At 31.8% G+C, this 61,260-nt stretch overlaps 3 pseudogenes; all 3 read left to right on the plus strand.

Moving 5' to 3' along the window:
• The first annotated feature begins 16,526 nt into the window (after positions 1-16,526).
• On the plus strand, positions 16,527-18,724 carry LOC129310729 (flavonoid 3'-monooxygenase CYP75B137-like; annotated as a pseudogene).
• Positions 18,725-29,559: 10,835 nt separating this feature from the next.
• On the plus strand, positions 29,560-31,241 carry LOC129310296 (cytochrome P450 76C3-like; annotated as a pseudogene).
• On the plus strand, positions 31,103-50,814 carry LOC129310730 (flavonoid 3',5'-hydroxylase CYP75B138-like; annotated as a pseudogene).
• The last annotated feature ends 10,446 nt before the right edge of the window (positions 50,815-61,260 follow it).

The following is a 61,260-nucleotide window of genomic DNA, read 5'->3' on the forward strand; positions in this document are numbered from 1 at the left end:
GCCCTCTATTATTTCCTCAATCTAAAAGGAGAAATGAAGTTCTTTGAGCTACCTTTGATGCACAAATCAACCAAAAGAGTTTAGCATCCTAAGCTTCAATCTTATGTTTTTCTGAGTGTATGGAGTGTTGTCAAATCTGGTCATCTACTTAGAGTGTCATCAAATTTGTTCGCGTTGCTCTCTATTTCTTGCTTTACTATTCCTTGCTTCTTTCGTTAGATTAAGGAGAAGACGTCTTCACTGTCAACTAACTTCGGGTGACTCCACATCTACTCCAAAGTATGTTTGGATAACATTGTAACTTAGGTTAGGATGGCTCCAACCTAAGTTGGAAAGGTATAAGCTGTCAAAATTTTGTTTGGATTAAAAAAAGTAAACTTGGAAGGGAAACGCTTGTTTTTAACAAAGCTGCTAGATGGAGCTTTTTACCGAGTGTTAATGAACGTTGAGAGTATTTTAATGTTTTATCAGTCTTCTCTCTCTATAATCTTCATCAATGATCGACTTTGCTCTGCCTTAGCTTTCATGAGTCTTCACGAGTCAGCTTTGACTAGAAATTGTATTCGCTATCATTGTAGCCTTCTAATCTTCCATCGACTATGTGTTGATTACATACAATGTTTGAATTTGTAGGGTATCGTCCCTTCTTTCTTCTTGCTTCTGCTCGCCTATCGTATTCCTCGCTTCATATTAGGCTTATACTGCTGTACTTTCGTGGGCACAAAAAGAAGCTCCTAGATCTAAGCTCAATTAACTTCTCTTTCCTTTGCAAACCTGTTCACCACCCCAAATTAATTAGATCGTTTCATCTCTCATATAGCTATACAAATACTGAAACAACAGAAAACACAAACACAAATTGACGTGGCTCACTTTTTAAGAATAATGGAGGTCAAAATCAGAGGGGTCGACACTCGACAGGACTAGACGGCGACCTTCCTTCATATACTAACATACCGTTGCCGCCACCAAATCTTCCACAATAGATGCCAACATTAACACGACCTGCATGGGCCTGATGCTCCCCTGTATCGTCACTTTAAGTAGCAATTTTGGTAGTACTCACGGAAGATCATTAAGTAGCATTGCAGCAAGGAGACTTCCATATTAGAAAAGGTCCAGCGTGGTCCTACGTTAGTGGATTTGCGATAATGAGGTTGACGTCATGTTCACACCTTGTAAGGATGATAACTTCTGGTTGTTTCAGTGAGGCATGGTTCGTAGAGGCAACCAAAAAATACTTTATAATTTATAATATTTAATCCTTTTAGATTAAATATTTTATAATTTATAAATTTATAACTTTTTTTTTGAAATACAAGAGGTAAGCTAGGCTTAGAAGAAGTTTAGCAAACTAAAATGGGGGTTAAACAAAACATTGATCTACTAAGTATATAGCAAGACATTCATTAGGAACCCAGGGCAGCAAAGTTATCTTAAGTAGACTTGCTTGACCCATTTTAGCCATGTAGTCTACATATTGAATAATCTCTCTGTGGGAATGTTGTAATGTGACCCCCTCATTTAGGAAGAGAAAATTCCTAATAAACTCTATGTCATCATGTAATGGGTGATCAAAGGCCTGGTCATAATTCAAAGTATGGATAGCTTCCCTGGAGTTTGAATATATTTTAATCTTTTTATAGTTTAGTTGGTGGCAAACCTTTAAACCTACTTTGATGGCTAAGATTTCAGCATTTGCACTTTGATAAGGACCAAGGTTTTTGTGAAAACCTATTGCCTATTCGCTTTTGTTGTTTCGGATTACTCCCTCATAAGCAGTGTGATGTTAATCTTTGACAGAACCATCGACATTAAGGCAGACATGACTATTAATGGGTGGAGTCCAAACGTCCTCGGTGGATAAAGTATTGAGGAAAACCTTATGAATCAGTTGGTTATTGATCACTTATTCTGACAATTGATGGATGCACTTGTGTATTATCTCGCTTACTTTGGGCTTTTGACCTTCAAATACAAATTTGCAACGAGAGGTCAAGAGGCCCCAATAAACCAAATTGAACACATGCATCCAGGGCCATGATTTAAAGACAAAATATCCTAAAGAGTGTGTAGAGTTCTAATTGAGCTAAACCTACAAATCACCAATATAAAAAGATGAAGTAAAGTTAGGTGATAATATCCCTCTCTAAATCTGTTTCGCTTGTTCACAATCTCTCAATAAATGGATTAAACTTTCCTCATGATGACACTCAAAAGGGCACTTAAAGTTATTTGTGAAACCTCTCAAGGCTCTGAGTGAGTTTGTAGCAACTCTTTCATGGGACACTTGCCACATAAAAAGTTTGATTTTTTCTAAACCAGCTATCTCCATATTCTCACCTAAAGGGAGTTCCTATTATCAATAGAAGGTTGAGTAAGATAATCATAGGTGTTATTCACAGTAAATTGGCCATCTGTAGATGGTCTCCACCAATACTCATCAGTTCTAAATCTAGTAGGTAGTTTGGTAGATTTAACAACATTTATGACCCAAGAAGGCAAACAATTATACTAAGGAGATATATTCCAAAGCCCATCATAAAGAAGCTAGTCACACACTATGGCTACTTAGTTGAAGAGGTTAGGATTCTGTTCAATATAGCATAAGAGTAGCTTAGGGACAGGCATCCAGAGGTCAAGCCAGAAATAAGTGTTTCTGCCACTATTAATTTTCATTCCCAAGGCTTGTGAGAATATATCCTAGACATCACAAATGGATCTCCAAGTAAGAGAGGATTTTCTTTTTTCCTCATAAATTTTGGGTGGTAGGGGTCACAATTATATTTAGCCTTTAAGCAACGAACCCATAAAGTGTCAGGCTTTGTCTATAAGATCCAATAAAGCTTGAGAATGAAAGGTTTGTTTTGATTACTCAGAGATCTAATACCAAGACCACCATCTTCTTTCTTATTGATCATTGTATCCCACACTACTATATGAATGTGTTTAGCATCTTCATTTTGAGACTAAAGGAAGCTTCTGCTGATTTGTTCAATTCTAGCTAGGGTACCTTTAGGTAATAGAACACATTGCATTTGGTAACTGGGCATAGTAGATAAAACTGCTTTGATGAGAACAAATCGCCCTGCCATGCTCAGGTATTTGCTTTTCCAACTAGATAGGCATTTACTAACTTTTTAAACCAAGGGTTTGAAGGTAGCTTTAGTGACTTTTCTATAGATGATGGGGACATAAAGGTACTTTCAAGTCTGATGCAAGTCCAATCCTTAAGGATTGACTAAGTTGTAGAGCATGATTAAAACTGACGTTGCGGGAAGCAAAGACTTTAGATTTATCCAGATTTACTCTATAACTAGAAGCAAGGCAAAAATTGTGCATGATATGCCATATTTCTTCCATTTAGTCAATTGATTCTTCTGCAAACAAGATAAGGTCATCAGCAAAGAAGAGATATGAGATTTTGAGGCTATTCCAAGTGAATCTAAATGGTTTCTAATTTTTTGATTCACATTCAGCTTTAATAGAATGTCTAAGCCTCTCCATGCATAAAACAAAGATATAAGGGTTAAGAAGGTCACCCTATTGAATGCCTCTTGATGGCTTGAACTCTTCACTTTTTTTTACCATTCCAAAGGACACATATTGTTGCTGAATTGATGCATGTCATAATAAGGTGGATGAGGTTCTATTCAAGGCCAATGCAATTTAGCCTATCTTCTATGAAAATCCAGTCAAGTCTATTAAAAGCCTTTTCCATATCCATTTTTATAGCAACAAAACCTTTTTTCCTCTTGGTGCATCGCATGGAATGGATGACTTCTTGAGTTGTTATAATGTTATCATAGTAGATTTCCCTGCAATAAAGCTACATTGCTCTTACCCAATTAGTTTATCTAGAGCACTCTTAAGCTTGTTTTCCAGCAGTTTTGTCACAATTTTGAAACTCATATTACAAAGGGAGATGGGCCTAAGTCCTTTAAAGAGGAGGGGCTGTTACATTTGGGAACAAGAATAATATTGATCTTGTTGATGCTGGTGACTTGAGAAGGGTCAGCAAAAATAGAGGTTCTAATTATGTTCTATTGAGTTTGAAAAAGGTAGACTTGAATGCCATTAAGACCAGGAGCTTTGGATGCACCTATAGGGAAAGCAGCATTTTTATTTCTATATCATCAACTTGTCTGTGAATCCATGATAAAATAGAATCATGTAGCTTAGGAAAAAGTAGAAAACCAACCATTTAGAGGTGGCACAGAAGGATCTTTACAATAAAGACTTTTGAAGAAATTTCTTGCCGTTTGCTTGAGGATAGATTGGTCAGAGACCCATGTACCTTTATCATTTTTAAGAGAGGTAATCTTCTGTCATTTCCTTTTTACCATGGTTGATGTATGAAAGTAGCTGGTGTTTTTGTTGCCCCATCGAAGCCAGTTCAACGTGATTTTTGGTACTAGATTATTGCTTCTTGATTAGAGAGTTTGATGTACTCCTGCCAAAGCTTATCTTCAAGCCTTTTAAGTCTATTATAGGGATTTGTCTTTTTGCTCTTATCTATCCCTTCTAGTCTTTAGAGAACCACTAGCTTTTTCTTCGAGATGTTCCCGACATGGGAATTATTCCATTCAATGGAAGTTCTTTAAAAAGTAGAGACTCCATCAGTCTAACTTTGTTGATTCTAAGCTTTTGCAATGAGTCCTTAGAAATCAACCTTTATGGCCCATGCAGCTTGATATGAGAATCTTTTTATTCTTAGAGGAAGAGGTTGGAGGCGTTTTGAGCTAAACACAATAACTTTATGATCTCATTTGTAGCAGAGATCATGAAGTAGAGATAAAGTTGAAAATTTGTTAATCCAAGGGAGGTTTACAAAAGCCCAATCAAGACATTCTTTAACATCAATCTTCCCTCAGGTGAATTTGTCACCTTGGTGGTTAAGAATGAATAGGCCAGAGGAGTTTATACAGGCATTAAAAGAAGTCATATCTGTTAAAGTAGATGGTGGCCTCCTTCTTTATCATCATGGTTAAGGAAGGAGTTGAAGTCACTAAGAACAAGCCACGATTCAGCGATAGAGTGAGAAAGCAATCTTATTGAGTCCCAGAGAGCTTTCTTACCATTGCTAGAATTTTCCCCATAAACTACAGTTAAGGCCACTTTGTCTCCATTTTTTAAGTCAGTGACATGGCAATGTATGAGCTGCACATTTGAGGTAAAGTAATCAACAATAAATTTAGAGCTATTCCATAGAATCCAAATCCCTCTTACAAAGCCATTTGATTCTATATGGATCCAATTGTTGAAACCCAACTTTCATACTATCTTTTCAGCTTGTGGTCCACTAATTCTTGGCTCTTTAAGGTAAAGAATGTCAATATGATTTCTCTTAATTATATCTTTGAAAATAGAAGGGAATGCATGACTTCCGGCACCCCTACAATTCCAAGAGGCAAAAATCATGAAAAATTGAAGGATTAATAGGGTGAAAAGCATTACTGTGGCTCATTCCCTTCGTTGAGGTCTTCTTTTGCATACTGCATTTTTGAGACAATCGATTCATATTCGTCCATATAGTCTTCAACATCATCAAAGTTAGAGTCCAAAGGATTAGGAGGCTTTGGACTTGGTTTTCAAAGAGTCTAATTGAGTGGTAGTGTTTGAGGTGATTGGGAGTAGTAATGGTAAGGGCTTAGTTTGGTGATTGATCTGTTCATGCTTTATGAGGTTAGTGGACATGATTGGATTATTCATTAATAGGGTCAGAGTGGACCATTGTACCATCACATGTTCCCTTCTCCCTTTGGATTGAGCTATGCCTTTCAATCTCTGGCCTAAATCACTGGGCTTCATTTGGTTTGTGTTTTTGCTCTTGGGCTCATTACTAGTGTTGGCAGACGGCCCATTAAGAAGGTGCTTGTTCTCCTTTCCTTTAGGCTCGTAGGTTGACTTAGAGGTGGGTTCTTCTCTTTTCCTTTAGGTGAGTTGGTTTAGTTGCCTTGGTAATAGTGGATTTTTGGGGTCCTGTTTCATCTTTGTGGTATTAAACTTTACATCTTCTTCAGGCGCTTTGATAGCCAGAGTGGTGTTAAGGTTGGACTTTGGCTCTTAAAGAACATCCTTCTCGAGATCCTCAATAATTGCAAACCTTGACTTCTATACAAAAGTAGTCAGATTTTTGCTTCCTATATGATATCCTGATGTGACCCTTGGCTTATCTTTTTGATCTGGCCTTCTCGCATAATGAGACATCATCTAATAGTAGTGAAGCATCCATATGCCAAATCTGTCATCCCTTTTGGTTTGCTTTTCCGCATCTTTGTCAAAGTCACAATGATCGGAGTTGAATGATTTTGACTTTCATAAGATGTGCTTGAGCTAGTTCTCCAAGGGCAAGCTTCTTTTCTATGATCATAGCAACCACAGGAGAAACATATAACTCCTAATCCTTTGTATACAACATTAAAGATTTCTCTTACTATTATGACATGTGGAACAAGCTTTTTTTTTTTGCAAATCAAGCTCAATGCAAATTCAGGAAAATTTACCTCTTTCCACTTTCACTATTTTGAGTGCATATCTTCAAGGGTGTTCATATCAACTTTTAATGTTCTTCCTATTCGAGCCCCCAATCGAGAGATAAAGTGGTTGTTGTAGCAATGCATGGGAAAGTCTGGTATGCAAACCTAGGTTGCAATACGTCCAAGCGGGTTGTGATAAGGGTTAAAATATAGTGTCTAGTGCTGAATCAGAACATAATGTTGCTTAACCACCCATGGTCCTTCATATAGAACTTTTTTGTAATGCATTTTCCAGTTTTCTGCATCTTGAAAGTGAACTACGAAGTAGTTGTTTGGCAGGTTGATTAACTCAAACTTTGAGATGCCCTAGAGATAGGCAAGCTCTTCTCTTAGATGAGATATATGGAATTTTCTGCCCAAAACAGTGAGGATCAATGCATAGTTCCATGGCTAGCACCATTCGTTGAATTCTTCTTATGTTATGGGAACAACGGGGTATAGATGCATCATTTTCTTAACCTCTTCTGATGGTTCTGGTAGCATCCAGGAGATTTCATTGTCATCTTTGAAAAGTTCATCTTTTTCCATTATTTCTCCACGGTTTGCCATACCATTGAATCCCAATAAGGAGTCTTTGTAGGTCGTGGGTAGCTTAGTTGTCTGTTTACCTTTGTTTTTAGGGGGACCCGTGGTAGGAACAGAGGCATCATCACGAGATTCCTCCTTGCTGTCCGAGGGTTTTTCTTCCATTTGGTTGTCCATGATTGCTTGAGGAACATCTATTTTTTTTTTCCTCTTCTTCCTGTCATTTGGTTCATCAATCTTAGGATGGTCTGGTGGTACTTTCGTTAGCCGGAATTAGCCATGGCTTAAAGGAGGGAGAAACATGAGTCCCAAGAGAGAGAGTCAAAACCACACTCAGAGTTTATAACTTTTTGTATTTGAATATTTTGTAAAGTTATCATTTCATTCTACCTTTCCAAAAAGTAATATTTTTTATTTACCATTCTATTTTATATTTTTAATCCATTTTTTAAAAATTATAATTTGAAGTTTAATATTTTTTAAAAAATATTAACTTAATAATATATATATAATTATGTCTATTTTAATTATTATATATTTTAACTGGCTTTTAAATCAAATCATCCAAACAAAATTTAATTTATCCAATTAACTTCTGAAAAAAGGTATCCAAATATAAATTACGTTATATTCACTGACTTTTCTTCTAACTTCAATTCACTAATTTCAATTGAATCTTAACCTCAGTTATAAATTTTATAATTCAAACACACACTAAGTGATGTTGGCTTCTAGGTTCTTTGACTTTATGAGATCACTTTACATTATCACTTATCCGTTTTTGTTATTTCCTTTAAAAGTTTAAATTTTATTTTTAGTTTTCAGATTCTCTTGCTTTTTTGCGATTGGTCACCGTGGCGGAGCAGCATCATCTTTAGCAATTATCTCATTGCAGGTTTCTTCTTTATTTTTGCATAGTTTATCTCAATATTTGTATTCCTATTAAGTTCTCTATTTGTTAATTTTTATTTTTGCACTATTGCTTGAACTAAGGAAACACCTTGAGTTTTTTGATGTTTGAAACTTTACGTTGAAATCATGCTTCCTTTGATGTACTGTGAACTTCTCTGAAAAGCCATTCATCTTTGTTCTACTACTTCCAGATTCTAGACTTCAATGGCGACCAAGAACCCTCAGCATTGTTCTTCTTGCATTTTGTTTTTTATTTTATTCTTTGGTGTGGTTCTCCTTCCATATGCTCTGTTTAAGAATTATTAATGATTTTGGGGGTAATTGCTGTTTAGGATTTAGGTTTAGTTCAATTCTTTTATTTTACAGTAGAATGGCAGAGGTATTTCTTTGCACTTATTTTTGCTTGATTTACGTTCAATCTTAGATTAGTTGCCAAATTTAAGCAATTACCCTTTTTGCATTCCTTATGAGTAAGATTGTTTATATGTGCAGAAGTTGTCCCACATGCTAACCAAAGATTAACATGTGTCCTTGATGCATGAATAATAATACTTTCTTGGTCAAATGGTTGTGTTGTGATAGAAGTATTAAGAGAGTATTAAATATTTCTTTCTTTTTTAAAAATCAAAACGAAATGAGGTGGATGAGGGTATATCTCAAAACGGAAGGAGGTGTATGGATAGGTCAAAGCTTCTCATACATTATGGTCATGTTAGAGGCTTTGTGAGGTTTGTCATATCAGGACCACTTTCAACTATAATGATTTGAAGGAGCTAAGGGTTTGTGATTTGAAAATTTTCTTTTTGGTGATGTTAACTGTGAAGGATCTGCTTCTTCTTTGAGATATTTTCTTAGCATATTGTTTCCTTTCCTTTGTAATTGATTATATGTTTTGTTTCTACTCATTGCTTTTGAGAATAATCCTTATTAAAGCATGTTATGATCTCTTCTTGTCTTGCTTTGATATTTTGCAGTTTATTCATTTTCGCATGTGAAACGTTATTGATTATTCTGTTGTAAATATCCAATCCGAGGATACGCCAAAGCTTTGTAGTAACTATGCCGGTGATGTGCATAAAAATGAAATCTACACTAAATATTTTTTATGGGATGTTTTAATCTCTCATCTACTGTTTGCGAGGAGAGCCTTGCTACAAGCCCCATTATCTTTCATTAAATGTTTTTTTTAATTTGTTTGTTTTAATTGTCTTAATTATGGGACATGGATGTATGAACGTTTGAGGGATAAGTTTGCCTTTTAGGCTACTTGTTTTAGCTCAGAATATATATTTGTTTTAGATATTACTTGTGCTAGGATTTATAGAAAAAAGTTTGAATGTATCACAAGCAAGTATACACCTTAGTCCGTGCCAAAAGGTGAAACAGAGCATATGAACCTAAACCAGAGTCTGTTATAGCTAGAAAGGCATCTGAAGCTTATTCTGACAATTTTAAAAAGCAATTCCGAACCTTAGCATGCAAGGTTATACTTTTCATGACTTTGACTAGAGAGTGGCTGATTAATACTGATCAAGCAATGTTGCAAAGGAAAATGTATCTCATCCTCATTTTTTATTTACTAGGAATGTAAAAGTAACTAGAATTAAATTTAGACAACTTACTTATACTATTATTATATTTTGTCCTGAGGTTATTCATAAGCTCAAATGCTAATATTAGGGGTTACATAATCATTAAGTATGAATTGATAAATGCTTAAGGTAGATGCATTCACAGAGGGCCTTCATAATGATGAGGAACTGGTATTTTTTAAAAAGAAAAAAGAAGTTGAGGTGGTAGATTGGTTCATATTAGAACATGGTGATTAGCATCTATACCATAAGATATCTTCAATCTGAATCAGGCAAATTAATCTGTTGCATGCCATTTATATGGTAATGAGAACTGGTATCTTTCATTCATTTGTAATGTATTGTGGCTACTAAATGAGAGGCATACTTACAAAACGAAGTTGGATATATATATATATATATAGCTCTTAATAGGTAGAACAGTTCAGCATGATGGATTTTATCATGTTTAAAATTAGTATATAGCTAATTTTGTATTTCTCATAAGTTTGTATTTTTCACTCATTGTTACAATACCTTCTCATAACTTTGTATTAAAAATAATATTTCTTCACTCATATTTACAATCAAATATTGGTAACTACTTCTTAACCTTCAGATGACAAAGAATTAATAGTTTGAAAAAAAAATAGTTTTTAACAGAAATTCTTAGAAGCAAATAGTTATATAGTTTTATACTTACAATGATATCAGTCTATTACAGGTGGCTAAATGTAATATATCTAACCTTAAGGGTGTAGGAAGATGGAACAGAGGCGATTACATGGAAATAGAAATAGATAGCATGCGCACGGAGGCCTTTTCATGCAAAAATGGCACAAAAAATAAATGAAAATAAATAAAAAGCATATGCACAAGCACCTGTCAATTCAACTTTCAAGACTTAAATAAGTGCCCATTTATGTTAACCAATAACTGAACTTGTGTGACAGACAACAACTAAAATCAATTTGACATGTAACATTAATCAGACAGCAGTTTAACCCTTGGGTAATTAATAGCTCGAAGGTAGGCATAAAGGAAGGAATCAAAAAGCAGTAATGCAAGTCTAAACCAAATTACAACAAATATCGACCCTACAAATCAAGATCTATCCTAGATATATCAAAGATATAACTAAAAAGATGACCCTAAAGGACTTAACAAATAAAGTGGCTGCTATTGGTAGGACTGTGCACAAAATTTTCAATCCTGTTTGATTCAGTCTAACTTAAGATAATTTTAATCTTGTTCGATTTGTATAGATACTAGTCCTTTAAGATAAAAAAGATTAAAAAGTTAGACAATTTTTCAGGTTGGACTAGATAAGAGACTAGGCATTCAGATTATTTGGTTCAATCCAGTCTTATTAATGTTTTTATTATAATTATAATTAATTTATTTTTAACAAATGTTTGAAGTGTAATTGATGCTAAAGAGATAATTGTATAAAATTTTGTTGAATTTGTTTTTAAATTGTTGTTGTAATGTAGTGTTGTTGAATTTTATTGAGTGCTGTTTTTGTTAAAGTTATAAATTTAAATCATTTGAATTATAACAGAAATATTTTTTTCTTATTGTTAAAAATTATTATGAATTTATTATTATTATAAGTATTTTTACTATCTTAATTGAATTTATTATGTTGAAATAAATTATTGCCTCTCATAGAATAAAAAGAAAAAAAAAAGCTAAGTGAGTATTGGATTGACAGGATTAGTCTCTAGTTCTACAAACCAAATCCGGTCTTATTAATTTTTAAGTTATCACTGAACAAAATTGAATTATGAGTTACCTAACTGAATTTTTTTTATGAGAGAGATCGAATTTTGAATTAAGGTGAAGTTTAGTATCGTTTTATTTTTGTGCAGCCTGTTGGTATGTCAGATATTACGTTTAAATAGAACAATAAATACTTGTCAGATAAAGCTACATATACTTTGACTTTTTTGTACATCTGTTAATATCCACACATTTGATAGCAATACTATTCTGATGAAAACGAAGGGATATATGCCTTGAATTTTATCTGACAGAACTAAAAACAAAAAAAAAAAATTGCAAACATTTAAACCATAGTACGACGATCAAAATTGTCTAAATTATTTAAAATTTATATAATGGGTCTATGAGAAGACAATATCAAAGCTAAAACATGTCATTTTGTACACAGAGAAGTTAAATGTTAAGAAGAAATATCAATTTTCTTATTTATTGACTGAAAGTACATACCAAAAACAATGAGTAATCAAATTTCAATGCTGTGAAATAATCAGGGTTACAACCATGAATAAAAAATAAGATGGGAGACATTGTGATATGTGCAGAAATACAGTTTATATTACAATACAAGAAGAATATCCAGGTGCCTCATCAATAGAGTCTAGACATGTAATAAATACACCACAACAATTCAATTGAAGGTTTAACACACCAACACACAAAGAAAGATGGAGAACTTCAACAGGTTCACAAGCTCCCCATTTTATGGAATACTGCAAAATTGGACTGATCATGGTGTGACATGGATCCGAATGAGCTGTGGATCGTTGCTTGTCTATCGAACAACTGCTACTGTAGACAGCCTCATCATACATGGATATGAAGGCAGGAGAGTTCTTCCAGGAAAATGGGGATGGTACGATGCTCGTTATTTGATCCATCGTTATTTGTATGGCCTTATCAGAATGCTAGGATTCTACAATATTCATTGGGATTTGGCTGATAACCACCCTGTTTGTCCAAGCGCAGACTACATGGAAGAGTTGAAGAGATACGTCCCTTATCTACTTGGTAGATTTCCAGAGGTGATTGATCAGTCATTGATAATAAGAAAGATCAAAGATTACACGTATGTTAAGATCACTCCTATGTTGCATATACAACCATTCAACGGAAGACATGGACTAAACCTATGCATGTAACTACTCTAGTACATTGTTCATTTTTAATCCGAATGTTAGAATTGAATGAACCTAAAACAGGTCACTAGACATAATGGTTGAAGGCATCAAGAAAGACCGCTCAATGAAACCAGAAAGATGAATAATTAACCACAAAATCATGGGCTATGCATCCCAACAACCTTGTTGAAGTCAATATCTTTAAACAAATGAACTTACCTTTCGGTGTAATAAATAGTAAAGCCATGAAAATAAATTAGATGAAGAGATAGAGCAAGTGTGTTTGTGGAGAAGATAGACGAATTTTCAGAAAGTCAATATCTTTAAACAAATGAACTTACCTTTCGATGGAATGAATAGTCATTCTCATGTCAACTGAAGCATACCATCAATAATCCCCTCAACTTCTGAACGATTGCAATGCTTTCATATGACGAGATCTTCAGATTCTTTTGTATGATAGGAATAAGAAAAGGCATGAGCAGTAACATTCAAAGGAAAAAAAATGGTGAACTTGCGAAGAGAGAAAATTTCAAAAATTTTCCGAATGAGCTTTGAAGAAGATCATCAATATGATGAGGGAGTCAAGTTTCTCTTCACCCTTAACCAGGCATTACAGAGAGAAGCATACCTGACAGGCCAGTGTAAAACCTATCACATGTAGAAGTGTCTCTTTTGTTATTTAGACAACTTTCCTCTTGACCAGTCACTTTCAAGCCGAGCCGTTTAAGGGGAAGCCGAGCCAACGTGTCAGTAGAGGAGCCCAAAGACAAGACGTAACTGTTCATAGTAGGGATTTTCATGGATTAGTTTGCCTAATTCAGATTGAGGGTATCTTATGGCATTGATGCTAATTACCATGGTACTATTGATTAAAAAGGGGAAAAAAAAAAGTTGATCACCTTGAGCTCCGTGAATGTCAATTCATATCACCTCCCCTGCCCTACTCACTGTTTATCTCTTCTCATCCTACACGCTCTATTCACTCTCCATTTTTCTCTGTTGAGCTTGTCTGCTTTTAACAATGGCGTATATTACTCAACTTCCATGCGATTGTGACGGTGCCTATGTGATCTGCAAGAGGGTGCTGGTGGTTGAAGAGAAGTTTATGCACAAAACCTGCGCAACGCAATGGCATGGTAGCTGCCTCTTTAATCCTCTGGCCACCATGACGCTTCTCTAACAGAACTGGAGTAGGTCAAGAAATGTCAGCAACTCATGAGTGAGGAGACTGGGTTGGAGGAAGACGAAGGTGGCGAGGAGAAGTAGACAGAATGTGAAGGGAAGGATGTGTTGGATATTCTCAGTGGGACTTCGAACTGATCCTTTTGTATACAGCTTCTCGAGAGGCCACCGCGGTAACTTTTCGACTCAGATCATTTTCTATTCTCTATTGTGTTTTTCGTTATCATTTCTGTATACCCACTGTTCATCTTTTCCCATCTTAAGGAACCATCGACCTCCCTCCTCTGCCCGATATACTCTTAGTTCTCAATGACAGATCGTGAGAGGGACGGGAATTATAGGGGATTTTCGGAGAGAGTGGAGTTAATTGGATATCGATGAAAAATTAGACTCGATTGACAAATAAGGCTGGAGAGATAAACTTCGTCACTCACAGTGGTAAGATCGGGAACAAGAAGAAGAGTGAGGATGAGTTTGATTGTAATTCACATGTCCTTTGCTTGCATAGGTAGAAGTACTCATTCCTTTTCTTGAGAAGAACAAAAGTAATAATTTTTCTTTCTCCTCCCTCTAACCAGTTCTGCTGAGATTGGTACATCTGTCTCGCCCTTTCCAACTCTGTGTTAATTATGGTTTTTGTCCATTCTGTGCATCGAGTGAAATATCCTATGAGTTGGCGCATTTTGCAGCATGTCTCGTGTTTTATTGTTTCATCACCACCTTGATTTTGAGTTGTAATTTCAAGATAAGCTTCTTGGTTAAAATTGAAGTAAAATATTATCTTTACACGTCAGTAATTTTGAGAAGGTTTTGTTTCTGTGCTAATAATTTTCTTCATCACTTCATGGGCAAGTTTGCACATGAAAGAACCACAAATTTGTCTGTAAAGGTTGGAAACTTTTGTAACATTTGTTTGTCAAGTAAAAAGGCATGACTTGGTTTGTCTCTCTCACTTTAATATCTTTTGATTCTTATATCTTATTTCTGATTTCTTAGGGACATCAAGATAAGGAAGAATGAGGTGTATTACTAGATGTTGTCTTATCATGACTTATACTTACTAGTACATGTTAAAATCTAATATGTATTCCTTTCCCTTGCAAAAGACCCGTTTTCCCATGTACTATACTGAAATAAATTGCTTCTCACGGATAATTTTGGGTTTCTTTATCTAAGGCTAGCAAACAGATTCAAGCGGAGATAGGATATGAATTGATAGTTGTGGTATAGATTGTTGTTTAATGAAGTAAAGTTGCAAGTCCCAAATGGCAATGTACCATTGAAGAACTTATTTGCCTTACAATTTTGACTGCAGACATTATGAGAAAGGTATTAGAAGGGAAAAACCAGAAGGCATGGAAATACTCTTGGCTGAGGCGAAGGTATGAGCTTTTTGGTTTCTTCTTTTTATTTTTCTTTGTCAATTAGAGCTGCAACCCTCTTGGCATGTCTGGGCCCAAGAGCAGTTGCGTATTGATAACAAAAGTAACTGATTTCTTGCAACTGATTTTTATGGACAGACTTGATAACGTTTTGGGAGTTGTCATTTGATATTTGTATGCCTCCGATTTATAGATGTATTAGTTTGCATCAGAGACTTTGTATAGATGTGGCCTCATTCATCTCCCATATAGCATGTCAAAAACAATAAAATTGGAATTTTTGACAAGACTTAAAGTTGACAGCCCATTGAACCATGGGATTTGTTTAACATTCCAATAATATTTATTTAGAATGCTAGAATCGAGAAATAAGTTTTGCATGCAATTTGTTATGACTTTGAATAAGCAACTATTGCATTTTACATGGTTACATCAAGAAACCCACTAAAAGTTATAAAATAAAGAAAGAAAAGCATAACAAGTAGGTGAGAGTGTGCACATGCATTTTCAAGTCGTCTGATGGTGTGATTGTTTCCAGCCACAAGTAATGCTTGCAATATTCAATCTTCAACTTCTATGTTCTTCGGCAAATGCTACTGTACAAAAGCTTCTAACTAGGGAGAATTCATTAGAGGAAGATGTTATAGCAACACTGTTAATTACTGCAAACAAGGTAAGAATTTTATTTTGTCTTGTCTTGGTTGTTTCGCTTTCCTTTTTGACTAGAAAATGAAGTTATCTGGTATGACTTGGTCTCTCTTGTCTCACTTTAATATATTTGTAATTCTTATATCTAATTTCTGATTTCTTAGAGACACCATTTGAGAAGAATGGGGTGTATTAATAAAAGGCTATCTTATCATGGCTTATGCTCTGAAGTTTCATGGCCATCGTCATTTTGAAGCCCAACTATTCAGTTCCTAATAACTAAACACAGCATAGATGTCCAACTATCAATAACCCTTTAATAAAATTTTAGGCATGAAGCAAATGCTATGTTGTTTTTTTTTTAATCAATTTGTTCCTTCATTCTTGATGGAATCGTAAGTATAATCATGGATATGAGGAATTTTTTTTTTAATTTTCCTATTTTTCATGTACAATGTTTATTAATTAATGATAATAAAAAATTCGCTAGACATCTCAATTGCTTACCTAATTTATCATAATGCTATTACTTTTTCCTATAATTTGTATAAAGGTAAACCTAATGCAATAACTTTATATTTTAATGAATAAAATAATTAATTAGGAAATTATTGTTCTATTGTAATGATCATAATGTATGGCCTTTTTGTGCAGTGGGCGGAGGAGTATAAATTGATTGTAATTATTTGGGAACAGAAGTTCAGAACAAAGAAGAATGGATATAGACAAGTTCAATGTTAAGAAATATAATCAATTCACTTCAATTAAATATTATTTATTCAAGCCTTTATTTATTCATGGCTATTATATGTTGCTTTTTCAATAGTAAGAAGTATGAAGGATTGAAGATTTTGTTGTATGATGGTGAAAATAGGTACAATTCTATCACTATAAATTATGAATGTAGTTTATGTAGAGGCATTCAATAAATGGAAACAACTAATGTTTGACATATATTACTTCATGTTGTTATATGTGGCTTGAACAATGAGTATGTGGTTGTTAGTCTGTATGTATGAAAGTGAATAATTTTATATTTCTTCCTTTTATTTAAAAATAAAAGACATTTTTAATCGGATTATACCCTTTAATAAAGTAGTTACTTATTTTTTAATTAACTTTATTTTTTTATATTTATCTGTATTAAATACTCTACAATAAATATGAAGTTATTATTGATAGGAGTATTTTTGAAAAAAAGTTAATAATTACATTTTAAAAGATTAAATTTTTTTTACATTTTTAAATATTTAATTTTTTGAAAATGTCGAGTATTGTGAAAAGCGTTTGTACAATGGATAATCAACAGCAACACCTTGGGCTCCGTCTATACGCTCCGCCGCGAGGAGGTCCGGAAAACTGTGGGTTATCTACATAGTCAGGTCGGGTTGCCGGTGGATATTGGCGAGAGAATGTTTGTTACAGTGTTGAACATGAACACAAGTATGATTTGGGGTGCGACGACGATGGTGGAAGGGGATAAAAGGACTGTAATGGTGGGAGCAGAGTTCAGGGAAGTTATGACCCTTGTGATGGAGCTAATGGGCAAGCCTAGCGTATCAGGCTTTTTTCCTGGGTTGGCTTGGTTTGACTTGCAAGGAGTGGAGAAACATATGCGTTCGTTGGTTCGGAAGTTTGATAAGATTTTCGAAAAATGACTAAGCAGCGGCACAAGATGAAGAAGGAGAGTGGCAAGACAGTAATGATTTCATCGGCTTCTTGTTGAAATTGAAGGACGAATCAGACTCCAAGACGCCACTTACCCTGAACAACATTAAGGCCCTCCTCATGGTATTTTTCTTTCAACCTTCAATTTCTTTTAACGCGCGCGCGCACACACTAGTTGTTGACAATAAATATCTAAAATGATTCCAAGGTTTGAATCTATTGTGAGATATATTCAACCGTAATTCGATAATGATCACACTTGTGCTTAGCAAAAAATACATAAAATGATTTATTTAATTTATTCAAATAATATAGATTATTTATTTTTTTAAAGGTTACAGTGCACCTTTATATTTTTAACTTCATACAAGATTTTATTTTAGTCTTGTAATTTTAGAAAATGTGTTTTTAGTCTTTAATACTATAATACCATTAGTTTTATCAACTAAAAAATTTTTACACTGAATTTTTAAATATTTAAAAAATATTTTCAATTGTTGACAGGTTAAATTTAATTTTTTAGATAAATGATGTTAAGTTTAACTTTTTAAAATAACAATGATTGACATAAAAAGTAATCATTTGAGAGGGTTAGAAAATTTTAAAAAAATACTATATAAAATTAAAGAACTAAACAAAAACCTTATATAAAGTTATTGGACAAAAATTATACTTTATTCTTTTGTATCACAGTGTAAAAGATTTATTTTTAAATTTTTAGCTTATGTATTTTTAAAAGATTGATCAATCAAGTAATACTATGGACAGAATATGATGGTAGGCGGAGCTAACACGTCCTCTAACTCAATAGAGATTGCAATAGCTCATATGATAAACAAATCAGAGGTGATGAGAAGAGTTCAAGAAGAATCGGATAGTATAGTGGGAAAGAATGACATGGTAGAAGAGTCTCATATTCAGAATTTGCCATGCTTGCATACTGTTATGAAAGAAACACTAAGGTTATACCCTGTAGTTCCATTGTTACTTCCCCATTGTCCAAGTGAAACCATAAGTATGGGAGGCTATACAATCAAAAAAGGCTCTCGTGTGTTTGTGAACTTGCGGGCTTTGCACAGAGATCCTTCTATTTGGGAAATCCTCTTGACTTTGATCCCACCAAATTCTTGGGTTCTCATCAATATGATTACAAAAGGGGTGATTTCAGTTATTTATCATTTGAATCAGGACGAATATATATGCAGGAATGGCCATGGCAGAAAGGACCGTTTGATATTGTGTTGCAACACTGATGCATTTATTTTGACTGGAAACTACCACAAGGGCAAAAGTTGGATATGTCTGAAAAGTATGGTCTTACATTGAAAAAGAAAACGCCTCTGGTTGCCATCTCTACTCCACGATTATCAAACCCAGCTCTTTATGAGTAGAATATGCATCTGAATTACAGGCATAGTTACTCTTTGCAAGGTAAAAATTAATTTCAGACGGTGGTCAATCCTCACCTGAGTGTTCGTAATGTTATATGATATGTTATGCTGTGGTCTTTTTTCAAATCTTTTTCCGTGGATAATATAAATGGCCTAGTAATTGCTCCTCTTCTTTGAGTGGGATTATTGTTAAGTTGTATATATATAATGCTATAGATTCTTTGATTCACAACGCTATGATTGGAAGGAAATTAAATTTTTTGAAACCTACACATTGATTAGTTATTTAGACGAGTAATAAGGAGGATTTGAGATAGTTCCACTTGGAAGATAGCAGTCTGTGCCTGCACGATGCAATATTGTATGTAAAAGGTGCGCACAGGTTGGCCCGGATGACCATCAACGCAGCCCATTTCCTGCGTCAAGGTGTAATAGTTCGATGTCCAATTGTTCGAGTTGGATTTGGCCTTCCAACAAATATTTTTTAAAATATTTAAGAAATAATGAAAGAACAAGTTATTTATTAACATATAACATTCTTTATTTAAGATACATTTTATATAGAACTAACAAACATTAGGATGAAAAGCAATATTTTTTTAAATTATATATACTCCAAAATATTCATTATTTTTTTATATTACTGGGTTAAAAATTTACTTTAAAATTTTGAAAAGGATTAAAGAACTAAAAGCATAAGAAAATTATCAATGATAATCATGAAAATAAGATGTTACATAAAATATATTCAAAAATATGATATGATAAAATAATTATTTTTCACTAAAAATTAAAAATAATTACATTCATACGGGTGGGATTTGAGCCTAACCCTACAATGCCCAGCTTCAAGCTCGTCCCGATGAACCCGAATTGGTGGAGCAGGGCCAGGCATTTCGAGCCCTTAGCCCACTTACACAACCCTATTAATGCATGCATGGTTCAATTCCATGGCTTTGTGATGTCGTAAAGGTCTACAAGAACTTACAGTGTTTTTCTCTCTCTCTCTTACTTTGTGGAGGTTGCGTTCCATACTTGAGCGAATCAGACTGGCTACCACCCGACCACCATCGTATGGGGAGTATTACAAATAAGCTATTACACTATTATTTTGTATGGTGATTTCTTGAATTTTAATTTAGCGATTTTTTTTTTTGGTGGACAAATCAATGCTGTGAGTTTGTGGCTGGGATTGTGGTAATAACACATTCCAAGTATTTCAACGGTGCATCCTAAGGGTGGTTGAAAAAAAAGAAATAATTGAATATATTAATAAGATTTGAAGATCAAAGATATTTCATTTTGATTGTCATATTAATAAAAATATTAATATTTGAATTATTATTATCTTTCAGTATTTATTATTATATTTTCATATAATTTTAGAATTTCTACAATATTTTCTTATATATTTATTTTTAAAGTTATGGTTGAGCCTATAAATAGTGTTTTAATTTAACTCATTTATTTTGTACACCTTGAATAATAATTACTATCAATTTGCCTCTGAATTTCTCTCATCCTATCTGTATTCTCTCTACTCTCTTTTAATTTTATTGCTTCGTCTATTATTTTCTCTTCTCTTCTCCCTTTCCCTGTTTTGTATTAGTGGTAGTGATTTGGCATATCAATTAATTTTTATTTAAGGGAAAATTTAATCAAAGTAAAATGGAAAATATGCATATTTTGAAATAAGAGAATTGCAACCAATCAATTAACATGAAGTTATTGCAGAAGCATTGCACATTTATATTGTCATCACTCTTCTCATATGAATATCCAATATCACAAATATATAAGATCATCAAATCCTTTACATATCTTATGAATAATCATGACTCTCCATCTCATAAATTAAATTATACCACTTTCCCTAATGAATATAGTTGACCTATCCCCTTCCATATTTTAATCACTAGTACAAAAATGACTTTATACAGCGGTTAAAAATGACTTTTTATAGCGGTTAAAGAGACGATGTTGCTTCAGGGGACGTAGAAAGTCCCTCTTTTTACATCGGTTATAAACCCGATGTAAAAATTAAATTTTTTACATCGGTTATAGAGCCGATGTTGAAAATTATATACAAAAAAATAAAAAAAATTTACTTAACTTTTTACACCGGTTCAGATCCCAACCGGTGTAAAAAGTAAAGTGTACTTTTTACACCGGTTATTACACAACCGTTGTAGAATATATTAACCGGTGTAAAAAATATTATATTCTACAACGGTTGTGTAATAACCGGTGTAAAAAATATTTTATTTTTTTATACTATATTTATTTTATTGATTTTACCCATTCCTATGCATAAAAATTACCAAATCAGACAGCCCAATTAATTTACAATTGTTTACCAAGTATTTATCAACTATACAAAGCTATTTAACTATTAAAAAAACTAATAATTGTCTAAATTGTCAAAATTGCCATTCCTGTGCATAAAAATTGCCAAATCAGACAGCTCAATTCATTTGTTTATCAAGTATTTATTAACTATATAAAACTATTTAACTATTAGGAAAACTAATAATTATCTAAATTGTGTCAACTATCAAAATTAAAACATGTCTAAAAGTAACAAAAAACCTCACAAGTTCTCCACAAAATAGGTTGCCCAACGTATGCGGATGTTTTCAATTTCAGCTTCAGAAAATGCATCTGAATTGTTGAACATCTAAAATTTGATTCATAAAGTAGGCATATTAATCAATCTCAAATAACATAATAAAATAAAATTTTTAAAAATATATATATTTACCTCTTTTGTAAATTCGGTCATGCCTAATGTGATAATATTGAGCATGTGCCTCATAAAATATAGACCGCACAAGTTCGTCCTCACCGGTTGTCTATGACTCTATATAAGAACAAATCATAAAAAATTAGTAAGAAATCTTAATAATTGAACATATTAATAAAGTATAGCATCAACTTTGGCTCAATCCATGTGGGATCCTTGAGCTCATGTCCATGTTTTTGTAAGACTGCATTTTGATATGTTCTCATTGCCCTATGATCAAGATTGCCAAGTTAGTAAAAATATTCAAAAAAAATTAAATTAAATAGTTTAGTAAAAGTATTCTTACAAGTCTATTATTTTCTTCATTTCTTTCCCAAGTTTGTAATGGAGGGAGCATAAAAAGATGACAGTGTTGCTCTTCATTGAAAGAACAAATAACTGCCAATGGTCCCTGCTAAATATGATACAAGTTAAAGTAAATCCATATTAAAAAACTATTAATTATAAATTGATCCTTACGAGTGCACATATGGAGCCATAAAAATGTCTTTTTTGACTTCACATATTCTTTGTTGGAGGTATGCGGCCCTTAACTCTGGAGTATTATCTTTCTCTGTCATGTGATGAGGGTAAAGAAATTCAAACTTATCACCTTTACCCGATGTAATGCACAAATGATGAAGATACCTACAACAATGTAATTATATTAGTTTACTAAACTTGATGATTAAGTTTACTTACAACAATGCAATTATATTAAAGAAAAATATACTTATATCATAAATAGTTTAATGTCATAAATTAATAATATTATAAATTATAATTTTACAACTTATCAAATATAAGTGGATCTTTAGGCTAAAAAAACAAACATAAGTGGATCTTGATTAAATTACATATGAGTAGACTCAAAAATATTTACATTTACACTTATAACTATCGACCGGAACTGTCATTGACAACTCAATTTTAACCAAAAGACTATTTTTATGATTGAGCTAAATTGGATAAGAGTTAAGCTATTATTAAGTTAAAAATTAAAATTAAATTGAAAACTGAAGTGATTTTTAAAAAAATCGGACGGTTTTAAACATAATATTACAAAAGGTTAAAAAAATTTAAAAAATTTAAAAAATATTCAAAAATCAGATCTCACTAAAAGCCAACTTTATTTTTGAATAATTTTTATGTATAAGATACGATTTGAGACCATTTTTTTTATAAAGATGTTGATAGTTATAGGTGTAAATATAGATACTTTTAAGTCTGCTTATATTTAATTTAACTAAAATTTATTTATATTTGATAAGTTATAAAATTATAATGTATATTTTTTTCTTATATTTATTTTATATATACATTTAATATTATTTTTATTTAATATTATTATAATTTTATTTTTATATATTTAATATTATTTTATTTAATTTTATTTTTATTTAATTTTATAATTTTTAAACGGTAAGAGTAATATTATTATAATAAATAATTTAGAGATAACATTACTTATTTAAAAATAATTTAAAGAAAAAATTATATCTTAATCCTTCTTTATTTGTCATCACTTGGCTTTTATCCACCAATTCTCAGTCTGACAAAACAAAAAGTCTCGATGCCTCGTTTGTTTAATATCATAACATCAAAAACTGAACAAGGGTGAGCATTTTCATCCGTAAATCAATATATAAGCTGCGCAGCGTTTACAAGTTATTTTTCCCTCCATTAATTTTAGTTTATAAAAAATGGTATATTAAATTTATGATTGATTTTTTTTTCTTTACTCTAGCAACCATTATCCTAAAAAAGCTGGGTATCATTTTCTTTTATCCAAACTGGTCTAAACTATTATTGTGTGGGATTGCTATTACTCACGGTGGCTTCACAGGTTCTTTGAGAGAACTCTAATTTGATATTTTAAAATACTTTGATTCAACTTTTTTTATTAATTGAAGCTAGTGTTTTAAAAATAATATTGAATCGACTGGTTCAATCGGCTGACTCTTGGTCTAGTTCAATTGATCCTTTAAAATTGACCACCAGAGAACTGATCACTGATCGAAAAAATCAATCAAAAACCATAAAAACTGATTGAAAATCGAACTGGTCCCTTAAAAACTAATCTGAATTATTTAAAAATTTAAAAAATTAATTAAAATAAATAATAACCTAGAATAATTAATATTAACCATGTATTTATCAACAATATAACATTTTATCAAGCATTTATTAATCTTTTTTTGAAAAATATAAATATTTTTATATATTTTTTATTTAATTATAATGTATAAATTAAAATATATTAATTTAACATTAACCAATTTGATCACAGTTGAACTAATAAATTGTGAACAGTAACTAATTCAGTTCAACGAACGTTTCCATTTTTAAGACCCAGCTCTGATTTTACGATCGAAATTTCTTCTTTTTAAAACATCAAATCAACCACGCCTTACGTTACCTTTTGAGTTCGGTTTCTATAGAATAGCTAATATCAGTGAGCAAATGAGCTCTACGCTATGGGGGTCCTCCTTATGAAAATTCGACAAACTCATAGTCAGACGCCAGAGGACATAAAACACCTGAGCTTGACTTCCATATTCACTTCCTGATAACCCCATTTAATGTAATCTTCGCTTCCGCTTTCAAACGTGTTCCTTATCTTCCAATATCCAAATTTGAGGAACTTCGATAGATTCTGGGTATGGCTTCTTCTCTGAATTCCCTTCTCCACTGTTTTCTAATTCTGCTTTTGTCTTCTGTTAGTGTTATTGCCCAAACCAGAAGTAGTGGTGTCAACATGGGCGATTAATCATCTTATTTTTTATTTGTTTTTGCTTGGAAATATGTTAAAAATGAGCTTTTACAATCTTGAAGACCAGTTTTCTTTTTTCAACAAAGATGATTCATAAATTCAAAAGAGAATTACAGAGAGTTTACAAAAACATACAAGTTTCTTTAATTTCACTCTCCTCCTCCTCCACCATTAACCATAAGGTGGACGATATGGTTAAACATGCAGCTATATGGTGCATCGAATGAGCAAAATTAGCACAACTATCAACGTTATAAGCAAAATATATAAGCATGAAATTTAAATTGACATCCCAATTCCTATTCATAATCAATCTAGCTTGCTGTATCATATCAGCGAATAGGTGATCCTGAAGAAAGTCTCTTGTGATCAGTCAAATGGTATTTTCACAATTCAGAGACCAACATGTTTTAAACAAGGGAAAAACTAGTATTTCATATTATTTTTTTTGCTTTTTGAACAGAAAAATTAGATATTAAAAATTTGTAATCAAGTAATTCTAATATTTTAATTTTAATAGATAATATAGATAATCCATTTAATTATCTAGTTTGTAACATGGTTGATTTTAAATAATATGTAAGCAATTTTAGTTTTGAAAAACTACTTTCAGCAGCAATTGTTATTGGTATAATAAAATAACGAGTAAAATAGGATGTGGTTGACACCTTAGATCTATGATTGGCATTCTTTGCCTCTCTTTTTTTTTTCCCAATTAGACAGCAAGCAAAAAAATCTAATAAGCAAATAAAAAGGATTTGACAGTCGTGGCAAATGGTAACAAAAGCAAATCAACAAATTCAACATAGCAATTTTCTTTTTTGGATAAGAAATCGACAACAATGACAAAAAATGATTCAATTGAGAGAGAAGGAGAGATGAGAATAGTTAGATTGTAACAAAGTTGTGGCATAATGACAGTATATGAACGTTGCCTCTCTAATTAAAGAATAATTAATTGATATTGGAAAATGGGAGTGATAGGTACAATGAAATGTGGGATAATAAGTTTTCAATGGGAAAATGTAATTAATACTGATGTTTAATTAGTAGAAAAAATAAGGTCTAGTTATAGTAAGCAATAAATTATTAATAAAAATATATAATTAACATTAATGCTTAACGAGAAAAAAGTAACTGGTTATATAGGGTACAAGCAATTATTTTTTGAGGCCTGAGTGATGGCTTTAATGGGCTTACATCAAACATGGCTTTGACTGTTGGTGCTTATTTTAAATTAAATTAAGACATGTGTGTCATTTATAAATTATTTATTCTATAATAAATTTTTATTATTAATATTATTAATAAATTAAAATCTGCTTGTCTTGATTTCATTGAATAAAATTATATTAATCATATAAGGCTAAGTACTTAAGTCTTTTCCTTTAAACAATACACATTTAGTCACCAAGCATTTTTAAAAACAAAGGTAAATTAAAGCTAACTTATAAATATTTGACTCAAAAACAAAATATAGATAAATCAACTGAAGAATAAAGAAGAAAAATATGTCTATATAAAGAGAAATTAAATAAGTTCAGGAAATTACTGGAAGCTTTAATTTGCTTTCTAATTCTCTCATAGTTGAGAATAAGTAGGTGGGATAAAGAGTCTATATATAAGGGATAGAGCAATGGTAATTAAATAATATAATAACATAAAATTAATTTTTAAACTTCTACATAATTTAATAAAACCTAATCGTTATACTTATATATATAAATAAAAAGATAAAAGGTTTGAACTTGGGATCCTTTTGCCTATGTCCATCCAATAAGTTATTTAGGTATTTTTATTTTTTAACCTTACCGAATAGGTTAGGTTGAACTCTTTGACCTCAAATCTATCAAAATTCTCAGAAAAAGGTCATGTAAAGTCACAAACAATAACCAGACTAAGAAAATGACGAAATAAAAACCCCAGATCACCAAATTTTAGCATAGATTAAGGCATAAATAATATTATTTTATAATGTAAAACAAACATGTCGAATCAACGCTTAATATATATATATATATATAAAGAGAATGAAAATAAAATAAATGACATGTGCATTTCTAATTAAAACTAATATAAATATGTATAAAAAGTGTGTATGAAGACATCTTATAAAACTAAAATAAAAATTAAATAATAATAACTAGTTAATATAATATGACATCTTAAAAACTAAATTGACCGTCCCTAAAATAAAATTACTTCTAATAAAATGATACCTATAAGATATAAAAGAAGTTATAATAGTATATTTAAATGATACTTAATATGAAATTAAAATTTTAAATCCAATTCTTACTTCTCCGTGATTGTTTAATGAGATAATATCACTATATAATTCTCCCAATTATGTATTTTTTTTCCTTAAAAAAATTGAATACTCCCCGCAGAAACTTTTTTTAGTTTCATTTGGCAGTTAATATATATATATATATATATATATATATTGTAGAAGGAATGAGTGGTATGTGTGTGGTTAAGGTACCAACTGAACACAATCCTCTCTAATCCAGAAACTGGTTTAGATAAAGACGAGGAATTTTATTTGCATCGTGCAAATGAAATAAAACAAACTAAACTTGCGGTGGTATTACTAATCAATCAAACTCACACCATTTTACTCAAAAAATCTACTCACCTTTCTGATAAATAGAATTTTAATTTGAATAGTAATAAAATTTTACGGTCTTGTTATATAACTTTCAAATGTTTTAAACTGTTTTTTTTTTTTTTGGTGAAGGTTGCTGTTGGGAATGAATTTGATTAAATTCAATTTGAAGAGAGGAAAAATGTCGGAGAAAGTTTAATTTTTATACTATCATGGTGTCGAATTTTTCTAAACTTTGTGTTGGGATTTTTGTTATTGACATTAAGTAGGATTGGATTAAGTTATGTTAGATTGTAGAGGGATAAAATTTAGTATGAATAGAGGGCAAAATGTCCAAGAAAATTCATTTTTTTTTTCCAAAAAGAAACTTCTATTTTTAAACCACATGTTGCCGGAATTTTTTTTAAATATATAGTAGTATTGTACAATTTTCTTTAACTTAGTTTAAATAGTCAGTCAGCACATTTTTAAGAGGAATTATGTGTGAAGTAATGTGACTCATGATTCGTTGTCTAAGTGGTTAACAATGCTTTCTCTTTCACTAAACTCTCTCAATCCATGAGTTATTGATAATATTTCCTTCTAAATGATTAGTTGAACTTGAACTTATAAAACCATTTCTTGTTAAGGTAAAATCTATCTAGATATGCTTCGGCCGGCAAAGCTATAGCTCACAAAATAATAATAATAATAATAATAATAATAATAATAATAATAATAATAATAATAATAATAATAATAAAACTACCCAAAATCATGCCACTATAGCCCAAAAAAATCATATTTTAACAATAACTAAGGCATAAATAAGGTTATTTTATACGGGTAAAATTGACATATAAAATCAGCGGGTATGTAAATACAAAAGAAAAGAGAATGAAAGTGATATAAAAATGACATATATAATATATAATTCAAATAAAAACTAATTAAAAAATTTAATAAATATATTGAGATATTATATAAAATGAAAATCAGTTATCATAATCTATAAAACATTAGTTAATTAACATGATTTATAAAAAGATTAATTAATATGATATAAATTTTAAGTAAAATTATTTAATATTATTTTTTTGTGGTTGAATTTTTTTAATATGCTAATATTATTACATAATTATTGGAATTATGTATATTTTTTCTCAAAAAAAAAAAACTTGCAGAGATATCAAAATATAGAAGAAACAAGTGGGATGGGTGTGTTTGTCATTTGTCACGGGCGCCACAAACTGAACAATGAATAATCGTAAAAGGCAAATTAGGGGTACATTTGGAAATGCAATGATCCAGTAAAATTGACCAATTATGAAAAAAATAATTAATGCAATTGATGAATGATCCATTGTGGGAGACAAATTAGGGGTATATTTGGATACACGATGATCCAATAAAATTGATCCGTTATGAAAAGAAATTAATTAATATAATTAATTCTGAATAAATTTAATTAGATTATAAGGTATAATTGATTTATCAAATTAATTTTAAGTATAATTAAAAAGAAAAATTAAAAATCAGGTAAAATCATGATTTTTTTAAAAAATTCAAACATCTCAATTGCGTACTAAAAGGTTAAAACTTATTTTTGTTTCTGAATTTTACCTTAAAGTATGTGGTATCTCAAACTCAATTGTTGGTCATTTTTATCCCCATAAATTCAAAGTGCACTACCCTTTCACCTTGCTATTAACGGGCCATAATGTGTGGTTCTAGTATAGTACGTTCCACCATTTTTTACTTTTTAATGATAAAATAATGGATTAATGGTCAATTTTGTCTTTAAACTTTTTCCTTAAGGTCTATTGGCAGTCTAAAATCAAAGGAAAAATTAACTCTTAACCCAATATGTTATTATAAAAATATAAAAAAATGGTGGGACTAGCTCCATTAAAAATGGACATTATGACGTATTAATTAGAGCCGGTAATTCAGGCCAAACCCGACGAGCTAGCCCAAATTAGCCCGAAAAATTTTAGAACTGGGTTTAGAAAAAAAATATTTTTTTTATGTTCGGGCCTATTCGGGCCGGCCAGAATAGGCCCGAAAAAATTTGGGCCAAGCCCGATCGGGTTCGGGCTTGGCCTGAATACCCGAATAAAAAATTATGTTTTTAAAAAATATATATAATATAATAAATATTAATTAATTCTTTAAATTTTAAATCATTTTATACTAAAATACCATATATTTGAGTCCTAGACATCATTTAAGTATTAAAAAAATATATTTTATATTTTTTATAAAATAAAATAATTAATTTCAAAGTAAAAAAATAATTAAAAATAATTTTAAAAATTAAATTCGGGTATTCGGGCCGCCCGAGGCCCGAAAGAATTCGGGCCGGGCTTGGCTATTCGGGCTTTTCGAGAAAGCGGGCTTGTTCGGGTTCGGGCTTATTCGGGCCGGGCCTATTATGGCCGAGCCCGAATAAGCCCGACCCGCCCGAATTCCCAGCTCTAGTATTAATGGATGGGTGGAAGTGCATTTCAAACGTTCAAAAGACTTTAGGGAAAAATTAAGAAGTAAAAGTCACTTTTAATACCATATTAAAATTGATTATGAACTCAAAATTATAATTTGTAAAACCAATTATAAATCCAAATATGCCTACAAGAAGTTAGACGAAATGTTTAGGCACGCCATAGAGAGAAGTGCATACCAGATCCCAAGTCCTATATATAAACTCCTTTTTGCTATTCTTCTTGCTCTAGAAACCTAGTTTGATCTTTCAAAATCGATCTGCCTTCCATGAGCCATTGGGATCCTTTCACACTTCTACTTCTTGCTCTTGTGGGCATTTTCGCAGCCATTTGGTATGCATGGTTCTGCTTCAACAAGAACCACGGCTCTGACATACCGCCAGGTCCACCAGGCCTTCCACTGATTGGCAATCTTCTATCTCTTGATCCTGAGCTTCACAAATACTTCACCTCTTTGTCTCAAACCTACGGTCCCATCTTCTCGTTGCGACTCGGCACCAAATATGGCATCGTCGTGTCCTCTCCTTCAATGATTCGTCAAGTGCTCGAAGATCATGACGTCATTTTCGCCAATCGTGATGTCCCTGTTGCCGGTCGGGTGGCATTCTACGATGGAAGCGACATACTTTGGAACCCTCATGGATCTGAGTGGCGAATGTTGAGAAAAGTGTCCACGCAGTGGATAATGCAAAGCAACACAACCTTGGATTATTCCATCTGCACGCTCCGTCGCAAGGAGGTTCGGAAAACCGTTGGATACTTATACAGTCAAGTTGGGTCTCCGTTAGATCTTGGGGAGCAGATGTTTCTCACGGTACTGAATGTCATCACTAACATGATGTGGGGTGGGACGATGGAGGGGGATGAGAGGGTTGAAGTGGGAGCAGAGTTCAGGGACGTGTTGGCGCGCACGACAGAACTGCTAGGGAAGCCCAACTTGTCAGACTTTTTCCATATCTGGCACTATTTGATTTGCAAGGTGTGGAGAAACAGATGCGATTGTTGGTTTTGCAGTTAGATCAGATCTTTGAGAAGATGATTAAGAAGCGGTTGAAGAAGAAGAAGAAGAATAAAGAGATCAATGAAGGAGACAAAGATGATAAAGAGAGTAAGGATTTCTTGTTGAAATTGCAAGATGGACAAAATTCCAAGACACCACTCACCATCACCCACGTGAAAGCCGTCCTCATGGTATCATTCTTTTACCTTCCAATTATTTCTTCGGCCAAAAAAAAAAAAAAATCACTTACTTAGTATCTTACGATAATGAAACAATACAGTTCTATATTTTTATAATATTTTAAAAACACTCAAAATTTGTGTATTTTTATTTATTTAAAAAAATCATAAAAATTCAAAAATGCACCTCTTATTGCAATAAAATACTGAAATATTTTTTATTTTATATAGAATTTAAGGATCAAAGGAAAAAATTACTGGGAGGTTGGGGTAATGTAAGGAACATTAGAAAGATGAGACATTATAGATTTGTGCCCACTGTATACATTCACCCCTGGCCTGGATGGGAAGAAAAATAGGGAAGAGAGAAAATTATGAGGAAAACTCATAAAAATAGTAAAAAAAAGGACTATTTCGAGAAATTTTCTCTTTTAGTTTTCTCTCATCTCTAATTTTTCCCTCACATTTGAACCAAGTCGTTAAGTTGTATTGATCACTAACTTGTTTATTGTGGATACGATATGATGACAGGGGTACAGAAGAATCTGCTAACACAATGGAGTTTGTAATGGTATATATTTTAAGTAACCAAGAGGTGATCAAAAGGGTCCAAGAAGAATTGGATAGTGTATTGGGAAGAGAATATGTGGTAGAAGAGTCTCATATTCACAAGCTACCATACTTGCTTCCTACTATGAAAGAAACTCTAAGGTTGTATCCTGCAATTCCGCTATTAGCCCCACACTGTCCAAATAAGACCATCACTGTGGGAGGTTACACTATCCCAAAAGGCTCTCGTGTGTTCGTGAATGTGTGGGCCATGCATAGAGACCCTTCCATTTGGGATAATCCTCTTCACTTTGATCCTTCGAGGTTCTTAGATGCTAAATAGGATTATAGTGGGAATGACTTCAGCTATTTACCGTTTGGGTCTGGACGAAGAACATGCGCAGGAATAACTGTAGCTGAGAGGAACATTATGTATTCTATTGCAACACTCATGCACTTGTTTGATTGGAAAATACCTCAAGGACCGAAGTTGGATATGTCTGAGAAATTTGATATAGTACTAAAAGTGAAAACATCTTTTGTTGCCATCCCCATACCACGATTATCCGACCTAGTTTTTTATGAGTAGAATATGTGCGTGGTTTTAAGTTATATGATTAGCGTGTTTCATTTTTCAAACTCTGAAGTAAATCATATCTAGTTCCAAACAATGTCATAAATCTTGTCTCTATTTTATTTTGTTAATGGTGTGAGAGTTGGGTCAGTAGTACTACATAAATGAAGGAATAATAAGCATTTTATGCTGCATGGTATAAGGTTTTAAATTGTTGTGATAAAGAGATAATATCAACTTGTTGGATACATTGGGCCCATTAGTTTTAGCTTAATTATTTCATGAAAAAATCACTTATTTTTTTAAATTTATTTTGTGAGTAGTTATGATATTTGTTTAAACTTTTAAAAATAATCAAAACTTGAAAAAAAGAAGATTTTGATTATTTTAAGAAGCTATTTTGTGTAGCTTCTAAAAATAATCTTATTTAATAGATGAGAGAGTATTTTAAAAAGGCTAGATACGATAAGATATCATAAAATTTTAAAATAATATAATAATGGATCATTTTTATAAAACAAAAATTAAGGGAAATATTATAGAATTTAAAAATAACTAATTAATCACTTTTTTATTATTGCAACCAAACATAAAATAAGGTCTTCTTTTTATAAAATTTCTACAAAATAAATCTCTTTTAATAAAATTTCTAAACTATCTAAAAATTACTTATTTTTAATTTTAAACAAATAAGCCCATTATTGTGCAGTTCATCATAATTTCATCTATAAATTTGTCTGGGGAGTAATTTGAGCATTGTAATTTGGAAAAAGAGCTATAAATTGACATGGATAGATATCAAGAACATAAGAGACACTCAGTTATTAAAAACTTTTGAAAGAATTACATTCAGGTCCTATATAATAAAATTAATTACTATAAAGTCCATTAATAACTGAATTAATAAATTGTCAATCTCCTCAGTTTAGTTGTCATTGAACTTTAAAGTAATTAATTTTTTTGTGTAAAATTTTAATCTAATTCTCCCAAAACTTTTTGCCAATCACATGTATTTTAAAATCCTGATAAAGAATACTTTACTGGTTGAAGTTATTTTGAATTCTTCCTTGATAGATTTAAATTATCTACTTTCAAATTATTTTGTCATCGTTTTACCTGTAATATATAACAGTGCTAATATAACAAAAAGGCCAGGCATGGGAAATAAAACAATATTTTATATACTTTTTCTTCAGTACTTACCTTTACTACATTTATATCTAGCCCGTTAAATTTGCAATAAATGATGGGAATTTAATGTTCCGTGAAAATCTTATAAACATGTAAAAGTAAATAATTAAATCTTAATAGTTCACTCATCAAGATGTCTGATATATGGTCCAAAATGTGATGTGCACGGACGTACGATAGATAAGAAGCGTAGTGGACATAACCAAATAACCAATACCAAGCATTTTAGTCGATACGCACACCTAACAAAATGGACATAACCAAACGGTTCCGTGATCATGTGACCGACAAGGTCAAAATCCATACCATTATTAATGTTGATTAGATAGAGCTTTCTATTCATGCAATAACCAAATAATGACATCGATTATTCAACGCAACTTCTAGGTTCTAAAATTATGTATTTCCAATCTTGGCCCTTCTAAAATTGTGACTCCTGAAATTTGAGCTTGTTTGATTCCAATTTTTTTTATATTATTAGAACAAGTCTACAGAGTATTAGTTTTTTTTAATGATGTTTGCAGAGTAATTTTGTAGAATAAGCTTTGAAAACAAAAAATGAAAAAGAAAATCTGTTTGAATCATGATGGTGAAAAACGCATTAAAAATGGTGAAATGAAAAGTGAAAGAATTATTTATTTTATTAGCATAATTATAATTAATGAAAATGTAATATTTTCTCCTTGTTTTTCTAGTTTTGTAGAATAAAAATCATCAAAACATTAAAAAGATGTTCTTTTTTGAGTTTTTAGAATAACTTTTTTTTTGTTTTTTTAGTATAGAATGAATGGAAAATACATTTTGAAATAGTTTTTTTTTCATTTTTCAAAATAAAAAACAATCCTATATTTATTACTTTTCAAGGGGTCAGAATATCTTGCCTTTACTCCTGCCTCTGACATAATAACCCACGAATTACACAACAAAAAATCATCCACCGAGAAAGAGGGGAAATTTTTGAGATATTGAGAGGGGTTAGGAGTTGTCGGTAATGCGCGCGCACAAACTAATTAACTCTCATGCAGGCATGTCTATCATCACATCGCCCAATTATCTGCATGCTCAATTCAAAAAATAATTGCTCCCCTCTTTTCAAAACAAATGAGTATATTATAGTTAAGTACCCTAATTTTACCTATTTTCAAATAAGCCCTGATATTCAATTTGGGCTTGGGCCCAAAACTTAAATCCATCAAAGATGGACTAAATGTGAAATCCAATAATATTAGTTTGGTTTGATTGCTAGAAAGGCATGAACGAAATGGATTGAAAAAATTAAAACAAAAATGAATAAAATATCTTTCCCTCTCATGGTAAATAGATTTTATCATCATAATTTTTTATTTTTTGTTTAATTTTGTTATATTACTATAATTTTGTGATGAATATATAAAATAACGGAATTGGTTTTTATTTAATAAATTTTATGGTTATATTGATATTTAGGGTTAAGGTTTTATTTAATACTCATGAGTCAGACTAAAGAATCAAGCCAAATCATATTATTTTAGATCAATTTTTGTTATCAAGTAATGTTCAATTTGATTCAATCCAACTATTTATTCCAATTTGATCCAATAGTTTTGGTTAATTAACACTAAATCTAACAAAATTGACCAATGTATACGTACCCCTATGTGAACTAATAAATTTATTCAAAAACCTATTGTTTTAAATTTTAATTTGGAATGCCTATAATGTGGTAATGAGTCTCAATTTTTAAATATTTTATGATTAAATTGATATTTTAAACAATAACACTACTGTTTATAATGATTAGACATATGATAGTTTAATTTATTCATCCATAAAATGATATGTCAACTAATCTAATTTTTCAATTCAAATTTTACATTCAATACTGGTAACTTTGAAGCTTGATGTTAGTTTAGAGATTTCTAGTTCGATGACTAGTGATACGTAATGTGAAGATCAAAAGAAGAGAAATAAAATATTTTAAAATTTTACTTTTAATTTTTGGAATATATGAAGATTTAAAATTTTACTTTTAATTTTTAGAGTATATGAAAAGAGTGTGTGTGTGTGTTTGAGTGTGTGATGCCATATGATTTTTTGTTTGATGCTATCTTGAGACATAGATATAAAAAAATAGATAATGTAATATCCACCTCATTCTAATCCCATAATTAAAATCAAATACCCAAGTAATTAGGGGATGAAATTATAGTAATTATCAAATACAAGTTCTCAATGGTTAACAAAATGGGGATCCCAAGTTTTTAAAATTAAAATCATTTTTAAATCTTGCAACTACACAAACCGGAGTTCACAAATATGCGGAAGTGAGGGATCATTACATAAATGAGTGCATTTGATTAAGAATTTGCAACAAGAGAATTTTTGAAAAATTTTGAGGCGTACGCTGCGGCTTATTGAACATGCACCGTGGCATGTTTGCCTTTGTGACACGTGCCGTGGTTCATGGCACCATGTACCACAGCTTGTGGTGCCATACGCCGCGGTGCAATTGTACGAATTTAGATAGTGAACTTTGCTGTCAATTTGACAGCATTAGGGCCAACTTCTAACGTACTTCAAATCTCCATCCAACATTCGAATGACACGAACTAGGTGTCTACAGAAAGATCTTTCCAAGCTCTAACTAATGGCATTAGTCTTAGACTCTAATTCTATCTAAAAAAAATTGGACATCCTTTTCAAAACTTATACTTTTACCATACTTTTTGCAATATTAAGTGTCCAAGCCAAATATCAAAGGCGGCTAGCCACTAACACCAATTTGATCACATATAAATCATTAATACTAACTTGTGTAATACACCATATCATATGAAATACTCCCAGATTAAATTTTCACTACTCAACCTCCTAAACTCAAAAATATAAAAAGGGAGAGTTTACAACAATTTTCATCAAATTCTCCCAATTCATCTCATAATATGGTCTACTCTCACTTGCATCATTATTTTGGCCCTATCACAATAACACATATTCATCAACTCACTTCCCAGAGCCCAAAATATGCTTACAGTTTACAATTCACATAATGCAAGTAAGCAACAAATAAGAATTCCTAATTGGCAATTGAAATTGTCATACATATATAATTTCTCAAAATAAAGAGGCCTACTACAAAAGGATTGCGGTCTTAAGCCTTTAGGTATTTTCCTCTGTCCACACCTCTTGAACTATTCCCTGTAATATTAAAAATAATAGGGTGAAGTACAACTACTCAGTGACCAAGGTTTAACTAACCCATACTAATGTATATCAATTAGTTTAAATGTAAGTGGTCATTAATGTCAATGCTTTTACCCATGTAAACATTTAAAAATAGATATTCACAATTCCATTCAGATAAATAGTATTTACTTGAGAAACAATTTTTTTAGCACTTTTCATATAAAGAGAGTTAGTCACACATTTCATTGACAAACACATTGAAAGAAATTAAGACTCAACTCATAATATCATCATTAAGGACACCATATAGACAATAGGTGCCTTTACTCACTATATGCATGATCACACCTCCTTTATATGCTCCTTATTCCTCTGACATGAAATTGTGGGTTATAACTCAATGGGATAGTCTATATTTCATGACTTCCTTAGCCTAAATACTTGTGAGGGGATTACTCGGCTAAGGCGCACCCAACTCACTTATGAAACACGATTTCTTTCATTTCTCACACTATAAGGTGTCATCCACCTTAAACTAGCATTTTATTGACTTGGTGGATAGCTAGCTAGGTTCGAGTCCCTCATTGAACCAGTGGGACAGTCCCTCATTGAACAAGTGAGACGATATAGATATAATCAATTAGGCAAACCATCTCATGAATGGGCATTACCATATGGATTTTATCATCTACTCCTCTTTCTTAGCGGACTCCTGCCTCTCAAGATTATGCTATACACATTCATGCCATACTTCACACATATACAATTCATAGGACTTCATATTATCAATTTTCATTGAACTTCATCAATACACAATTATTGGACTTCTTAATCACATTTTCATGGAACTTCAAATCAAATAAGTCATTGAGCTTCAACTTTACAATCAGTGTACTTCACACTTCCAAAATTATTGAACTCCACTATTTTAAACATCATTAAACTTCTCATAAATGAAGAATCATAAATGAAGAATCATGTTACTTCTTAATTCACAAAATTATTGAACTCCCAATAATATAATATAAAAATTCACTGATTTTGTTCTCAAGGAAATTTTACATCACAAGGTGTAAAATTCACAAATTTGATCTAGTAGATTTTCTATCAAATCAATCCACACTTGCATTACTTTTTACTATGCACATTTCAATGATAAATCATAAATCCATAAACTAACAAACACATAAAGTATAAGATAGAATTTCCTCGGTTACCTCAAACCTTTAAAAGGTCAAAGGTTTTATCCCTTAATTACTCACTCCCAAAGCTTCCAAGAAGCTTGAATAGTGCTAATGGTAGTTATTCTACAAGCATTTACCATGCAAAACATCAATATCCATATTTGAACTATTTTTCACTAATGCTTCATTATTTCTTAGTACTCAAAATTTATTCTTGACTCATGTAAAAGTACCTATAAGGCTTCTTAACTTTCTTTAACTCTCATTAACAACATTGAGCTTTTAAATGGGCCTTAATAAAATAACATTATTTCCAACCACTAAATTTATGAGAATTTTAGATATTTAATATTCTCCAACTACCAATCATCATAAAATCATAAATACCAAGTTTACTTAGCTCAATCTACTCCCATTAACTCTACTTAAGTCAATGAGTTTGGACCTATAGCTTTTATGAACTAAAATCACTATTAATAATCAAACCCTAACCTTTACCATCAAAAAAATGTAAGAAGAGAGGAAGATTTAAGTAAGGAAGCTTACCTTTGGTGTTTATGAGCTTTAAAGTACTCCCAATAATTAGTTCTCCCAAGTCTTAGCATTGCTCCTTCATTCTTTTTGTTTTTTCTTCCCTTCTCTGTTTCTCTCGCGAAGATACAAAGCTGATATATCAAAATTTTGGCTGTGTGCCACGGTGCATGTTGCCCTCTGTCACGACACATGGCACAAAGGAACCCGTTGATTCAAATCTTCCTCTATATGCCACAGCAGACTGACCACGCACTGCAGTATGTGGCACAGAGAGCAAATCCTCACTTTTTCTTCCTCTTTTCTTGCTTGAGTGGCCCACCATTGATTTGGACCCACTATTAGGGCGAAAATCACATCAATTACACCAAGTTAAACCCCTCTGATCACACACCTCATTAACACGTTTAATTAGTCTATTTGAGCTTAGTTAACCTGATTTGAAATTAAGGATGTTACAATTTTCTTATAAAAATATCATCTAAAAATAAAAATAAATAAAAAATAAAATGTAATGTAAAAACAAGTCAATCACATTACTTAGGAGTTAGTGTTAATTAAAAAAAATAAAATTTTAGACAAAATAAATAATTCAAAATTTTAATAAATTAAAATAATTAAATTGAAGTATTTAATGATAGTAATAATATTTTATAAAAATTAATATTTAAGATATAGGTGTTTTTATTTAATTTAATGATATATATTCAGTTATGTAATAATAGATGGCAGATTCATTTTAGTTTAGTGACAAAATGGTAGGATACAAATGATGGAAGTCATGAGTTCCAACTATGAAGGAGGCAATTTGTGAAATAAAAATGTAAATTGATAACACGGTGACGTAATGTGAGGTGGGGGTAACACATGACTATGACGTAGAACTATGTGGAGGTTGACGTGGGTGGCACATGATAGGTGACATGGCAACATGTGGTAAGGTATAGTAGCTTATTTGTTAATTAATATAAGAAGCGATCCTTGATTATTGTACTCCGAAATAAATTTGCCCCTTGACTAAATTTGCACCTAATATTTGGAATAGGTAGAATTGAATTAAGCATAAAGAAACGTATTTTACAGGAACTTTTTTCTTCATTTCTTATTTCTGTAGTTTTGAAAGAACCAATTTTCACCAACAACTAGTAAGGATTTAGCTTATAATTTATAAAATTGTGTATTCAAATTCTACTGCTTGGCAATGTGAGAACCTTTTTGATGGACAATATGAAAATACTATTCTAAATTTTAAACATTATTTGAGCTTAAAAGCATGTCTTGACTTTAGTGAGCTCTTTGGTCTAACTCCTTGAAACTTTTAAATAACAAATTTTCACCAACAAATTGTCTAACCTAGCTGTTTAGGAGAAGAATATATCAATTAGGGGGAATAAATCATGATGCTTTTGAGTTAGAAGCGAATAGGGGATATGTTCAAGAAGTGGTCTATATTGGAATAGAGACCGATGTAGAAATTGAGGCAATCAAGCACCTTAGCTTGCTCACAAACCTGATATTTTATGCCAGTCTTATCTATTTAACTTATGAAAGCCATGGATAATATAGAGATAAGCTTAATTAGGTGTTAGAAAGATAGGCGTAGGTGACATGAAAGAATCCAACAAGTTTTCATTTTTATTTATATAAGCAAGTATTGGAATTTTCATTGCTCACGTCATTACAAAAAATATGACTTTTGACGACGATTTTTAGTGGTGACTCAAAAAGTCACCACAAAAAATGAACTTTTAGTGGCGACAAATCCACTTTGGTGGCAACAATTTGTCGGCGCTAATTTTGGTGGTGACTTTGATTTGTCACCTCTAAAAGTCCACTTTTGAGGGTGACATTTTGTTGCTGACAAAAGTATTTTTATAAAAAATAATTTAAAATTAAAAATAATTAATAGAATTTATTTTTGGTTTGTCGCCACCAAAAGTATTTTCATAAAAAATAATTTAAAAAGTAAAAATAATTAATATAATTTATTTTTGGTGGCGACATTTTGTCGCTGTCAAAAGTATTTTTATAAAAAATAATTTAAAAATTAAAAATAATTAATATAATTTACTATATGTCACCGCCACAAGTATTTTTATAAAAATAATTTAAAAATTAAAAATAATTAATATAATTTACTTTTGGTGGTGACAATTTATTTTTATAAAAATAATTTAAAAATTAAAAATAATTAATATAATTTACTTTTGACAGCGACATTTGTTGCCACCAAAAGTATTATTATGAAAAATAATTTATATAATCTACTTTTGATGGCAATACTTGTAAAATTATAATTTAGTTTTTTTAAAAAAATTATGAATTCTTTTAAAATTTTTAAATTAAATAAAAGTATTCAAAATATATTTATGAAATTAAATTTCTTTTTTTATGTATAGAATTAGAAATAAATTATATATAGGAATGTGAAACAAAAAAAATAATAGTCAAAGTGTGATAAGTTTAATTATTAATTTTTTTTCTAATTTTATATTATTCATAATCATTTTTTAGACATATATAGCTCATATTTTTTTAAGAATTATGTTATTAAGCTAGTATTTTAATATGATAAATTAAAATCTTAATGGGTTATTAATTCAATTATAATTAGGTTAAGTTATACATAAATTATTACTTACAATTAAATACATAAATGGCATGAAAAGTTAAAGTTATATAAACATCATGAGATGCAAATGATATTATAAACTACTTAGCATATTGCGCACTTTATGCTTAGCTTGATATACATATGATATTTACTTCTTTTACTGAGCTCTAATGACTTTTAGACAAAGATTTTATGTAATTCTTCCTAGTATATTTAGGTTTTTATTGCTATAATAACATTTTATAACTAATTATTACTAACAATAATATGAATAACTACTTAAATTTATCTTGCTATGAGATTAAAGATGATTAGATATTAACTAGATTGATCACATATGAGATTCTTGTAATTATCATATATTATAAAAGTTATTAGTATTCTTTTTCAAAATTATTCAAAATGACTATTAACAAAATTTATGTGGTTAAAATTAACTTTTTATTAAAATATTTTTTTAAGATATTGAAAAATTATCTATAAAATATATTTTTATTAAAAGAGGGTGAAACATTTAGCTATTTTGAGAGAAGATAAAAATTTAATCATTTAGTTTATCAATTTTTGAGAAAAATATGGAGAAGAAAAAAGTAAAATATATTTAACATAAAATAATATAATACATATTTATAAATAAATTATATACTTAATAATTTTCATTTAAAAAATAAAAACATAATTTAAAAAATTATTACAATGCATATAAGAATATTATTTAATATTTAAAAATTGTTTATTTTAAGTTCATTTTCTTAAAAAAAATAATATTTACTAGTAAAAAAATAATATTTCATTAAAATTATAATTTAAATATTCATATAAATCATTTTGTCATATTAATAATTGAAAATAAAATAAAATATATGTATATTTTTTAATAATATATTATTTGGTATATGTGTATGTAGTTACATAATATATATTTAATTTTACATATAATAATTGTAGGTGCATTTCAGTTCAACTCCCAAAGAAGGGAGGCTTAAGGTTTGGAGGAGGGAGAGGTCGAGGGTTCAAACTTTGGCTTTATCATATTTTGCAACAAATATGTGACATGGCACGTGGTAGTAACGTGGCACATGAGGTGGTTTGAGAAGGCACACACGTGACAAGTGATGTAGTACGAGATGGTGGCGTGGCACATGAGGTAGTTTGAGGGGGCACACACGTGGCAAGTGACATGGCACGAGATGGTGGCGTGGCGTGGCACATGAGGTGGCTTGAGGAAGTGCACACATGTCATGTGACATGGCATGAGATGGTTAGGTGATGTGGTATTATCTGTTGACCACGTGGACTATGATGTGGCACAAGATGGCAAGTGACGCTGCATCATTTGTTGCATATATGGCAGGTGACGTGGCATCACTTAATGCACATGTGGCAGAGTGATGTGACATAAAATAAATTATTATTTCTTAAAAAAAGTTTATCGCCACTAAAAGTCATTTTGGCGGTGACATTTGTTGCCAATAAAAAGACTTTTAGTGGCTAAAAGACTATTTGTTGCTGCCTAAAACTATTAACGACGATTGTTATAGCAACGACTTTTAGTGGCGGAAAGTCCCACTAAAAACTTTTAGCGGCGACTTTTGGACTTTTGGCGACAACTTTTTGTTGCCACCATAAGTCTATTTTTTGTAGTGCATGCTTCCAACATGACTATGGAAAATTATTGATGTTCGCTATCTACATGTATCTTCTAATAAGAAGCAATTTTGTTTTAGGATAAGTTAAACATTAAATGTGAATATCTTTTTCAGTGAAAATTCAAATCTTAATTCATTATCTTGTGGGGGATTAATTCCTTGTGTTAAACACTATTCTCCCATTAGCTGCTATCTACTTATTCCATAAAAAGTCTATATGATTGTTTCTATCTATTCCCGGCAGTAACTCTAAATTAAATTATTCTCAAAGTTCTTTACTAAAAACATAACATTTCGTAAACCAAACCCAAAAAAGGGAGAATGACACTTATGTATCATAAAGGAATTAATAACAATTAGGTCTCGATAATTTGTTTTCCAAAAGTTGCAAATATTGATTTAAATAATTATAAATTCATGATTTTCAATTGTAAATAAGACATTAAATTTTAAACGTAACTCTTACTTTACAATATATGAAATTCATATTTGTAATTATTTGAATTAATGTAGGGAAAAACTTAAATGCTTAGCCTTACACACACACACACACACATTTAAGGTACTTATTTTTAATTAAATTAAGATATGTATATCTTTTATCATACTTACCATTTGTTCTCACAGGCTTGTGTTGTATTGAATTTCTAGTTTTGAGGGCGAAATTCCTAAAATGAGCAAAGAATTGTAGCATCTTCAAATTTCAGAACTTGGAATCTTAAGGATTTTATAGGGATAAATTGGTAAATTACAGCAAAAGGACCCAATTTCAACTAAATCAGGCATGCAAGAGACAAGAAAAGAGAGGGGGAAGGAAGGAAAATCAGAGGGAACTTGTCTTGTCTTTGCTGGGGCTTGACTTCCAAGTCAATTGAGGACCATTTTGAGCTTGATTCAAGTTGGGTAAGCTTCTCCTACTTCTCATCTATCTTCTCCAAGCATTTACAGTGTGAGTAGGTTGTAAGAGGTTGATTTCTAATATAGAGATATTTTGGACAAACCCATTGGCATAGATGGAGCCATTTGGAGTTAATTTAGGTTTCTATACTTAGGTTTAATGATTTTATAATGGTTTGAAGTTTTGAGCTAGGATTTGGATGAATCTTAGGCTCAATTTGGAATTTAGGAGTAATATGAATTGTAAATTGGTGTTATCTAAGTTTAGAGATATTAATGGAGGATAAAAGAAGGTTATTAAAGGTTTGGTTAAACCAATGATAAAGATTAGAGAGTATAAGTATCAAATTATATCCCAATAGTGTGTTTATTTTATTAGCATTTAACCTTATAGATTAATTGTTGATTGAGCTTTTTTGAGCTAGTAGAGCTTAGAAGAGTAATTATTTTGTCATAGGTTACCCTTTTGTCACTTTTGTGCTAAAAGAGTTAAGGTAATTGAATGATTTAATTCTTTTACTTGCTTGTTTGGTTTGTTGTGAAGTTTGCCAAATGATATACTAATATTATAATGAAATGTATATAAACTATAATATTGTACTTTTAGAAAATCTATATGAAGTGGGAATTTAGTTATATTTATTTGTAGAAATGAATTTATGTTTGAAAGTGTGGTTAAATATGATTTGTAGCTTGATTTGACGTGAATATTCTTGTTGGATATCTATAATTGTCTTGTAGGGATAAATCTATGCATGATCATTTAGAGAGGATGGGAATTCACCTAAGGGAGAGGAGAATTTTATAAATCTATATCATACTTATTGGAATCTTGGATGGCCCCAGTGTTCAATCATTCTTGTTTAAAAGTCCCAAAATTGCCATTGTGGTAGATTAGGCATACGACGTTTTGAGTATTTATAAATGGGGAATTTATGATATGAAAATGGGTGAAAGCATATTTGGCCACAACTACCTTCCATAATAAATGAGTTTAGGCCAATCTAGTTATATAAATTTGATTCTATTAAATTATTAACCTATAGATTCAATCAAAGGTCATGTGGAGGATATAAGGCTTCTCCTTTGTGTCATCCACCACAATGGATAATACTTGTGCTATGGTGGATGGGCCTGAATGAGCAAAAAGTCCATTTTGACTCGCTGTGCTATCTTTCATTTACCCTTATTTTCACATGCTTTTGCAATGTTTGGTGCTTTTTTTCCTCTTTGTTTGGCTCAAACATTTTGCTAAAAGTTCTTTGGCATCCCAATATTTTAATCAAATATTAACTTCTATTTAACTTTTATATTATGGTAACTTAATATAAGAATTTATTTAATCCTAGCTATCATGATAGTGTTATGTGGTGTGTTCGGGTAATATTAAGGTAAACATTACAGCAATCATATTATCAAATTTCTTTAAACTTTGTGTTGGAATTTTGTTGTTGACATTAAGTAGGATTGTACTAAGTTATGTTAGGTTGTATAGGGATAAAATTTAGTATTAAGAGAGGACAAATGAAGAAATTTTTATTTTTAAGCCATTATGTTGTTATATTTTTTTTAATTAGTAGTATTTTATAAAGTTTTTTTAACTTACTTTAAATAGTTTGTCAATAAATTTTAAAGAGGAATTGTGTGTGAAATAATGTGACTCATGGTTCATTGTCTGCGTGGTTAACAATGCTGTATCATTCACTAGCTCTCTCAACCAATGAGTTACTGATAAGATTTCCTTCTAAATGATTGGTTGAACTTCAACTTATAAAACCCTTTCCTTTTAAGATAAAACCTATCTAGATGCTTCCGCCCAGTAAAGCTGTAGCTCACAAATAGACAGATAGATAAATAAATAAACTATTCAAAATAACGCCATGAAAGACCAAAAGCATCATATTTTAACATATTTTATATATTTTTATTTGTTTTTTTTATGTTGGCCAAAAAAAGAGGTTATTTTAATGGATAAAATCGACCCATCACTTCAACCATTATCTATGTATAAAAGAAAAAAGAATGATAATGAAAAAAATGACATATATAATATATAATTCAAATAAAAACTAATAAAAATATTTAATCTATATATTAAGATATATAAAATTAAAATGAGTGATCATAATCTATAAAATATTAATTAATTTACCTGATTTATAAAATATTAATTAATATGATATAAATTTTAAGTAAAATTATTCAATATTATTTGTTTTCTGCGTGCATTTTTTTAACATGCTAATATTATTACATAATTATTGGAATTATGTATATTTTTTTTTCCAAAAAAACATAGTTGCAGAGATATCAAAATATAAAAGAAACAGGTGGCATGGTTGTGCTTGTCAACGGGAATCACAAACTGAATAATGAATAATCCATAGTAGAAGACAAATTAGGGGCACATTTGGAAATGCACTGATCCAATGAAATTGATAGATTATGAAAAAAAATTAATTAATGTAATTGATGAATAATCTCTAGTAGGAGACAAATTAGGGGTACATTTGGACACACATTGGTCCAATAAAATAGATCGGTTACAAAAAAATTAATTAATATGCAAAATTGATTAGATTATGACGTATAATTTATTTATCAAATTAATTTTAAGTATAATTATAAAGTAGAATTGAAAATCAGGTAAAATCATGCTTTATATATATATAAAATCAAACATCTCTATTATATATTAACAGATTAATGATTATTTTTATCTTTCAACTTTATCTTAGGGTCTGTTACCTATTGTTAAAAGATCATGGCATCATGTTCGCCAATCGTGATGTCCCCGTTGCTGGCCGAGTGGTGTTCTACGATGGCAGCGACATACTTTGGAATCCTTATATGGTTTGAGTGGTGAATGTTGAGAAAAGTGTTCACGCAATGGATAATGCTCAACAACACAACCTTGGATTATTTCATCTACACATTCCATCGCAAGGAGGTTGAAAAAACCATCAAATATTTATACAGTTAAGTCGAGTCTCTGGTGGATCTTGGGGAGCAAATATTTCTCACAGTGCTGAATGTCATTACAAAGATGATGTGGGGTGGGACGATCGAAGGAGATGAGAGGGCTAAAGTGGTAGCAGAATTTAGGGACATGTTGGCATGAATCAATGGTGGAGCCACATACATGTGATTAGGCAAATGCACCTTCTCATGGAGAAAATTATTTATGGAGTATGTAAAATTGACAATCTCACACCGCTAATTTTTAGAATTTTAAACCTTTTAATACTTGATAAAAATATTTGAATTTAAAATTTTTTAAATATATAATATTTTAGCTCATATTCCAGAAATTCAAACAAAAATTTTAGCTCATTATGGGCTTGAGAGCTTAGCCTTGATAAGCCCTATAAAAAAAGTCCGGACCTAGGTGACCCTTCAAGCCCTGTTATATTTTCATTAATTTTTTTGGTGGAACAAGCATGAAGCCAAGGACCTACTCACCTAAAACCCTAATCCTGCACGTATTATATTATTATTAATTTAATTTATTCTAAAATTGATTCAATATAATTTAATAAATATCAGTATACAGTATAAAATTTTTGATATATTTTATTTTTCTATAATTATTATGTTTGTGTATTTATAAAAAATAAACTAGTTTTTAACCAAGATTTGAATTTTATTATTAAACTTATAAATGTGTTTTGTTTAATTTCTAAAAGATTATGAGAATTTTAATTTTTTTAATTTTAAAATTTTTAATTAATTTGTAGTGCATAATTTTATTTTATTTTTTTTAATTTTTTGGAACAGGGCTGCGGGCTCGGCCCTAAGTTCTTTGTAAAGTCCCTGCTTAATTTGGACTTGACCATTCATGAATACACAATCATCAAATAACAATCAAATAATATTAGAGTAATAGCTCTTGAATTGTTTTCAAAATGCAGAATCCTGACTTAATAAAATATATGTTCAAATAAGAGAGCTAATGGAAGTGCAAACACATAAGTTAGGACTCAATAAGGCACAATTATTTTTCCATGAAACGTGCCATGTGCCATAGCTTATACTATTATGTGGCACAACATGTGGTATAGAGAAACAAGCCCTATTCTCCTCTATGCCATGCGTCACGGTATGGCACACAATACGCTGCGACGACGTATATGACAGCAAAATTTGTTGTCATATGACAGTTCAGAAGGCAAAGTTCTGCCATGCTGCATTTCCATATCTAACGTTCGATTAGAGTCATTCAAGCACCCACATGAAGCTTATAATATAATCTAGCTAATGAGATAAGTTTGGACTCAATCTGATAATTCGATCTAAAATTAGACACTCGGGTGCAAAAAGCTACTTTTTCCTTCAAAAACTTGCACCCTAAGTGTTTATTTCTCACTCCTTGTCCCATTAGACTATTTTGAGTCTTGAACCAAGTCTAAAAAAACTACATATACTTGATTAACACATCAAATCATATATATCACATCAAATTCTCAAATTGACCTCTCAATGCTACATTACACATATGTGGACTTATATGAGGTACAACACATAAAAGCAAATATACACATAGACTTATTCCACTTCAATCATTCAACTCTTACATATAGGGCTTCACTTTACCATATGGTTGAAAATCACAAATATACTCAACTCTTTTAAATAGGACTTAGCCTCACCATTTATGTCAAGTTCTCAGATATACACATAAATTCACATAACAAGATCATATAATGGAACAAGTTACACAATAATATATACTTACTTGATTGGCATCTAAGTTTACCCGCGTATCCACTACTGTGATACCCTTGGCGAGATGCAATATCACACATCCAACCAAATTCACAATCACAATTTATACATACAATCACATATTTATATTCACATATGCTTATGCATTCTACTTGGTAACTTAAATTTCAAATACAACTTTGTACATTCATTTTTCAAAATTGGTAGTCATACCACTATCAAGTGAAGCTACTCTGTCCTCACTTCCTTTTCTGACCTTCTCTAGCTCTCTTCACTTGTGTACAAAAGTAATAGAGTAAGACACATGTTCCAGTAACTTGGATATATCTCAAATACCAGTTAGTAAGCAAAATTATAAATAAGAGATAAAATAGCATGTGTTTTAATAAAAGCAATATAATATGTGTATACAAGAATTCATCCATATCCATCCATTCATACTCATGCTCATGTATTCATAGTTCTACCTAGCAGAGCAATCTCTACACTCGGACTAAGACGTCTAATCTTTCATGAAATAAGGCCCCACCATATCACTGTTCAGACCAGGTATCTTTTTTGTGTACGGTGGTCTCCTAGGTCCGTCGTGGCAGAGTCAAGGTCTATACTCAAGACCTTTAAGGCTTCCTAATCTTACACAGGGTAGGACCATGACCCCCTACTCTAGTTTAGGTACACTGATAGATCATTATCCTAGGTCCATTATAGCAGAGTCAAGATCTATGCTCGAGACCTTCAAATCTCTTAAGTCCTTCCTAAAAGAGTCAAGCTCTATGCTCAAGACTTTTAGGACTTCTTAGACTTACAAAGAGTAGGGTCGCAACCCCCTACCCTAGTTTAGGGTATACTCATGGATGTAATGTACATGTCTATGCACATGTCTATACATATGCCTCACCTCATACATTTCAATCAATACTCACACACTTTCATGTATATTCTTTTACAATATTGCTACTCTATCAGTTCATAACATAATGCATATAGTTATACAAAATGCTTATAAATAATTTTACAAACAAACAAGTAAAAGGGTTACTTTAGTTACCTTTTACCTTTACTATTAAAGGTTACCAATCACAGAGGACTTTCAAGGTGCAGATTCTCATGAACAACTTCTTAAATGCTCATTCTACACAACATAATGTCTTCAGTCAATTCTCAGTTCTCAACATAGGCATTGATTTGGCTAAATCGAATCCCTTAACAAATAAAACGGTTTAATTAACACCTTTCAAACTTGTAAGTCCCTTATTTATAGTCATTAGCCTTATAGGTTATTAAATGATGATAACAACCTCCTAACTCATTTTACCAACTAATTTCCCAATTTCAACCTAACTCTTTAGGTTAATTGAGCCTAAACTCTCAAAATTTAATCATTTAACTCCAAACTAGTTACAAAATCTTAGTTTCTATTTGAAAGCCCTTTTTAAACCATTCTTTTAGATCTTAACACCTTAAAACATCCTAATTTGATTTCTTAACCAATTAAATTCAATGAAAATAGGGTAGAAATGAAGATTAGGGCTACACAATACTTACCTGACAAGTCACTAATAGAAGCAAACTCTTGAGCTCTCGCAAACTAGTGCCCTAATAGAGCCAAGCTTTCTCTGCCTCTCTTGCACGATTTCCTCAATCTCCTCTTTTGATTTCACTAGTTGATCATGTCAGCTTTAAGTGAATTTTGTATAATGCTCTACAGCACATATAGCTTCTGTCGTAACGTGTGGCACAGTGAGGAAACTCTCACTGCCACTCACGCATTATGCCTTGGACTGTTGTTCTACCATTCAATCCTATCAACATAACATCCAACTAACACAAAATATTAACTCGACATCCAAACCATATAATCCACTAATTACTAATTTACTTATGATTAGCAACTGGTTTTTTAGCACTAAAATCCAGGATGTTACACTCTTCAAATAAGGGTTGGGCCTCAAAAAAAGGGGTGAAAAATGAAAAACTAGGCTTAAGAGTTCGGCCTAGCTATAAGGACCAAGCCTGCCCATTTCCTAGCTCTAATGTGAAGGCCCTCTTCATGGTATCTTTCTTTTATTCTCCAATTATTTTCTTGACCAACAAAAAAAATTATTTATTTAATATCTTATGATAATGAAACGGAACAGTTTTACATATTTTATAATATTTTAAAAATACTACAAGAATTATCTATTTTTATTTATTTATTAAAAATCATAAAAAAAATTCTAAAATGCACCTCTTATCACAATAAAATATTTAAATATTTTTCAGTTTATTTAAAATTTAATGATCAAAAGAAAAAATTATTAGAAGGTTGGAATAGTAAAAGGATCATAACATTAGAAAGATGAGGCATTATAGACCCATGCCCGATTTATACTTTCACCCTTGGTCTGGATAGTAAGAAAAATAGGGAAGAGAGGAGGGAAAACTCCTAAATTACTATTTGTAAAAATTTTCTCTTTTAGTTTTCTCTCCTCTCAATATTGTTAATTCAATTTGAACCAAGTCGCTAACTTTTATTGTTACTAACCTGTTTCTTGTGGATCGGATGTGATGACAGTACAGAAACATTTGCTAGCACAATGGAGTTTGCAATGGCACACATTTTAAGCAATCAAGAGGTTATGAAAAGGGTCCAAGAAAAATTGGATAGTATAATAGGAAGAGAAAATGTGGTAGAAGAGTCTCATATTCACAAGCTACCATCCATGCTTGCGGTTATGAAGGAAACTCTGAGGTTGCATCCTAATAGTCCATTGTTAGTCCCACACTGTCCAAATAAGACCACCACTATAGGAGGCTATACTGTCCCAAAAGGCTCTCGTGTGTTTGAGAATGTGTGGCCCATGCATATAGACCCTTCCATTTGGGCCGTTCCTCTTCACTTTGATCCTACAAGGTTCTTAGATGCTGAACGTGGGATTACAGTGAGAATCACTTCGGCTATTTACCGTTTGGGTTTGGACGAAGAATATGTCCAGGAATATCCTAGCTGAGAGGAACATTATGTATTCTATTGCAACATTGATACATTCATTTGATTCGAAAATACCTCAAAGACAAAAGGTGGATATGTCTAAGAAGTTTGATTTTGTATTAAAAATGAAAACATCCTTTGTTGCCATCCCCATGCCACGATTATCCAGCCAATTCTTTATGAGTATAATATGTTTGCGTTTAAGTTATATATGATTAGTGTGCTTCATTTCTCAAACTCTGAAGTAAATTAAATGTAGTTTCAAACAATGTCATGAATCTTGTCTCTTAGTTAATGGTGGGAGAGTTGGGTCAGTAGTACTGGATAAATGAAGGAATAAGCATTTTTGCTGTATAGTATAAATTTTTAAATTGTTGTGATAGAGATAATACCAATTTGTTGGATACATTATTATGCAGTTCAGTTTAATTTCATCTATAAATTTGTCTAGGAAGTAATTTGGGCATTGTAATTTAGAAAAAGAGCTATAAATTGACATGGACAGATATAAAAAACACAAGAACACGAGATCAACACTCGTTTATTAAAAACTTTTTGCCAATCACATGAATTTTAAAATCCTGATAAATAATACTTTGCCGGTTCAATGATCTCGTATTACACTAACTGAACTCTTCCTTGATAGATTGAATAAATGTTATAAAAAGAATAAAATTAAATTATCTATTTTCAAATTATTTGTTCATCATTTTACTTGTAATATATAAGAATGCTAGGGTAAAGTTGTCATAACAAACAGGCCTTGCGTGGGAAATAAAACAATATTATAGTATATACTTTTTATCCAGTGCTTTACCTTCACTGCATTTATATTTAGCCCTGTAATAAATGATGGAAATTTAATGTTTCGTAAAAATCTTATAAGCCTGTAAAAAAATAAATAATTAAATCTTAATAGTTTCACTCATCGAGATGTCTGATATATGGTCCAAAATTTGATGTTCACACGTGTAATATAGATAAAAGGAAAAATTACATTCAAGTCTCATATAAAGAAATTTATTACTGAGAGGTCCCATGAATTTTATAAAATATCCTTAAGTCCCAAATCCAATGCATTAACAACTTGACTAAAAACATTGACAACTAAGTAATTGCCATTTACAACTTGTAAAGAAAAAAAATAATTTATAATAGCATGTTGTCAATGCACATAATTTGAAATTTGGGAGCATTTTGTGAAATTCATGGGACCTCTTAGTAACAAACTTCATTGTATGGGACTTGAATGTAATTTTTCCTAGATAAAAGGTGTAGTGGACATGACCAAATAACCCATACCATGCATTTAATTGCGACGCACACCTAACAGAAGGGACATAATAGTTTGGTGATCATATGGCCGACAAGATCAAAATCCATACCGTTATTAGTATTTATTTGATAGAGCTTTCTATTCATGCAATAACCAAATAATGATCTTAAAGTCCACTGTGGGGAATTATGTAAAATCTACTTTATTGTCTAAAAAAATGATCTTTAAGTCCATTGTGAAGGTAAAATTGAAGGTTTAAATGACAGGAAGTGAAAAAGGGAAAGTGCAAATAGACTACCACATTTCTTGCTAGAAATTGGGAGCAACTGCCTAGAAATAGAGGAAAGTACAAATGGGCAAGAGTAATTGAAGGACACTACATTTTAATTCAAAATTTTAATATTCAAGTTTATATGGATCATTCATCTTTATTATATATTAATTATTAAGACCAACTTTATTAAATGTGAGATTTCTCACATTGAATTAGGCCACTTACACTTGAACAATCTAATAATATCTAAATATAGAAGGAACAATTAGTATATGTGTGCTTGTGAACTACAAAAGTACCAAGTACAAACTCAACTCAATGCATGTCCAAGATGGTTTAGATAAAGATGAATTATATTTGCAATGTGCATTGGGAATCTCTGAAACCAAAATAAAGCAACTAGAATTGGACAAGTTGGTGTAATTTCTACTCGATCAAATTAAACCAACCTCACCCTTTTGTCAAAAAAAAAAATCCACTCACTTTGCTAATAAATTAAAGTTTTATTTGGGCGTAAAACGAAGCATCAGCCTAAAGTGGAAAAAATGAAGGAAAACTAAAATGACAAGCTCAAATGAAGAAAAGGCTTAGCCCATTCTTAGAAAGAGTTGTGCCATGCACGTATTCAACGTGACCCTTAAGACTTGAAGTAACTAGGTATGGGAGTGGACACAAGAGCATTAACTAAGATGCCATTAAGATCGCAGGGCCGTGCTGAGTGATCACAAATATTTCTCACACGGGCTCTGGATTCTTTAGGTACAATGGTCTTAGGAAAATGATTATAAAAGGAGCTTAAACTAATGATAAGGGCATCATCAAGCATCAATTATCCACATTAGAAACAACCATAGCTTACACCAGATTACCTTACACTCCATATTTAGTCTTAGATTCATTTTCAGTTAGTAAGTTGCAATTATTGCAACCTTGTACCTTATTTTCCCAGTAATTAAAAACATCTTTTTTAACCAATATCTTTACACATGCACATTTGAGTGAACTGAGGTAAGGAAGCCCAAGAACCCTATAGTTATCTTTGAGACTCAGTATCTCTAATATGCTTAGTTTTTGTTGTTCAAACACAACATTCAACTTGTGAAGAGCAATTTGGCACACCCAATAGGACAAGTGTGACAAAGATGCTAAGGACATATAAGGAAAAAAAGATTGATGAGATAGGTGTTGGTTCTTACAAACTAAAAGGAAACTTTACACACATAGGGTTAGAGCTAATATTGCCCAATGCTAGAATAAGTGCATATCATGAGCATGTAGTACTAACGACCACAAGTAGTAGTAGTGCGAGCCTTAGATCAAGAGATGGTAATGAGAATATTAATCCTCTGATTGTATCCAACGAACTAGTTGCAGAGGTTCTGCACTGGATTCAGGATCACATAGATAAACAACTAGAGGAAAGCCAAAACTTTTATTCACTCTCTCTCAAAGTGTCTGAGCATAGAGAAAGAAAGTGTCAGCAAGCAATTATGCAGGCCTTTAATGAAGGGATAAAAAATATAGCTGCATCACTGAGAGGAGGATTCACAGAATCAAGCTCAACCTTCGAGCTACATAAGGGGTAAACCTCTAGCAGTAGTTTAAATGTAGGCCTTAGGGGCAACGTGCATGTAAGGGATCCCTTTCCCTCATACATTTAATACTACTAACCTTGTGAATAACACTTTAATTTATATTATCTATAGGAACTAAAATGTTGGTGGCTTGAGGCACATGCGTATACTTCTAGAGAGATCGAACGAGCCACAAAACTAGTTGGTAGCAACAAAAACATTAATGGATACTATACAGGACATCTACAAGCTAGGGCTAAGGCCAATTAGCCAACTTACATTTACAAAGCCATATCCTGAGTATATAAATCGAGAGAATCCTTATCCCAAGGGCTATTGAATCCTTAACTTTACCTTGTTTTTAGGAGATGGCATACAGTCAACTCTGAAACATATTGGCAAGTTCACCATCTAGTATGGAGAAATTGCCAATTATGACAATTTTGGCAATTTGAAGTTGAGGCTATTCTTGAATTCCCTAATTGGCCCCGCCTTTACATAGTACACAATGTTGGCATGTAATTCCATTTTTACATGGCTAGAAATGGAACAAAAATTTCACATCCAATTCTATAAAGCTAAGCAAGAAATTAGTACTATATTACCAAATCATGTAAACTAACCCAAAAAGCTAGTGAGACAGCAGACCTATACCTCATCAAGTTCAAGAGGTTGAGAGGCATATGCAATGTGCCTCTTCTAGAAGCTGAATTTGTCAAGCTGGCATAGTCAGGACTAGATATCAAACTAAGGGAGAAGTTTTAGGGAATGGAGTTTAGGGACTTCTATGAGTTCACAGCAAAAGTCTATGAGTATGAAGAACTACTAAAAGAAGTGGACTATTAAAAATGTAGTACCACAGGTACATCTTTCAGCAAGCTTGATGCGGCTATAGCCAATTGAAGAATGCAGAGGATTATGTGTCTTCGGCCTTGATACGAAAGGCCATAATAGAAGCCCCAAAGAGGCCTTTAATACACCTTTGACACCTCTAAGATAGAGGAGATTTTTGATTACCTATTAAAGGAGAGGCTCATCTTGTTGCCCGTAGACCGTAAAATCCTATTTGGGGAGGAACAACAAGGGAAAGGATTAAAATTCCATCATTCTTAGAGCCACAATACTAACAATTATTAGGCCTTCAAAAATATGGTATAATACCAAATTGACAAGGGCATATTGAAGTTCTTAGGGAAAGAGGAAACCACTGTGGTAAATAAGGACCCATTTTTGCCATTCACCACTGTCAATATGGTAAAAATAGGCTCTATTGTTTGAGGGGTATGAAGACATAGCATAAGGCATAGAGGCTATGTGTAATGTCCACCTTGACATTACCAAGACAACACTCTTACACATCATTATGATAACTAGGATTAGATAAAATCTCAAGAAAAAGTTATCACAACCGAAAGGCTTAAAAGATGATTAGTTAAAATAATGGAATTGTAATGACCCTAAATTTTACATTGAACAAAATTTTCTTCCAATGGATATTTTATTTAAATAATATTTATAGCAAATAGAAATTGGCAGTTTAGAGAAATTTATGTTAGAAACTTTCTTGAGGGTCCAAAGTTCAAATTTTTTGAGCAAAAGTTTGATTTTAAATTTTAAAAATTTTGTGCTCTTTCTAGTAATTTTCCTGTGCCTTTTCTTGTAATTTTTGCAAATATTTTTTTTTAATTAGATTTTATCCTTTTGCAAGAAAGAAAAGTAGAGCATTCTCGTCTCTTCTTCACCACCTTAAACTTCTTTTCTTGTCATTGTCGAACCTTTCCTCCTCACCTCAGACTTGTTCTTCTCCTCATCGTCGGCGTGCCTCTAGCTTCACTAGTTCATTTCTACTATTCGTTCATTTTTGTTTGGTGCTGTGGCTAAATCTTTGCTCTATTCTTCGCTGTTGTGTGGGTGAAAGAGTTATGTGCATGTTTAGCTTCCTCTTCTCGTCCTCCTCAGCTGTCGAAGGTCCCGTCTCTCTTTGTGTGTGTGTGTGTGTATGATAGTTCAATTCTTCTGTTTGCTAGCTAAAATTCTAGTCTTCTTCCTCTATTCGTGCAGAAGACCAAAGCCCTTCTCCTTTCTTTCTTCAAAGTAGAGCATGTGCCAATTCCTAGTAGTTGCTACTGAGTTTTGTTTGAGTACATCTTTGCAGCTAGAAGAGTGGAGTCACTGGAATCTCTTTGTTCTTTGCTGTCATTTCTCGCTTCTCTGTTCAGATCAGAACTCTTTCTTCTTCAATTTTTCTTCATCAGTATCGACCACTTACTTGTTATGAGCTATCGCTGCTGTACTTTAGGATGAGGTAAATCATTGATCCTCTCTTTTCCTTCTTCGATGGAATCAACAATACAACAATATTCTCTTCTTCCTTTAGTCGATTGATGTGGTCCTTGTTCCTTATTATTGATGTGCTATTTTAGTGAGGATTAAAGTGTGGTTTCGGTTGGTATTGGAAATTGCTTGATTATGTTGAGTGGAGTATAATTAATGAAAGTAAAAGTTTGGAAGTTGTAGAAATTTCTTGGTTCCTTATCTTATAATTTTGTCAATCATAAATGCATGCCCTCAAGGTAATTGTAAAAAAAAAAGGGTAAAAAAAAGTATGAAAGAAGAAATTGGTGAATTAAGTGTTGTTAAGCTTCCATGTTATAGTTTGAAGAAGCCTATCTAAATTTTAGCTCAAGTTATTGATTGAAAATTTAAAATATCAAAGTGAGAGAAAGGAATACAAATGATGCTGGTATGATATGTTATTAAATCTAAAGAAAGCATGAGACTAGTTGATACGAGTTATTATGACATGGGTTGAGAATAGGTTACAATGAGATATGAGGATGAATTAAGAGTTGGTAAAGGTTTAACTAACTCAAGAATCTCTGAAACATCATTAGTTATAATATTATCTTTAATATTGTTTGGATTGAATTTAAATGCTCGCCAAGTGCTTGAAAAAATTATTTGATGGATGATTTTAGCATTATAATTTATTTGTTAGGAAAGTAAGGGCATCATTAAATTAAAGTGAAAAAGTTAGGAGAAGCATGCTTTAATATTTTTGGAAAATTCTCAGGTGAGTAGGTGGCGTTCTAAATATATTTTCAGAAAAGTGTTTATAAAGATTTCTTCATTTAAATATTATTATTATTGCTTTATAAATTGTTTACATATTCTTGTTAATCTTATTTCCATGTTAATGGTATTATTTCTTATAAGTAGTTTAATTATTTAATTCTACGTCAATATAAAATTTTTATTGCAATGATTTGTGTATGGAGGAAATGATGAGGATTTTAGGCAATGGAAAATGATAGTTGAATAATATTTGAAAGTGAGAATTTTGAAACTATTTTTCTTTCTCCATACACACTTGAATATTTGAAAGTGAGAATTTTGAAACTATTTTTCTTTCTCCATACACACTTGATTTTAATGAGGGGGACTGAGTTCAGAAACGCTGGATGCTAATGGCAGTTCCGTTAGCCCTTGGCGCGCCATGGTGCACCTAACTAGCAGGGTGCTTATAGGAGGTGCTAGTCCCGTGCAATGGCCAACGCACATGGAATAGAGGGACAGTTATTCGTGAGCATTGCACTCACGCTTGTTTTTCGTGGGCTTCATGCCTATGCTTGATTCGTGCCTCTTGTCGCGCTTGTTTCGTGGCTTTCAACCATGCTTGACTGGTTACTTACTCTCGTAGACTGTGTGTCCATGCTTGATTGGTTATTTACTCTTGTGGATTGTGTGTCCACACTTGTTACTTGTTTCGATAAAGCCCTCCTAAATTTAAACTAAAATTTTCATTTCTCTATTAATTCTCTGAAAGTATTTTGTCGAATTGCACTATTATTGGAAATTTTTATATTTTATGAGCTGTATAGATTTTAAACATTGATGTTATTCTAACAGCATTGTTTAATTTCATATTTATATTATTGAGAAAACTGATTCTCTATTGTTAGCTTAAGTATATGTTTCATTGTTTCATGAAGTTATTTTGAATTAAATTTATTAGTTACTATTTTTTTAAATTGTTTTAAAATTATAATTTTGATTGGAACGGTACTCACTAGAAATTTCTTTGGTCTCAGACATTGTAGCTAACCCTGCACCTCCTGCTAGTCATTAAGGGGCACTATTGCTTTTGGTTAGTGGAAGCACTTATTGATATTTAGTGTGATGTAAATGTGCATTATATTATACAATTACAGTTTAATGCTCCACGTATACCGTAGTTAGGTCCTAGTCTTAGTTTATTGTTGTGAAATTTGCTAGTGTGAAGTTAAATTTCCTTTCTTGTTTGGCTGAAAGGTTTTTTTTTGTTATTATAAAATTTTAGGGAGGTCCTAATTACAGGAAAAACTCTGCCAAAATTTCTACAAATAGTGAAAACTTTATAAACTTTAAATTTAGATATTATATTGTTACTTTGAATAAATTTTCTAGTTATTTAAGGCTTATGGAATGTGAGTCTATCTCATATTTCGTACCGGTCACACCTTAAATACTAGGGTGTGACAAGAATCTTAAGAAAATCCTTTTTAAAATTTATTGTTTGAGCTCAAACCGTAATTAAAAGCCAATTAAATACAAATATGGAAGCATGAAAAACAAACAGTGCTTTAAAACAAGCTGAAACAAGCTATTTTCTAAAGATATGATTTGTCCATTACGGCACAAGCAACATCTACCGTGGTGGATGGCATAGAGGGATGAGTCCCTCGAAGGGCACTTGTGTCGTGGCACGCACCTACTGTGACAGTACTCCAAACTTCCAGAGCACACTGTTTTGCCATCCGATGTCCGATTTGATCGGTTCAAGTGTTCACATGAAGCTCTTTGAGTACTTTAGCTAATGGCATTGGTCTCAGACTCAAATAATCATCCATTAAAAAGATGGATACCCAAACCCAAAGTAATTTGTTTTCACCTTAAAACACTTTCAAAGGTGTCTAACTCATAATATCAAATGTCGTTAGCCTTAGGAACACTTTGACCACCTCAATTGAAACACACATAACATAACAAGCCAATCATATAACATAATTAAGCACTCATGCTTAAAATGATCACCCAACCCCCAATTCACAACAACACAAGGGGGTGGCTAAAACTTAACACACATATCAATTAGGTCATTTTGACATATAAATCACTTCAAATATATCACTTGTAATTGCAAGCACACTCATTCAGTTACTATAACATCAATCTTAAGCCAAGATATGCACACATATCTCAAATTCATTCAAGTAATAACAAAATAATATCATGCTCCTAAGTTGGCATTATATAATGGCAATATTCATTACAAACCCAAAAAGAGGAAAGGGAAGAGCTATATAACAATACTCTTTACTCCTCATTTGTTGCTTCCTTCCCCTTGCCCCTACCAGAGCCCTCACCTGTAAAATATAACCATGAGGTGAGATAAACATCTCAATAATAGAATAATTCACTACTATTAACTATTAATTAACATGCACAACCATAAGGAGTAAAGCTATTAAGCATCAAAATATACTTTAGCATATCACATCATACTCTTTTTCATAAATATAAATCATTTACTACTAGCATGATCATTCTACCATCCTAGTCTCCATATTATCTTGATTGAAACTATAGGCTCTTGAATCAAGTGCACATTCACAATGATCTAAGCTCACCTTCAGTGGTAGGATCACCTGACCAAAGATGTCTTATCCTACTTCAGGACTATGGTCTTCCCCATCGCACATGAATTGGGGTATTATTACTCTAATACCGCATCACTGATACTAAGGAGTGTCACTCTCCAATGCCATATCCCGCATGGATACTAGGGAGAAAATCTCCAATACCATGCCTCACTAGACACTAAGGAGATACATGCCATATGGACTTCTACTACTCCTTCCTATGGGTGAACTCCCACCCCTTAACATGATCATGCTCATTCTTACTACACATTTTACTCTTATGAAATATCACTACACTTTTCACATAAAGACTTAAGATTCTTTACCATTTTGAAAGTAGTTTCTAATGCACAAGTAAATCATTTTTCACAACATGCTAAGCTTTCAAAATGCATGTAAACAAATATATTTACCTACTCATAAATAGTTAAGCAATATAATTAATTAGTGTAAATTCTTCCATTACCTCAATTCTTTGTCACACAAAAGGGTTATCGTCACTCAACGTTAGCTCCACACACTCTATACACACGATAAGGCTCTAGCAACACTCAATTTATGCAATCCAGTGACAATCATTAATTATCACTCTAGATAAACCCTAAATTCACTAGGTTCTAAGTACCTATAACACCCAAATTCCTTACCTAATGATACCAACCTGTTTTAAACATTCTAACCATCCTATTAAACATCCCAACATACCAAAGTCCTCATTCAATTCCCCACATTATCTTAAAACCTCTAAATTATGCTTAGGGTTCATCCAAACCCTCAACAAAATTTTAAATCACCATAAAACTCATAAACCTAAGGTTAGAGACTTGATTTAACTCCTTAAGATCTTAAATAAGCCAATGGATTCAGTCTAAACCTAAGAAAATTGAACACAAGCTCGCAATACCTCTTAAGTCATAAATTTTGCATAAAAGAGGGAGAAGAGGGAATGTGAAACTTACCCAATAATTATTAAAGCTCCAAATGCCTCCAAATCCCTCCCAATGTCAAGCCCTAATAGACCATGAGCTTTCTCTATCCCTCATCATGATATCTCTCTTTCTTTCTCTAATTCTGGTCTATTTTTTGCAAACTGATAAGTGCTGATTTTGTACATGCATCACGATGCATTGACACGCCCGCTGTGGTGCATGGCACAGAAAGTCCCACTAAAATTTAAACTTTCTTTTGTGCCATAGCCCGCTCAAACATTGACCTAGTCTTTTCCTAAAGCTATCTAAGGATTCAAAAACTATATTAATCTCCTATAATTCTTATTAATCAATAGTTTATCTAAATTGACTAAAATACCTTTGTAAATATTTATAATTCCCAACTTGAAAACTTAAGATATTACACTATGCAAGTAACCCTATAACTCAATAAAGCATTAGCCTAAAGTGGAAAAAAGGAAGGAAAATTGAAATGAGGAGCTCAAATGAAGATAAGGCTTGGCTCGTTCCTAAAAAGAGTTGTGCCATGCATGTGCTCAGCATGATCCTTAAGACTTAGAGCGACTAGGTATGAGAGACCATTGAGTGGACATGAGAGCATTATCTATGTGCTATGAATCTCGCAAGGCCATGCTAAGTGATCATAGATATTTCACACACGAGCTATGAATTCTTATGGCACAATAGTCTCAAGCAAACGATTATAAAAGGAGCCTAAACTAGCAACAGGGGTGGCATTATCAAGCATCAATCATCGATGTTAGAAACAACCATAGCTTAGATCAGATTACCTTATACTCCATATTTAGTCTAAGATTCATTTTTAATTCATAAGTTGCAATTATTATAACCTTGTACCTTATTTTTCTAGTAATCCAAAACACCTTTTTCCACATCAAGTTCTTT

The sequence above is a fragment of the Prosopis cineraria genome, unplaced genomic scaffold (genome assembly GCF_029017545.1).
Source record: "Prosopis cineraria cultivar Desert tree isolate PC_DT_omini unplaced genomic scaffold, ASM2901754v1 PC5, whole genome shotgun sequence".
NCBI lineage: Eukaryota > Viridiplantae > Streptophyta > Magnoliopsida > Fabales > Fabaceae > Prosopis > Prosopis cineraria.